Source organism: Watersipora subatra, chromosome 8, assembly GCF_963576615.1.
Source record: "Watersipora subatra chromosome 8, tzWatSuba1.1, whole genome shotgun sequence".
Lineage (NCBI taxonomy): Eukaryota > Metazoa > Bryozoa > Gymnolaemata > Cheilostomatida > Watersiporidae > Watersipora > Watersipora subatra.
Genome location: NC_088715.1, coordinates 6,588,291 through 6,660,379, shown reverse-complemented (window position 1 = coordinate 6,660,379; position 72,089 = coordinate 6,588,291). Strand labels below are relative to the sequence as shown.

The following is a 72,089-nucleotide window of genomic DNA, read 5'->3' as shown; positions in this document are numbered from 1 at the left end:
GGTCTCGAAAACAACATGATCGGAACAACAAGCTCCGTCCATAAATACGTGACGTAACCTAGCTTTTTAGGAACAGAAGTTACGTAGGTATGTTTAGACCGATTTAGAATAATAGAGATGGGTGTTTTAAAATCCATTAATATCTAAATTCAGTCTTTAAAATAATCTCAGTCTTTTTTGAAAGGTAGATAAGCTATTTAGCATTGCATATTTAAAAAAGCGCGATAACAATGCTAGCTTGTGATAAAACCGCGCTTTTTGAGCTCATTTTTCTCCGCGTTCAGCCCATTTAAACATCATGTAACAAGCTACGAGCAATTTTAAATAGTTTATATACCTTTCATAAAAGACTGAGATTATTTTACAGGCTGGATTTAGATAATAATGGGTTTAAGACACCCATCTCCATTATTCTAAATCGGACTAAACATTCCTAACTTCCGTTCTTGAAAAAGCTAGGTTTCGTCACATATTTATGGACGGAGCTTGTAATGCCGATCGTGTTGTTTTTGAAACGGATATTGAAACGCTTTTAAAAAGCCTAAATTACTTTGATGGTTAGTGGACCAATCTTTATTTTGAGTACAAAATCGGAATCAGCGTGGCTGATTTACCCAGAAACTACGATAAAAGTTGTACGTGACAGTTATGGTTTAATTAGCTTACTAAAATTTTCTGTTGGAAATTGCCAAGCTAATAGCAAGTTGTAGGCAACTCTCATTACTTCTGATTGTTTATAAGCTGTTTTTTAATACCCGGGCAATGCCAGGTAGCACAACCAGTGATTATCTAAAGATAATTGTTTCATCTTTCCTCAAGGTCAACTTTGTAGCACAGTATTTCAGTATTTGTATTTCCCTACTCCCTGGTCACCTTTCAGCTGAATCATATCTCCACCACATTCACTAAATATTATTAATAACTAGTACGCTGGCCAACCCATGCGCCGTGAGAGATCATCATGGGTAATAAGTATGTACACAGTTATTCGTAGATGTAAAAAGGTGGGGGACTGGTGCAGTGCTAGAGAGCTTTGAATCTGAATATTCCAGTTAGAATCTTAGTTTTCTCATCCTCACAGCAGATGCGTGACTTCTGACAGACAGAGACAGCTCTTATTATAGTAAAGATTGAACTCTGTAAGGATGTTACTTTCCTATTATGATTAGTGCTTTGCTTGGTGTAAGACCTGGCAGAGCTCAACCAATTATATGGCTCCATACTTTAGGTTGGCAGTACAATACACTTCTCTATATTTCTGTACCTGTTTTAGATACAGTCACGGGTGAGACAGGTCAGTATGGCGGATCAGAATGTGAGGTCATGTGACACTCAGGGAGGTAATGTACCAACTTGCATCTGCACCTTTACAAAACTCCGTAAACTCTATCTCTTCCCTGGATTAAAAAATGCAAGGGCTGACAACTTCTCACTGTTCCTACATTGACACCAGGCAGACCATCAACTAGAATGATCATGGAACTTCCTCTTGTTTTCATGATTGTACTTCTTACAAACTCATCTCATTGGTTAATAGGTCAGCTTGACATAGCGGAGAACGTTGATGCTATTGGCTCATTTCTTATTATAAATACTTGTGTTAATGTTTAACAGCAGACCTAATATGTTTGAGAATCAATGAAGATGAGTATTTAAGTGAAAGGATAACTTACCTGCTGTACACAGACTCTGTATCTATAACTTTACCTGCTGTATACAGACTCTATATCTATAACCTTACCTGCTGTACACAGACTCTGTATCTATAACCTTACCTGCTGTACACAGACTCTGTATCTATAACCTTACCTGCTGTACACAGACTCTGTATCTATAACCTTACCTGCTGTACACAGACTCTATCTATAACCTTATCTGGTATTACTAGTATAGTGTTTATTTACTTATCACCTGTACATAATGTACATAATCCTATCACTCAATATACCTCCAGTTGGTTATGAAGGCTGGCCATAGACATTCTAAAACAACTTATTATATGTCTATGGCCAGCCTTTTATTGGCCTCTCTACTTTTCTCTAAAACAACTTATTATGAGCATATAACTGGCTAATTCTTAATCGCTGTCTGTCAGCATCAATTATATAAGAAATAATCTCTGCTTTATTTTGTGTTTTTCTCTTTTGAGCAAGACAACAAAAACCCTGTTGTATTCTTTTTATTAGCTATACAAGCAAAAACCAATTGGGACAACCATTATTATTAGGAATTAACTATTTCGTAATTTGTGTCTATCAATGTCGATAATGGAACAAAATCGATTTTATTAGTTTTGGGATTGTTTTCCCGTTAAACAAGGAAACAATTACTAGGACACTTTTATGGTCTGTTGACAGTAAAATATTGTGTAATTATTTAGTTGGCTTTTTATGTGTGTTTTTTTTGTTATTGTTCTCTGCATATTTGTTGATTATAAAGGTCGTTTTGTTACCACAAACCTTAAAATTAGCAAGGGTTTAAAATACCGAGCAGACAATTTCAGTATTGTCACTAGATATTAGCTCATCACTACAGCTCAGAATGTGTGATGGTGTAAAGGAAGCCTAAAAGACTGCTTTACTGCACTTCGCACCAATTTTGATCAACTGCATGGTTGTAGTCAAGTACATGTATAATACTACTGTATTTGCATACAGTAGTGAATACAGCACCACTATTTATATAAATCTCAAAGTTAGTCTGAGTGTGATTCGGTTCGTCCAGCTATAGCTATTGAAATCTTGGAATGAAGAATCCATATATCACAGAAGATTTGATCTCGGAAACCCTCGTTCCTCAGATGATATGCTTAATCATTGACCTACGCGGGATTGATGGATCTATTGGGCGATATATGTCGCTATGCCGGTGAAAATACGCATACTGCTCTGCGTTACAGCGCAATGTCATTTTATGCTTGCTTTCACGGCTCTTATTAGTCAGTTTAGCAAAAAATTACTAGCTTACTCAAAGTAGCCATTGGCGATGTGCCAGGCAAATGGCAGGCAATTACATTACCTGCAACTGTTTATAAGCTGATTTTTAATACCCGTGCAACACCGAGGATTCTGCTAGTATATATATAAGGTGCACAGATGCTCTGCTTGATCTGTGCTTTTGGGCTTTTTATAAAGGATTTTTCGTTAGGCAGGCTCTGCCCCTATCTGTGTCCAGCTCTTTGTTGGCTGAGTTGAGTAAAGTCGATGGGTCGGCTCGGATACAGGGCCGGCTGGCTCCTAATACAATGGTTTTTTCCTAAAAAGCGTAAGGTGTTGCTGGCTCGTGTTCAAAAAGATTTCATTTTTGTACCATCAATTATTTTATCCAGCATTGATTTGTGCTGCCGAACTTGTCAAAGGTCTACACCTGTGAATGTTGGTATCTATTCAAATGAGACGGCATAATTCTCTTCTAACAACCAATCAAATTTATTTACATAAAGCAGTAGCAATGCCACAAGAATTTGACACAGAATTTTTTCTGCGTTGGAAGTTTATTCAGACAAGTCAAATATTGTCTATTTCCATTGTTGGTGTTTTCATATTCATTTTCAGCTAACATATATATGCTGCACAATAAGGTCATTTCACAAAACCATGTACATGTATGTGACATAAAACTGCTAAATATATTTTCAAATTACACAGGTGTCAAAATCATAAGTTACTGGGTAAATATGGTTATTAACACCCAGGTGACCTAAGTAGTGTAGTATAGTGTCAGCAGCTAAGGGTCAAGGTCAGAAAAATCCCGAACAAGCAACTCCAAGATTTACTTATGTAACATCAATTCCAATCCAGCGGATCTATTGGTATTGAGGTATAATCCATGACAAGATTTAGTTCTCCTACATTCATGTGAATTTTCTTCAGTACAGTATAAAAAATCTGTGAACGTTTATGCTGTAGAGATTTTATGTTGTCCGAACCATAAAATACATGGAAATTGCCTAATCGGAGGGTAACTTTTTAATTTAATGACTTAGTAACTGTGGTATTATTGGTTCGTATCGACAGCTTTTTCACTTGGTAAGAGTTTTTTTTGTTTGGCCGCCTGAAGTCAGGGCTGGAGGTTGGAATAAAAGATAGTTTTCAGCTAGCTTTCAGATAGTTTGGTAGACCGATACTAAAACCAGCACCAATTGACTACCTTGAGGTATTTTGGAATAACTGTGCAGCTACTTATTACTTGTACTTTACCGGCACACCTGATGATCTCTAACAGCACACTAAACTACCAGGGACTAGCGTAAATAATAATCATATACCTGTACACTGTCTTCTCTTACAAGTGTGGCAAGAGAGAAAATGGTATTTTCAAAGCTAACTATAAGACTTTCGTTATTTAATTGAGATTTAAGAACTTGCATCGACTTGGTGCTTTATACCACACTAGCTGCATTACCCGTCTACAGGAGCAGATTCACGGGCAGCATAAGGTTTATTGAGAGTTGGCTTTCATACCGTAAAACAACTCCAAATATGCAATTACATCTCCCTCTCTCCATCTCTCCCTCTTTCCTCTCTCTCCCTCTCTCTCTCCCTCTCTCTTCTCCCTCTTTTTCTCCCTCTCTCCTCCTCGCTCTCCTCCTCGCTCTCCCTCTCTCTCTCCTTCTCTCCCTCTTTCCCCTCTCTCCCTCTCTCCGTCTCTCCCCTCTCTCTCCCTCCCTCTTCCCCCTCTCTCTCCCTCCCTCTTTCTCTCCCTTTCTCTCTCCTTCTCTCCCTCTTTCCCCTTTCTCCGTCTCTCCCCTCTCTCTCCCTCCCCCTCTCCCTCTCTCTCCCCCTCTCTCTCTCCTCTCTCTCCCTCCCTCTTCCCCCTTTCTCTCTCTCTCCCCCCTCTCCTCCTCGCTCTCTCTCCCCTTCTCTCCCTCTCTCTCTCCCTTTCTCCCCTCTCTTTTCTCCCTCTTTCTCTCTCTTTCTATCCCTCTCTCTCTCCCCCCTCTCCTCCTCGCTCTCCCTCTCTCTCCCCTTCTCTCCCTCTCTCTCTCCCTTTCTCCTCTCTCTCTCCCTTTCTCCCCTCTCTCTCCCTTTCTCCCCTCTCTCTTCTCCCTCTTTCTCTCTCTTTCTATGCCTCTCTCTCTCTCCCCCCTCTCCTCCTCGCTCCCTCTTTCCCCTCTCTCCCTTCCTCTTCCCCCTCTCTCTCCCTCTCTCTCTCCCCCCTCTCCTCCTCGCTCTCCCTCTCTCTCCCCCCCTTCTCCCCCTCTCTCTCCCTCCTCCTCTCTCTCTCTCTCCCTTTCTCTCTGTCTCCCTCTCTCTCTCCCTTAGTTCAACGCAACACACGCGGATAGACAACATTTTTGGTTTTTCTGTCGGGCGTATGAAGAAACAGTTTTCGGCGTGTGCCTACTTTTGAGCAGGCGACGTATAGCTGGTCATGGCTGATGCAGGGTGACAGTAAGTCGATAGCAGCTGCTCTCTTTCTTTTCACAATAGCGTATCGCAACCCTCGGAGTACTCGTGAAAGTTCTGTAATAGTAAGTTACAGTAGGCCTACTCGTAGCTGGAAAAAAATTAGTAACTCGGCTGCTGAAGGAAATGAACATGACCCACTATCACGAACAGCGGCAAATCCAACGTTATTAAGTAGTGGAGATATCAATCAATTTATCTTTGTATAAGCTATCCTGCATTACTTATTAGAAGTCATCCTCTCATGTAAATTTTCTTTTAACTTTTACACAAATAATCTCAAACTAAATATGAATTGTTCACTACTATCTTGCATTCAGGATTCTTCTACAGTTTCCGTTTTATTGGATAATATGCCTGCAAATAGAGGCTTTTTGTTATTTTGTTATCAGAAAAATAAAAGATTACTACCCTAGGACACTTATATTTCGCTAGTATTTAGTTTCGTGAGTAGCACACAGACTAAAATTTCGCTGCAACTTAATTTCGCAGCTCTGATGAGTGCGAAAATATAGTGATGTGAAAATAAATACAGTGGAACAAACAAATTAGATTCCTCAGGTCCGGTCCTCTAGTAAAAAAAGTTTTTATATTTGCGACTAGTTTGTATTTGTAACCCGCAGGTATAAATGTATGGCAGAAATCGATAATTCAACGTGATCGCTTGCTGCCATTTGTTTCTTGGACTATCAATGACGTCTCGGTCCTTTCCGTCGTGACCGATATGGTACCGATATTAGATCTCAGGTATTTATAGCAAACGATGGCCATGGCACGTTTTGAGTTCACAATATTTCAAATTTTAAAAAATCAAATACAGTACATGTCTCATAAAAAAGAAAATAGATAACAACCAACATCACAACCAGAACTGTATAACATGGTTGGACCTGGTGAGGGTTGTTATCGTTTTTGGTTGGCAGTAAAATTCATCACTACAATAAGTATTATTTAATTGTATGACTTCACCTACCAGACTTTCATCCTCATCAGTTACAAATTCGGTGACTAAACTGATATCATCATCTTCTTCGTTTGTCTTGGCTTTTCCAAAAAAACTTGTTATCTTAATTTGCTTTGCCATGCTGCTCATTCGGTGTATTAACGAATTTACTAGAAATTTCCCAATGAGCTCAATCACACACAAAATTATCTGCATTTCTAATATCACGATTTTGTTGTGGATATCAATGAACTACAGGGCCGTATTCCCTTGGACAGCTGGCCGGCTAAGACGCCCCAACTTTTTAGGAATTTCATAGTCCAACGGCTATAGAAAGGTTTTTATCGCTGTAGAATATCACTTTATTCGAAGCCATAGATACAAACATCAACTTTTAGTAGTTCTTAGGCGCCATTATTATCTTCATCAGCGGCAAAATATTCTTGTTAACGACTTTTATAAAGGTTTGCAAAATATCAAGTTTTAGCAAACATCTGCTTGCCCATATCCTACTTAATGAACTTGAAATAAAATCGGCAAAAATGATCTTTGTTAAAACGCTTAAAAGAAAAAGATGTCTTCTTTCTGAGCTTTTTAACTGCATACAAGTTTTGCCTGTTTTAATTTTAAAATGTTTTGTCAGTCACATCAGCTAAAACAAAGCAAATCTCAAAAAATAGAAAAATGTTGATACTTGCCAATAAAAATTTTTAAAACTTCACGTGAGAGGCCCGGCTGAGGCCCTACATAAGAGAAACCTGTTGGGAGCTTACAGCACCCCCCCTCCTTCTCCACACCCCAGACGTTCATAACTAGTCGTCTAACATTAGCCCCCCAACTTGCAACCAGTGAATACAGGCCTGTGTAGAACATAGCTATTTAATTTCAAATTTTCGCTAGTTCGTTATGATGGTTTAGTTTCGCGCATGAATTTTTCGCGTGATGATGACTCCGCGAAAACGCGAAAGTTAGATGCCGCGAATACTTAAGTGTCCTAGGGTAACTAACGATCGAATCGAAAAAAAGACCGCCATATACGGTAATTTATTTATACTGCTCATATTTGGGAGTTATCGGTGACTCAATATATCGAGAAGACAACTCATACTATTAGCATATCAGTATTTATCGTCCATCCCTACGATGAATAGCGGGTTACGTAGTAGAATAGAGGCGTGTACTAACCGGAGATTCCCGTTAATGCGCCATAGCGGTGAAAAAACCGCAGAATAGACACGCCCTTATATAAAAGTAGCGGCTAATAGTCGAAAAAGTACGGTACTCTATAAAGCGGACAGACACACAGATAGATAGACAACGATTGCCGTTTATATAGTAGATAGAATTTATAATTTCGGCAAGAACAAAAATGAACAAAAAATTCATCAATTGTTTGCTTTACATTTTATGGAATTTTTACATAATACGAAACAAAAACTTTACATAGATTCCTTAGGTTAAGTGGAATTTACATTAAAAGAAGGTTTACGTTATAGGAGCATCTACCCGACTGTAGTTGCACTCTTTGGACTGATTTTTTTCACCAGAAATGGAGATGCGGAATATGCTTATTCTGCGTGTGATAAATGTGATGTAACTAATAAAACTGAGACGTGTGACCTCAATGAGCTCTTCATTTGCTAAATCCATACAATAAGTGAGCTGATTTATATCAGTGAAGGTGGCTCCTTTTACGAATCTGATAGCAGCTGCTTAGAATGTAATTTAATTTTGTTAATTAAAAAAAACATAAATATAAATTATAATTTCAAATAAAAATGTAGTTTGAAAGTGGTAATGCTTTCAGCTGGTAATAGTAGAATCCATTTTTATCTACTTCCTTTGCATATTCTATGTGCAAGCATTAATTTTTTGCAGTTGACTTCCTATTTCTCCTTTAGCATTCTACGTGCTTTACTAATCTCTGCTATCCTATCAATTTACTCGATTCTCATAGACTTCTGATGCCAGGCCTGGGACCAGGAGTTCTCTCTATTGAATCAGCTTTGATGCTAATATAGGCGCTAATTTTGAAAACAATGTAAAAGTGACAAGGAGGCTGTGCAACTACATGGACAGATCATGCCAAGGATGCAGTCTCACAGTCCACACCACGACCATTTGTTCAAAATATTTGTGCCTGCAAAGAACATAATGCAGTGACTTCATTTAATAAAAAATTTCATCTGATATTCAAGGTGCATTGCAAACAAATATTTGCAATTTTGTCACAAAGGTAACTGTCTATACCAGGCTTATGCTTGCTTAGCTTTGAATAGACTCAACTAAGATTGGGAGGTTGTTGGTTGAGCTGTAACTGTACTGATAATATTATCTGCTATCTTGGGTAAGTGCTACAGTATTTTTTATTCAGTGCAATGTTAGTTTAAGAGCTCTAAACTTGAGTACATAAAAACTAATAAAATACATGCATAAAGCTTTTTGGCAAAAACTTGAGGTTTGGGTGTGTCAACACAGCCGAACATAGATAAATCATGCACCTCATTTGTCATGCATATCATTATTTGCTCTTCAATTTAGATTGATATAAAGAGGTATAAAATTTAGAGGTATAAAAGAGGCAATAATGAACATCATTCCTAACGAGGAAGCTCTAGTGATAATAATTCAACAAAACGTTGTGCTAAATACCAACACACTGTCGAGGAACGAGTGATAGGAAATGCATTTGACACGGATTAGTCTTCGTCTCCCCTGTCAGTAATGACTGTTCACATATTCTACCGCACTACATAAGCGCTATTTTTCTTGTTTCGTTGTATCTCACCCTTTGTGTCTTAGTTTTATTTATTTTTCAAGCTGTCCATAATTTGTCTTGTCTATGCCATTTATGGCATTACTTTTGTCATCTGCCCAATTTGTTTAAAATTGCTTGGCTTAATACATTTGTTACATTTACATGGATCATCACTATCCGAACTAGCTGTGGCACAAAAATTGTAACAACTTCATTATCTACCAAGTTTTTCATGCTTTGTTTTATCTATTTGTTGTAATTTATATGCGTACAGTATATTATTATATATATTATATAGTACATTGCATCTATATATCACTTCCTATTGACATTAGTATTCATCGTCAAAATGATGTTTTTTATTGTCAAAAAATGTTTTATGCTGAAATATTTTCTAGACCGAACTCTCTTCGTCTGCCCCTTTGCATGATAAACTGTTCAATTGCTGAAGGTCATGTATATTTGTTATTGTATTTATATGTACATAAAATTATCCATGCTTAAAACTTAGAAAAGTGTTAATAGGTTAATGGTAATGAAATGCTAGACCTAAATGTAAGAGAACTCAACTCTATTCTTACTATAGTTATTGCGAATGACTATTTATAATGGCTGATGGTTTTATAATACGGTTCAAGTGAAATAGCAGCAGTTTCCTTTACAATTCTATCATATTAATTATGCATTTAACCAATAACAAGTTTCAGTTGGATTGCCGGAGAGACAACAGAAAACATAGTGGTAAAACAGAAACATGCTAAGGATTTCGCATTTATCTTTAAACACTTTTACAGTTTTATTTTTCCTCCTAATTTATTTCAACTAAACACTTTTTTTATGATATGAAATTTAAAAGTTGTAGTTGTTTGAAAAAATTTCAAAACCTTTACAGTTGTTTTCTTTTTTCATTTAATTCATTTGAACTGCACAAAAAAACACTTTTCTCATGATATAAAGATTAAAAGTTAGAATGGTAAATGTTGTAAACATATATGTTAAATAAAAATAAATTCTTGGTTCAAAGACTTATTATTAAAACAATGCTGAGCATTCACCTAGTACAATCGATTGCAACAAGATTAATCCGTTTTCAAACTTTATACGCTATAGCAGTTTTACATTATATTAACAGTAAAATACATGTAAATCGCTTAACCTAAAACCTCTAATCGAGCGCCATCTTTATTTGAACCCACATCTATTTGACCACTCTAGGAGAAGAGCTGAAAAGTAGAGCACCACCCTTTTATTGAATGCCACCTCCATTTGATCGCCACTTTTACTTTTTTTCATCTTTACAAACGCATAATAGGAAGTAATAAGTAAAAAAGTTTCCACAAAATCGTACTACTAATGACTCGGTTACATCCACAACCTTTAATTCTTTTGTTGTCCAACTCTAAGGCATTTTGTTTTTAGTTTATTTATAACTTTAAAAGCAACACCATAGAAGTATTTAATAATTTGTATCAGGCTAATAGTAGTTCCTTTTTTAATGCGGTGTTTATACTTTGAGGTGTGTGAAAAATGGTTTACCTTTACGATGGTATACAAATGACTAGTTTTAGGCTGAAAGTTGTGCTTAACATGCATGCGGCTGAAACTATATTATTATTTGTGTGAAATGCAACGCGTAAAAGTTTTGCTCTACTAAAAAAATTGTTTGGACACTAATATTAACTACATGTAGTTCAGCAGTGCAGAAAAATAGTTGAGGCCAGAAGACATTGTGCGAAGTATTGAACAACCAGAAGATGTTTGTTCCATCGAAAGCAACAATCAGAACGCAACTGCCCGAGCAAATGATGTAAATATTTTGTTTTAAAAAGGTTTATTTTTGTTTTTACATGTATTACAAGTGTGATTCATTTGTGTCACCTTTTTTTTAATATATACTTGCAGCACTTGATAAATTATTGTCATATAACTTAGAAATTTGCAGGTTTACATCGCCTTATTTGATAGCATCATTGCGGTAATCTGATCTGACATTGGATCGACGATTGTAACTCCTCTTCTATTGCACATAAAAAGACAGTTTTAGCGGCAAACATATTAATGGGTGCAATGAGCTTTTATTCAACATTGCCAAACATATATATAAAATAAAAATATGCTTTCAAATTTAGAATGAAATAAGAATTGAAAGCTCTACCAAATTGCAAAGCGGGACACAGGCTATAATACAATTGCACGTTAATTGCAAGCAATAGATATCGACTGATAGAGACATTTCTCAGCTTTCTAATGCATATTTAATACAGATATTTGACGAGTTGGTAAGTTAGCAGATTTATTGCTTCCAAAAAGTTTAATATCGCTCCACCCGAAGGAGAAGGCAAAATATAGGCAGCATTTGCTTCAATCGTAAAAAGGCTAAATTTATCTTTTCAAAATTGAGATGAGCCGTTTGAAAAATACAACTCCAGCTTTTTTGAAAACCACCTCCATTTGACCGCTACGATAAAGGAAGGGTTGAAAAATACAGCGTTGTGGCGTTTAAATAGAGGTTTCACAGTAATCCATTCCAAAATCGTCCTGAACTCACTCCTTTGGCCCTTCACAAAGAAAAAAACTTACTTAAGCCAGGATTAGAGGTTAGAACAAAAGAATGCTTTTAAGGAGACTACAACTCCAACACCTCGTGACATTCAGCTTAATAAACCAACAGTGTGTCAATCGACCACTTTTAAGGAGGCTACAACTCGTGAAATTCAGCTTGGTAGACCAATAGTGTGTCAATCGACCACTTTTAAGAAGACTACAACTCCAACACCTCGTGACATTCAGCTTAATAGACCAACAGTGTGTCAATCGACCACTTTTAAGGAGGCTACAACTCATGACATTCAGCTTGGTAGACCAACAGTGTGTCAATCGACCACTTTTAAGGAGACTACAACTCCAACACCTGGTGACATTCAGCTTCGTAGACTAACACTGTGTCAATCGACCACTTTTAGATACTTCTCAATGTTGTCTAGCTGTTTATTACCTAAATTTATTATCTAAGTTTATTATTATGAGTCCGTATGGTGAAAAAATATTTGTATGGTGAGGTGAAAAAACCAAGTTTCCCTTCGCAAGGTGAAAAAATTGTATATCAAGGTAATCGTACACTGAGGATGCACTGTAAATCGTTTGCCCTCCTAGTTGCAGCAAAAGGTAAAACGATCTTTTTATGGCTAACAATAGGGCCCTCGTTGTTCAAATTGAATTTGGGAACTTGTAGCGATTTGATGCTTCAAGTTATATAAAATATTTAAGGTAAAACCTCCTAGCAAAAACTATACAAATCCTTTACGTTAAGTAAAATTTACTCAAAATGCGTTTTACATTATAGGAACATATTTTGTATTGTTATAATTTGAACAACATTAAATATTTATGGTTTAATGATCCTTTGAATTCATTTCAAAAAATTTCATTCCCGGTTTATATTCTCATCTGGTTGACTTCATACCCAACTCATCGAGAGTGGACTGAAGACTGAGCTCTTAAAAAGTGTAGCGGATCCTCTAGTTCATAGTTATGTTGTCACATACGGGTGATGGGGCATAATGTATATTCTATTCACATTAATTATTTATGTTTATCAACACCGTAAAACTACAATAAAACAATAACTCGATTGTCGGTAAAAGGTTATTGAAAGTATGTGAAATATTCAGTTGGTCATCTGCGAAGCCATTGGTAATATATAAAATAAAACACATAAAATGAAAGATATAACATTTACCTTAATAAAACATCCAGGAGATTGCTAAATAGTATGTAATTTCCCTTTTGGTTAATTTTTGATTATATATGTATATGACATTGGCATAAGGAGGGAACTTGATACAAATAAAAGAAAGTATCAGCATCGAAAAACAGAGCTGAAAAACTACATGTGTTGGCTCAAAGGCTGACAGAAGAATGACTTCAAGCACACGTAATCAAATGTACAACACTATGGCAAGTGAGACAGACCACACAAGATCCACAGACCACCCAAGATTAACAGATCAACTAGCATTCACTCTGGGCAGGAGTAGTGACCCATACAGGGTGACTAGATTGTGAAGTGCACTATCAAATTGGGAAATTTAACAGAGACAAGCAGAATCTTACAAAAAAGGTAGTCCAAAGTTATCAGTACTTTCCCTGGCTTAAAGAATAATTAATTAAACCACCTTATAAGCACAAGTATAAAATTAATGGATAGATGCACATTGGAATACACTACTAATTACTGATCATGAGAGGACAATTCTGATGATATTTTAGTAAGTACCTTAAATGTTGACTTGCAACAAAATTCGCATTACAGTATCAAAGGTTGACCATGTCTTACTCTGCTATGTTGTAAGTTTGAGATATGTGGAAATGTGATAACAAGTTCTTAAAAGCTCAAAAACAAACAGTTAATCGCATCCATCACGAAAACGCTGTAGGTTGGAATCCCTCTCAAAATGGCTCAAATGGGATGTAGTTGAACATGACACGTTTCTGTTTACACCTTCATGCAACCTTATTCGTTGAAATACTTTCACAAATAAACTTTAATTATTCAATAAAGCCATGTCTATTGTCCTTTCCATGTCTATTTCATTATCATTGTAATGCTATCACTTTGAGCACTGATATCTCAAAACTTAGCCTAAAAATCAGTTTAATTTTTTAGCCCTAGCTCGAGGGGGTGAATATCATCCTGTGATAAACATGAGGAGCCTGTTGGTCACCTGTGATGGTAAAAAAATGCTGCAGAGGTTGTTCCTGCTATTTGGTGGAAATATAGGTCACATGATCAGATTATGACTAGATGAGTAGACCAAGCTGAAACGAAACTAAAGTAGTGAGCATCTATATTTGATAAAGGCTTTTCTGTAGAACCCGAAGTGTTTGTCATGAACTAGTGCTCCGAGAAGTGTTATATTGAGCCTTTTATTGGCCTTCAATTTCACGTGATAACATCATGTGTCGAAGCAATAATCACATCGAGTTGAGTACGTCATCAAAATAAAAGGATTCCAACCTACAGCCATTTTTACCTGTTCGTTTTTGAGCTTTCAAGAGCTTGTAATCACATTTCCACATACAGTAGACGCTCCTATGATGTAAATAATATGTTCCAAGAATGTTTACGTTATAAGGAATTTACGTTATAGGAACATTAAAGTACGTGTAAATTGCTTAATTCGTTCCAAGATCTTTCTAAACTCACCTCTTTGTCAATGAAAAAAAGAAAAAACTTCACTTAACTCTTTTAATTTGTGGGCTGTACAGTAACCGCAAAATTATTGGTTTGCGTTCAACAACTTTCTTCTTTTTGAACCTACAACACAGCAGAGTAAGACATGGTGAACCTTTTCATACCAAATAACTGTAATGTGAATTTTGTTGCAAGTCAGTCTTCAAGTATTACATAAGGATTCATCGGTATTTGCATCATGAGAAACCAACTCATACAACTTTGTTTAATACGTAACCTCATCAGATGGATATGAACTTTATTTACACAGGTCAAGGCCGTTTAAAGCAAATTAGACCACGAGACAAAAATAAAAACTAGTAAATTTTGTGTATTGAAAAGAAAAGCTCTTTTTGCATAACGCTGTTCTACAATATAAATTGGAAATTGTTGGTGTTGTATTATGGGATTTGTTAGGCTCAGGCTATATTGGTGTCTGAGCTCAAGGCAGTACAGGTGGTCTTGGTAATTACGGTGAGTGCATAAAGCTGGATAAAGCTAGTGGGTAAAGCTAGTAGATAAGCTAGTGTAAGGCAGTATAGGGGAGGATATAAGGAAGTGTAACGAAAGACCGGGGCTCTTCTTGATCTTCACATGAGTACATGTGAGTACATCGATTTATACAACAGTTGGTATCTGGTATAAAGTTCAATGGTATTATCTGACTTTGTTACATAAAATATACTTGTACGAATATCAGACAAAGAAATTTTTCTAGCTCTCATCGCTGCGCTTTATTTGCTTTGTTGTTTGCATAACAGGCCCTATTGATTCATTCAGCAAACCTATTCTCTACTAGTAGGTTCATTACTAAAAATTCATTAAGAATCTTAACTGAATGTTTTCTGATTGGGCTGAACAGAATGCATTATTTCTTAAGAACAAAAGAAATTTATTGTAACTTTTTCCATATAACTCGCGTACTGATACGCAATGCGTTGCTGCATGTGCATCAGACTAGTTAATGCTATTGAGTTTTATTTCCACAAATTATATTTATTTAAAAATCCAGATTGTCACATTGGTAAAGGATTATTGCACACAAGCTCGCATAGTTGTTTCATTATGTAGGTATTGCGTTATCATCTGGTTTCCTTCATATAAAGGTTTTTTCCCATTTGATAAAGTATACGTTTTTCTTTCAGTAGAACATATGAGGTCATTCACTTCGCGGTGACTGCTACTTGCGAAGCGTACGCAATTGAATAGAAGCTGCCCGCGGAGGCAAACGGCTCAGTATATATGACCTTCACGCGAACATAGCGGTTCTACCTAATTACTAACCTCAACGTCCATTCACCGCCTGGCTTCTTTTCCGTGCTGTTATTTTTTAAGATCGCTCTAACGCGGCTAGACATCCCTTATATAGCATGTCCGAATCTCCTTGACTTCACTTCATTACAGTCACATGAGATCGTTCAGTCATGACTTAACGTATTTTCATAGTTTCTATCAATACTATCAGAGATATTCTACTAACTGAAGTCTGGAGGTAAGCAGTTTTTTAATATTTCATCCAGTGTATTAATTGGGTAAAGTTAGTTACATCAGTAGAGCATTGTGCAAATCCTCTATTGCATATAAAGTATCTTGCTGTTGATGGTGCAACTGGCTTGGTATTGGCTGTTGCCGGATCTGGTGCTTATAAAGAGTGTTAAACGAAACTGATAAGTTATTTGTATCAAAGGCTTTTAACTGGCTGCATGTGAGTGTTGATTTACAAGCGTTTGGCTCTTATTGGTATCTTGGTGACTTTAGTTCAAAAGCGGGTTATTGCTGCGTTCTTGTAAGTCCTTACAGAGAATCGACTTGTGGAATACTTATATAGGCCTTCTTAGTAAAGCAATGCATCTTGTATGTTTTATACCCTGCTGGTAGACCTACCTCTCGATAAAGCATTTTGTTTAGTAACATTTAAATAGAGTTATGAAATCGTGATTTCAACTATTACGTGTGTACATTTGACTTATTTTTACATGATGTGCTAGTTACTGTAACCTCGTTATGGTACATACTCGAAATGTTTGCCTGTGTGTTGTGTTTCCTTGAATGTATTTGCTTGCCAACATTGAACCGAGCAAATATCATGTATTATGATTGCCAAAGTAAACAGAATTGTTGATCAACTTTAAAAATAACCGGCATTTTATTGAGCAGCTCAAAATTTTTATTACATAAGCAAAAAATCTGTTATGTAGTTTGTATCTCATTTTCATCTGGAAAGGGCAAGCACCTGCAGGTCATTGACAGTGGTATTGGTTTTTTATCTGATATTAAGGCTCAAGGCTCCCTAGTCTGTTATTGATCAAAGCTAGCAAGGTGCTCTGCCTGTATTTCTTGGAATGCACTTCCATGATAGGTTAATTGGCTGAATTAGGCTACCCTAGTATGTACTGAAGTACAGCTATCCTTGAATACTCACATGCACTATTCAATTTGGATCCGTTAACCGCAAGGCATAGCCAAGGCTTTTGATAGCTCCAACAAAGCTTTTCAGGTTATTGCTATGTCAGTTCCTTACGTAGCTGTTGAAACACACTAAATGTTAGATAAAAAGAGAATCAATAATGCATGTCTAGCTTGGTCTGTACTGAAGCAGACAGCTCTTCCATGCATGCTGTGACGTGCCGTCGTCCCTTCAATAATTGCTTTCAGCTTATCATTAAATAGAGCTGAATGGCAATGCTAGGCAGGAGGAAGTTTCTAATAAGTCAAGGCCATCTAAGGTTGAGTTAAGTGCTACATCAAAAATACAAGCTCCACATTAGCCCCCTGGCTACGAGGTAATACTTTTTAAAAACCTGTTCCTGCTAGTAACCTTGCTCAAAGATAACATTTTGAGTTTGCTTCTGTGTCGTGTCGGAGATGGAATCTCAATTGTTATACCTCCTTTTGATATTGCTCTGGCTCAAGCGAGCAAACTAAATATTTCGGTGGATAGTTTTAAAAAATTCCGATAGTAAAACGTTGTTTTATATTTAAAAATTGATAAGGACTTAACGGTGGACAATGATCAAATTCAAAGTCGAAAGTGATTATTGATATACACGTACAGTGAATTGTGATGATTTGTGTATCAACTAGTAATCTACATAAGACTAGCGTTGTGACTGCCTAATATTAACACTTGCTACCAAAAGGCATCAAGAGGTTGCATTGCCTAACCCGACATTCTAGTAATAAATTTGTATAGGTCGCCATCGACTTGCGGGGGCGTTGCATTCCAAATGTTTGATTGCAAGCTGGTCAGGACACAACTTGAATGTTAAATATGTTCTTTATACCACCCTTCAAATATTTTCTCTCAGTAGATCACTTTAAGCCTATATAGTATATAGTACCTTTATGATGTGAATAAAATCCTATAATCTTATAATCCTTAGGCTGTGTTGTACAGCATTTTTAATCTTTTTGTGCTGTAATTTTATCAGATTTTCTTCATCGTTCAGCATACAGCAAGTATATATACTGGATATATTCTGCCTTCTTTGAGTTGTTTTGCTTTTTAACCTTTTTAGCTATCTTGATTGTGGTTCGAAGCACTTAGAATATATTCCTTTGAAACACACGCTTACCGAGACGAGCGGAAACACTAAGTAGGCCTAACAGTGCTACGCACTAAAAGACTTGATAAATGCTGGTGATGCCGACGGCGTATCAAACTAGTGGCCTACTACACTCAGGGATGACATAGCTACTCATCACTATACTAAATATTAGATATGTGTATGTATTATAAAAATATTATACGTTGTAGTCATGGTAAAATCGCAAAATTGGTAAATTCGCAAAATCGCAACTGGCTGAGAAAATGATGCTAATTTAAAAACAAATGTTAATTTTGATTTCTGAATGTATTATAAATATAGTTTGTGTATGTCACTCATTTTTTCAATATATTTGTAGCATTTGATAGATTATTATTAGATAACTTATAAATTTGCAGATTTATAGCATATTATTTGAAAGCATCATTGCGGTAATCTGATCTTACAATTGATCGATGCTCGTAACTCCTCTTCTATTGCACATAAAAAGCCAGTTTTGTCTGCAAACTGTAACAAGCATATCAATGAGTGCAATAAGCTTTTATGCAACCTTGTTAAATATTGCTATAAAATGAAAATATGCCTTTAAATTTAGAATGGAACGGAATATTTAAAACTTCCAACAGATTGCAAGTGCATCATTTGCTAATTGCAAGCAATGGATATCAACTGATAGAGACATCATGTATTATGAGATTATTATTTTTAAGAATTAAGATCGATTTATCACGTATATTTATTAAAACATCTGGAGGTAAGTAAGCAAATTTCTTGCGTCAATAGTTTTAATGTTGCACCACCTGAAGATCCAAAATATAGGCAACATTCGACTTCGGTTAGATTTGTCTTTGCAGTATTCTGACGAGGTGTTTTAAAAATACAACGACACCCGTTATTTGAATGTCACCGTTAATAAGGCGCCACTCTAAGGCAAGGGTTGAAAAATGGCGGACCATGGCATTCAAATAACGCTTATGGTAGGCACACAAAATTGCCACTATCATGGTAATACTAACAAATGAAAAATGACTACTCACTGAAAAATGGTATCCAACTGTTATTCATTGGTTGATTGGATCAGAAAGATCGCTTCATTCTAGAAGGGGAAGGTTGCTGGCGATTATAAAAAGACTAAGGTCATGAATAACTTGCCACTAAGCCTTGAATTTAGTTTGAACTCCGGGATTACGACTTGAAACTTGGCCATCTGCATTTCCAGTAATATAGCCTCTGGTCAAAAGCTATTGCCTTTGGCCACTCACAAAGCCAAGTTTAATTCGTACTTGTCTATCACCCTAAAATAAGCTTTTGTTTAGTGTCTACTTATCAAAGCCCATGTATTTTGGTGATGAAGTAGGGAGAAATGGTTGCAACCATATTGGTTCTTCCTCTCAAGCCGAGGGTTTGATTGTCACTGTGGATTCAATTATTTATAGTCTCTGCACCCTGGGGAATATTGGTTCAAGTCCTACATGGCCTCGGAAAATAGTTATCGTATTTCCAATCTTCCAGGGTTCACCGCTTTAGGCAAGTGAAAGCAAAGCTTCCTAGCTAAGATTTATGGGTATTTTTCTGTCAAGGCGATTTGACGAAATGTACATCAGCATTTTCTTCCAATTCATGATCTCCAGAACTTAATAAGACGTATCATATCTGATCAACCCTCATATATGGTAATTAATACCACTTTGTCAATGTGTGTATGCATGTCTGTCTGTCTGTCTGTCCATCTGTTAGTCTGTGTAAATGTTATACGTTTCCATATTTTTTGTCAGATTTCGTCCAACCTTAACATTCATATGCTCAGTGCTTTCTGACAGGTTGTCCAAAATATTTAGTTTTAAAACTCCACCTGAGACCGAGTCTCTTAAACACTCACCTGCGGACTATCTGATTAAGAATCAAGGAATTCCAGGCATCGCGGTTCTAAATTGTAGTGAATCTGGCTGACTTTAGGAATTGCACTTGCTGTTATAGAACTCTGATGGCATTTAGTATCTTTTTAGTAACTCTTTTGTGAAAAAAACATTCTGTTAAAACCTCTATTCGATCGCCACGGGGCTGTATTTTTCAACCCTTCTCGATAGTTGCGTTCAATTAGAGGTGACATTCAAATAGAGGTTTTACGGTAATTATCTGCTACCGTACTGAGGCAATTGGTGAGATGAGTTTCAGTGACCTGATGAAAGTTGATAGCGGGAAAAATTTGCATTCATATATGCAAATGGCTTGCAAAAAAAACGCTTTTTTTGCATGAAATTTATGTGACAGCTTTTGAAACAGAGTTGCTCGACAACATGAAATCGTCTCAAAATCTATAAATAAAGTTGTGACGCTAAAAATGGTTCACAGTAAACCCCTGCGAACTGATTGAGTTTCATATTTAAATTCATTGAATAGCCAAAATGATAAAAAATTCCTGGTTTCCTTTGAGCTTTTTAAAAACAAATTTTACTCTAGAAAAGCATTGTTGGAAATTTTATATTATTATTTTTGTCACTGTAAATTTTATATTATTATTACCACTGTAGTTGTATTGTTATTATTAATACTAGTACCCTGGTAGTCTAGTGTGTTGTGAGAGATCATCATGTGTAATAACTATGTATATAATTATTCCGCTATGTAACAAGATGGTTGTTATTATTAATACTAGTACTCTGGTAGTCATGTGTACAGTGAGAGATCATCATGTGTAATAACTATCTATACAATTATTCTGAAAGTAGGTAGTAGAGTGCCTGGCTGTTAAGATGAATATCCGGGTTGATTCCTATGCAATGCTATTTTTCTGAACCTCCTGACTGTGGATAGACGGATGGATTCTAATCTTATTATAGTAAAGACCGTGGTAGTTGAACATTTAGCCACTATTTAAGTGTTAACAACAAAATAATAAATATTTTGAGGTCAGTATTATTCAGCTGTTGAAATGAAGAGCAAACTTGACAGAATTGAGGTAGTTTCATTTCTACCGTGGTCATGGCAACCATAGAGTTATCTCCCCCTAGAGTGATAACTGTGCCTTCAACAACAACATAACTCTATGATGGCAACACATACGGAGTATTCGAAGCATATTCGAAGCTCATCAAGCCTATCGGTGATGCTCCAGAAGGTTTCATGCTTCGCAGATAGTTCAGTAAAAGTTGATATTCCAATGAAAAAGCAAACACAGGTTTCCCAGACAGTAAGAAATGACCATAGATCACAGAATTTGATAGACTATAATTTATTATAGCTTCTAAACCAAAGTAGGCGTATAAACTAACAGACCACAGGACACATTTTATCTGACTGATAACCTGTTCTGGCTTTTTATCAATTTACAACGCCAGTTTCTAATTATTAAGGTTATTGAGAATACGGTTGGTAGGACACGTTGTCCTACCAAACGAAGTGATGACGAAGTCATTACGTTGTGAAGATCCTGTCGTTAAATGAATTTCCCTTCGAGCTTTCGTTGATAAACATTGTACTTGGTAGTAGACTACTGTATTGTATACATATTGGCTATTTACATTCCCATTGCACTTTACCTTTTTCTACTTTCATTTGATTTTTTAATAACTTACAACTTTTTAATAAGTTTTTTGGAAACTCAACAAGTACATTAAATTGTTAACACGTAAAGCGATCATGTAAACATGCAACATGTAAAGATGCGATCATGCTTTACATGTTGCATGTAAAGCTAAATAAAGCTTTTGTGTGTAAAGGCTAAACACACAAATACGCATGCATTTTTGCACGAGCGTATAAAAAAATGTTAGACTACCTTAGCGTACGTACATCGTGGAAGATGTTATGATTTTTAAGGTCTTTTTTCATTTACCATTTTTATATATCATAGATCTTTTTTATAATGTTTCAACTACAGCAGATGTTAGCCTGACTCCTGATACCGTACACGGCCTATAAACAAGTACACTTTATTGCCGCTGTGAGTCGCTAAAAGTAAAAGGGTATTTTTCATTATTTTCACAATATTTAACATGACATCAAAACTCCAAGTCGTGACTAAAGATGAACTTGCAACAAAATTTTAGTTGATTTTATTAAAAAGTAGTGATGTTTTTCTATCATTTGCGATTGTTTCTGATGTTTGATGTTATCTGACCACCAGGATGTTTCAAAATCAAAATTGTCAAAACTGGATCGTGGTTAAAACGCCCAGATTAAGTGAAAGTGCTCTAATGACGTCTGTAGTTACAAAGAGACCGACAGAATAAGAGAAGCGTATCCGATATTAACTATAGCAACCATTGCTACTGGTGACGTCATTTCACATTGTTCTTTTCGCACATTTTTCTCTGAGAATTTTAACAGCCATCAAGTTTTGTCGATTTTTATCTTGAAACATCCTGCTGTCAGATCTCCTGAAACATTAAAAACTATCTCAGATGATAGAAAAATACCGATACTTTCCGATAAAATTTACTAAATTTTTTGTGCAAGTCTAACCTTAAGCGAGCTGCATCGTTAAGTAAAGCCTACTTGTAATCAATCAGTTTGCATGGTTTTGGTTTTAAGTTAAAATCAAGTTAGATTGTCTATTATCAAGTCTATTATCAAGTCTATTATTGTAAAAATGAGATCGTCCATGTCTTACATAATGTCTTAACCACAAACATTAATGTTAACATCTTCAGAAGTTACCATTTCTATTAATTGAAGAATAGATCTTGAACACGGGCTAATTATTTGAGAAATAAATGTTGTCGGAAAGTGTCCTTGAAAGGGTCAGCTCCTCATAGCTTTGTGCGCCTCAGTCATAGACCTATTAACTATACTATACAGTCTAGTTAATAGGTCTATGGCTTCAGTGCACCAAGGAATCTTGGAAAAAAACATTAATTAAATCACGAAAGTGCTGTTTACGTTCGTAGAAAGCCTAACATATCAGCTGGTCGCATAGTACCAATTAAAAGCAATGACTCATAGACCTACATAATTCCAAAGGAATGTTGATTTATTAAGGCGCTGGCCTTGAAAAAGGCCAAGGTATCAGAAAACTAAAAATGTGGCCATAAATCCACATTGCTCCAGCTAGGAGACAGAAGTTGCATTGATTTGAAAGATCAATCTTGTCAAGCAAATCCCGCTTAAAACGTCGATTTTGTTAAAAATTAATGGTATTTACTAACTTTCCATACAGCGATAACGTAGCGAAGTGCACCGATATGGTGCGGCACTGCCATCAAGAAAAGAGCCGTGTCTCATTCTGTTGGGAAGCAGTATGGCTGTTTGCAAGTGAAACGCCTAAGCGGTATGGAATCTTTCAGCAATGGAAATAACCAGCAGCGGCGTACTTCCACATGCACATAGATCTTGCTTTCCTGTTGCTCCATAGCTTCATTTGTCCTTGACCTCTTAATGAAATTATGAAAACAGCATTTGCGAATGATGCACATTAAAATATCACATCAGCCATTCCACTTTAATACAAATTTTCAATACATCCATCGTCCTTTATCGATCGATCGAATTTTGCGCGTTTGCATAGCTAACACGTGCGTCACTAACTGTGTCGCTAATTATCAGCTTACAGCGTACAATTCTTTACCATTTTCAACAAGGCGCCGGAGTCAACCCGTATCATGCAAATGTCCATAGGAACATTTAATTCGCACGATAACGCAACTTTCGCACAACTGTAAACCCGCATGAGGCACTTCATGCGTCTCATGGAAATAGTGATATTCTATAATCGTAATGCCCAGCAAATGCATGTATTAAACTCAAAGTGCTCTGAGTTATTCACTAATGAGGAGCTTGTAAAGTTGACAGCACAAATCCTTTATAATACACCCTGGACTTGGCATTGCACAACCATCGCTGTATTATAGTGCCCTATGGAAGCATTATCTACCCTTCAGGTGCTGACGTACCCAGCTGTCACGACACTATCGCTGTATGAAAACTTTGTAAATGATACAGAGCAATAGAGAAGACTGACAATTTGCCGACGAATAAGGCAAATTATTGTTGCTTTTAACCTTGACATTGGAGTTTATATCATGAATTTTTACCTTTCAGTTCTATCAAAATGGCTCAAACTCCAAAATATGAGCTGGTCTTTCGAGATATCAGCCTTCAAATTGGAAAACAGAATATTCTGTCTCATGTCAACGGACTAGCTAAACCAGGAGAGATGATGGCAATCATGGGCCCATCAGGTGAGTCACATCGCTCTGAAGACACTGGGTAGCAGCACAATACTGCAGGCACTAACCACACTGAATCAGTTATAGGTAGAGCCCCACGATATAGCGATTTAATTGTTCGATAGCGATTTTTTAAAATAGATGATTTGAAAATCGCATACCATTTAAAGAGATATTGCTGGTCGTATAAACACATCACACATCTGATGATTTTCAGCGTGAGCAATACTAAAACCTAAAATGCATGGGCCATTTAATCATACATATAATACACTCATTCATGACATGCCCGTGTTCATAAAATTGTAATTGTAATTAGGATATCACAAACAGAAAATAGTTTTTTTAAATTAAAATATACTAATAAGTATTAACAAAAATCTTCAAGTCTTTTTTATATAACAATAATATCGCAATATATCACAAATCATCCATTTGCAATATCGAATTGTCTGGTGATTTTTGGAAATTGCAAAACTGGCAGAATTATGCTCTTTTTTCATTTGTTGTTAATCTTGTCAGCATTATAAATCGATTCTTTTCTCGCTACCAATAGATTTCCTTCCGTGTAGGGAAGGAATGAGAGAATGAATGGTGAGGTCCTGCAGATGGTGGGGTCACCACATCAGTTCATTTCATAACAACCACCCATTATGGGATCTTGTGATTCACTTTTTGGTTGTCAGACCGCAGACATCCTTGTTCATAATCTGTATACTGTTTCTCAATATGGAGTCTAGATCTGTCGGCAATAAATTTATTCAAAAGAATTCATGGTTATAGCCCAAATTATAAACCGGAACAGGATTCAGAAGTGTAAGTAGGGCAGTGAAACCAGTGATCTCATGAAAACCTCAAAATTGTTATGGAATTTACACAAACAACGCTTTTGTTATAAATTTCATATAATAACCCGAGGGCGGATTTCATAATACCGCCATAAATAACAGAGTTATACATCACAAAATTTATATATAGGTCACAAATTATATATTACAGATTGCATAATGTATATCACAAGTTATATATTATAAATCACAAATTGCATATATATTACAAATCATATATTATACATTACAGATTACATAATGTATATCACAAATTAGATATTATACATCGCAAATTACATGTATAACACAAATATCAATATATTACATGTAATTAATTGTTAATTATGTGTATTGATTCATTGTATTACGTACGAGTAAGGTTTTACATTTCAGTAGTTGGTAGTTTATGATGACTTACAATATCTTTAGTAATAAAATATATTAAGGGCTGACTACAAAAAAGAGTTAGTATTAATTGTATTTTCTGGCCAAAAAGTTTTTTTGAATATACACATAAGTTAATAAATAATTTATTTTCTGAAAGAAGTATAGCTCAAATTAAATAAAAGGCTATCTGCTACTTTGTATGATTTTTTGAATTTTAGGTTTTCACTTAGTTCTTACGAAAAGCGCATTTGCCTTGAGTATTTATCATTGGCTTTTTTAAACAAAAAAGAAACTTTCTAAAACAAATTAAAAAAATACAGTGTATTAATATATTAATACTTACTTCAATGTATGAAAGCCATATTGGAACATATAAACTTTGTATCTCAAGGTTGAACCATATTTTTTGGCTATCAGATACTCAACCTTGCCATCATGCTTATAATCCACGTGACACGCTGCTGTGGACAAAACTGAACAATGACGCTAACCACCGTTGTTTTCTCCCATGAAGTATGTCTCACAAGCAGACTGTCTATTCAGGGAAGAGTACTTCAATAGTCATTTCTCACGTGCCGTGGTCAGTGACCCCAAGCTAGCCTAGACGTAGGCAGACCATGCATGCAACAATAGCATATACGTAATCAGAGTCAAGTCAATGACGACAGATTTTCTCTTAATACGCTGTATTGCTCTTTCTATGTAAGACGCCGTTAATCATTTCGTGCAAGTGTCCTTTTGTCAGTCAAATCTTTATATTTTTGAAAAATCCGTAATTTAACCGCTAGTAGAAGTCAACCTTGAATAGTTTTTTCTGACCTGGAACGACCTTGGACGAAGTTGTGGGTCCGTCTGTAAATTCTTTCCCCTATCTAAACACACCAACCTGAATCCAATAGAGAAGTCAAAGAAGTTTAACATCTCTTTAATCCTTTCACTGTTATCCATGTATAAATTTAACTTTTGACCTACTGCCAGCCATTTTACTGGAAATTGCTGATTTTGCTACATGATGTCTATACAATTTCTTTTCAATTTTAACCCTATCTAGAACATTTTTATTATATATTTTATGTTGCCAACATGTTAACAAACCGAGCTATTCCAAAAATTCAATAAATCTATACTGTTGCCAAAGCTATGTGAAACTACGATCGCTACGACGCTGTAATGATCCTCTACAATATTCCTTACTCTTACAAAACTGTTACTTTCACCACCATCAGAGTGGGTGTTGTCACTTTTATTATCATCGTATTTAATTAATTCTGAATGTTAATCGCCGGCCGTAATGCCATCAACCAAAGCTATTCTGTTTCTAACAAGGAAGGTGTTTCCGAAAGCCATATCACGACTAAAAGGTTCGATCGTCATAAAAGAAATGTTTGCTTTCGACTTGGCATTTCCTGATCAAAGATTATAATTTGCTTCGTAAACATAGGCTAATTTTTAGAGAATTATTCGGACAACACTTTTAAAGCCTTAAAAATACTAATGCTTGCTGGTTATGTTGTCACAAATCATTAATACTCAGAAAATTTCGCAAAAATGCGTCCACCGCAGTCGATCATATGTAGAATTCACATAAACTCGCGTAGGGCAGTGAAAGGGTTAAAAAAAAGGCTTTGTAGTTGTATTCAAACTTTTCATCTTTTATATAGGTCATAGGCCTACAAACTAACTACCAACTCTTGTTGTATCTTGACTAGTTGGAGTTACAACATAGTATAAACCGCTGCCCTTTCAAATGCTGAACATCAAAGTTGAATTAACAGTCGAAATAGTTGACGATACTGAATAAAGAGACTCCCACAATAAACACATTAGTTCTCATGACTAGAATGTTGTATTATTTTTATAATCTTTGTTAAGTTATTTATTACGTTTTTACATATTTTAAAAGAATTAAAAATTTTTATTATCCGTAAACATATTGAAATTTATGGTTAGCAGAAACCTTTAGCAGACATGCTGTCCTGTTCCTGTAGCTAGTTGAAGCATATTTAAAAGTTTTTATCACAAGCTAGCATGTTGTCGGGCTTTTTTGAGCTCATTTTTCTTGTCGTTCAGCCTATTAAACATTCTCTAACAAGCTACAAGCAATGTTAAATATAGATTATCTACCTTTCAGAAAAGACAGATTATTTTGATGGCAAACTTTCGATAATAATGAGTTTTAAAACACTCATCTCTATAATTCTAGATCAGACTAAACATCCCCAACATCCGTTCCTAAAGAGCTAGACTACGTCTTATATGGGCGGGGCTTGTTGTGTCGATTGTGTCGATTGCGACACCGATATTGAATCGCTGTAAAACGACCTTCAAAAACAAAAGTGACTTTGAAAGTTAGCGGCACAATCTTTATTTTAAGTTCAAAATCTGAATCAGCATGTCTGATTTACCTATGAAAAAACAATGAAAGCTGTTCGTGGCAGTTATGCTTTAAGGATGCAACGCTTAATGGCTGGCATCACAGCTCCTAAGGCTAGCACTTGGTGGTAGGTGTCACGTCACAACTCACAACGTCACAACGGTATATGCACCATGTTTCCATAGCGTGGATGATGTGCATTTGGAGTTGCACTCGTGTTAGGCACGCACATGTTTGCATGTTGCAGATTAACGTTAGCACGTTGTTAAAAAAATGAAGATTTTCTACGCCAGGCTCATAGCGGCTCATTCGGAACTATACTCAAACCGAAATAAGAGCCTCTGAAGTGTGGGAAAAATGGAATAGTTTGTATGGCATATTCTTGTGTATCATTCGCAAGAGCCATTTCCATCTTTCGCAAGCATAAAAAATTTGGTAAAAATTTGCAGGTAACAAAGCTTGTTAGACTTGCAGATTTTTGCTGGTTCCAACTTGCGGATTAATCTCAAGAAAACATGGCAATTAGCACTCGATGACAGGTATTACAGCTTCTATTCTGGCACTGGGTGACAGGTGTCTCGGCTCATGACGCTGATGCTTGACACCATTTTGAAGGTGGTTTTATGCGGAGAGGATGATGTAAGAGTAAATGATACATATCAAGCGAATTGGTTTCACAACTTTTTCTCCGAAAATTTTCCAGTAAGATCTGACGTGTTCCTTAGCAATTGGCATGATTAAAATTCATGACCGAAGCTTAGGTATGCACCAAATATCATTTTGAAATATCTTCACACGTTGCAACACGCTTTGATAGCTAAATTGCTTTTTACAGAGTATTGAACACTCATTTGATAACTTACTCTTCTCATTCTTTACTAAATTTTGATGCATGCTTTTGTTAAATTTTAACTTTTTCAGAATACTTTTGAAATTCAATCTTTCCTTGCTGCTTCATCCACTATTATTTACTTCCAGTGATATTTTTGCAAAATTATTTCATGAACAGTTAGCAGGTAAACTCTGTTTAAAAAGCAAATATTTTAAAATTAAATTCTAAAAACCCGGTAGTAACATATAATGCACATATATATAATGTATATACATATATATATGCACATATATATATATACATATATATTTATTCGTCTATATATAATGTGTGATATATATAAATGTATTATATATACCATAATGTACAAAGATTATATATAACATATATTTCTATATGATATATAAATATATATATATGCTATATAATATATTACATTAAATGTAATTAAAGTGAATTAAACTCTAAACAAGCCTGTAGTGGTAGGCTATATATATAGGCTATATATATATAGGCCTATATAATGCACTTATATATATGTTTATGCATGTATCTATATTTTTTTATGTGCATATATATATATAATGTATAACGTATAATGTAATATATATAATGTATTATATATAATATCATATACAATATATTATGTATAATGTAGATATATATAGTTTAACTTATATTATATGTTATTACATACTATATATTATATTATATGTTATTATATATTACATACTATACACTATATACCCTACAGGATGAAAATATTCGATGGATGTAGAAATTCGCGATTTCACAAATTATCAAAATCCGTGAATAATTAGTTCTATTTTTAAACACAAGGGAGAATAACTACTAAACGTAGAGAAATACTAAACGTAGAGAAATACTAAACGTAGCCAAGTTCCAAAACTTTTTTAAAATCATCGCCGCGGCTCCGAGTTAACCCCATTGCTAATGCATCCCACTTCTTTACAAAATTATTCAAGGTTTTTACAAGTTATTCGGCATGGCTTCGACGTCGCAAAAATCTCTCCTACAGTCTTTTTACATTGAAATCAACTCCATCAACCTCTAATACCGAATTTGATGACGATAATGATTCTGATCTGGACATTATGGTATGTATTTGATTTGCAGTGCAGATACGTTTTTCCATAAAATAAATGCGTTAGTTCATTCTCTTTTTTAAAAACTGATCGCTTTCATTAAATACTTCAGCTATTGTTTTTTGTACTCCCTTTACGCTTATTAATATTTTTTCTTTTTTGTGTTTACTGCAGACTGAAAATGAAACAGAACCTATTACGAAAACTAGAGACAGGTAGTAATATTCACCGTGGCAGGAATATTGGCAGAGAAGCAACCAGTCAACCTAGACCTCTTCATCGACAACAACTCCTTGATATCGCTGTGGCAAACATGATTATATTATATATTCTTTTTCATGTATAGATATAATATAATTTATTACAAACTTGAGTGTACAAATGAAATATTTTAAATACAAATAAAGTTTTGCTAACGATGAATAGAGTAAATAAAATCAGTTTAGCTTATATGGCGGTTATCTGGCAATAAAATTAAACTGATACGCTTGATAAGTAAATACTAACGTATAATGGTGCTCTCTGACTAGTTATTTTGGTAATAGCAGCTCTATATCGCTGTCACTGTCTTGGGTAGATGTCACAGGCGATTCTCTTGCTACTACATGGCTGGTAAGGGAGTTATCATCAGAGCTCTCCTCGTGGCTTACTATTGCAAAGTCCTGCCGGTTAGCCAAAAATTTGTGCTCGTTAAGGCGTTTTCGTTAAAACATATATTTTCCTCGTTAGCAGCTGCGGTCACTTCTACCTCAATTTCAAAACCTCCCTGAATGATTGGTGATCTTCTAGGAATGACATCTGCCACCCTTGCAGTCATTGTGCTTCCGTGTATGATGAACAAGCTGCTTACTCTACTTATTACACTGGGTAGATGACCAACAGTTGCACAGTCTGCGTTTATTAGCTTTACTGAAAATGGGTCGTGCAGATTATTGGGCTCCTCTCTCACACTAAAACGAATAACGAAGCGGTAGGGATGAAAAAAATAAATATTGCGTTTTACCAAAGAACCAAATTTAAATTCATTTATTAATTTAGTAAATGGTTTTGAAAAAACTCATTACTTACCACAAGTTGTTGGTTCATCAAAGGCCTCCAAATCGATAAATATTCATGAAAACCTCTGAACGCAACAAGAAATTTAGAGCTTAGCATGATCAACTCGTAGTTGCAAGCTAAATAGAAACCGAAACACGCGGTGTGCGCATGCGAAGGGTTAACTCTATTGCTAGCCGCAATAGAGGTAACTCTTAATAGAGTGTGATTGTGTTTACCCGCGAATAAATTAGTCCGCGAATATGCATGAAAAAGGCAATTTGCGCGAAACTTACTCCGCGAATAAATTCATCCTGTAGGATAATTTTCAAGTGCGTGCTGGGTACATTGTGTATCAATCAGAAGGCTGCCTTGTTTTTGTCGCCCAAGAGTCACTGTTCAGTAGACTCAGACATGCCATAAGTTACTTAACAATCTGCTATCGATGCTGCCTTATAACAACCCCTTATGAGGGGGAATGTTCGAGCGTACAATATACCAGGTATCTACTTTTGAAGGTGCTGGGAAGACAACTTTGCTTAACATTCTGGCCGGCCGGCAGTCAATGGACTCGGGAACTCTTACTATGAACTCAAAACCCATCACGAAACAGCTTCGAAGGAAGATTTCCTTTGTACTGCAGAATGACATATTCCTCTCTCAGCTCACATGTTGGGAGACCATATGGGTAGGAAAGTATGCTTTTATCCTTGGTTTTTTTACCTTGCGCGATTTCAGGCATACACTATGTTTCCATGACACGCATAATCCGCAATCCGCCAATCAAATGAGCCAGTCCACAAGTTAATCGCATCATGGAAACGGTATAAATCTGCAAGCTAAGCGAGTTTTGCGATTAGCAAAACTTTATCGAAGCCATCATGCTTGCGAATAATTGAAACAGCATTTGCGAATGATGCGCAATAAAATTCCGTGCCACCTATTCAATTTTAAGCATTTTCAATACTTCCGTCGTCCTCCTTCGAGTTTCACACGTTTGCGTCGGTGAGACGTGCGTCACTAATTATTAACATATAGTGTACAATTCTTTTCCTTTTTCAACAAGGTGCCGGAGTCAAGCCGCATCATGCGAATGTCCATAGAAACACTAATTCGCATGGTAACACAACTTGCGCACAACTCCAAACCTGCATGATACGCATCATGGAAGCAGTGTTAATAGGATGCGGTGCCTCATAGGAAATTCGTTCATTCAGTAATATTCATAAGAGAAAGAATGCTTTGTAACCTTGTAACCGCCATAATCGGTTCCAAGCTCCTCACTTTCACTACGGAAAACCTTTATAATGATTCACTCTAGCAACTATATAAAAACATGAATCATGTATCATAGAGTTAACAGAATCATCCAAAATGTGCCGCAATAAGTTTAGGATATTGGACTAAAATTTAAAAAAAAATTAATCAGTTAGTTTTTATTGATAAAAATCCACAGCATATTATTGCAGTTTCTAAATTCTTTATCTTTGGTTTAAGTTGGATAAAAATAAAAATTGTATACTGCGACCTAAACATATTTCTGCTAATAAAATTATTCAACATTGTACCTCGGCTGTTTCTGATAAATATACTTTTATATTGGAGAATAGAGGTCTGCGTTTTGGTCAAACTGTGAAAATGTCAGCGTTTTTCTTTTGCTAGTTTCACAAAACTAACAAAGGACATGACTTTTGTTTGTCAAATGCATTTATTCTTCTGTGAGAATTTCTGTTGATTCCAAAACACATCAGATTAAACCTCTATGACAGAAACTCTAGTTTTTACAAAAGAAGTTCCGATTGTTTGTTAGCAAAAGTTTTTCGGCGTGAATTAATTCCATTAGTTAAAGTTTCTGTAGGGTTTAAAATTGAGCATAACGTTTTTATAAATTAAAAAAATGCATCCCAACCTGTCACAAATACATGTTAGAATTAAATTACTCTGCATTTGATGTAAAAGTGAGTTTGTAGTTTATCGACTAAAAACATCCCTATTTCTCACTTTTCCTTTACTTTTTTTGCTTTGGATGAAAGTAGCTCTATTCGTCTCACTACTTTTCTACATCTTCCTTTTAGGCCCAAAAATAATAAAAGTTGAAAAATATACACAACTGTACCTACACTTCTTGCGTTACTGAATTTCGCTAGAAGTTTGCTCACTGGTACACAAGTGTCGACAAGTGTCAACAGTCACCTGTTCTTGAATGCCGACGCCTTTGAATTGGAGTCCATTCGATGTTTTTGATATTTAACTTGGAAATTTTTCTTTGATTTCGAGTGAGACAGTTTTCCAAAAAAATTTTATTTCAAAAAAGTAAAGAAACCTGTAATGTAAAACTCAATTTTAAAATATTTAGAATTTTAAAGACTGTCCTCAGCTTTTATCCAAATATAAAATGCAGTAATCTTTAGAGCAAAAGTTCTATTTCCAGTCTTCTTCAGGGATCACTGGCAGCAACCCTGCTATTATTTCTTACGTCTCACTACGCCTCTCAGCTTGCCCCCAGCATGCTCCAGCCATTGTGTGACCTTCACCAATGGTGTGGGTTCAAAGCCCTTCAGCGACCTTTGGGTGTTTATCGCGTGTCAGGGTTTCTATTTTCGCAGCAAAAGTGATAATAATATCTATAGCTGGTAGCTGCCGTACCTTGTGTTGAACTCTTCAAACACATACATGGTGTCTGACTCGAATAAATTTGTAGGATGTTCGGCTGGATCTTTTGTTTTTCATTGAATGCTATTGAAATATACTCCGTCTCGAAAGGTTTTTGTATTTAGGCTGTCCTTGGACACGGGGCAATGCTATAACTTAAAACACAAACCTTACAATAATATTTTAAAATTAGCATCATCATCTCTTAGTATAACAGTATAACTTGCTCACTTTTAACAAATAAATGAAAGAAGATGAATCTCTAAGATATTCTTTCATGATATATCATAAAATCTTTTAAATACAGTCGTACTTCTACATACAAATGCCTCAACTTACAAGAAACTCAAGATACGAGCTGACTTTCTAGCAAGTTTATTCCTTTGAATATGAGCATACGAGCCGGTCGTTAATGACTACTATATGGCCAAGTATGCCAGAAGCCGCTTTTGAGAACAGCATCGCTCGATATTTTGCCTCGAATCCATTTGCAAAACGTTTTTAAAAGGTTTGCTAAAAGTTAAATTGTGTATGCAACACAAAATGGGGCTAACAGAAAGAAATACTAAAACAAGACAACCAAATTAAAGGAAGTTTAGTAAACGATTAAACTTTGCCTCAAGTGTGCGTTTAGTAAGCTAAATTCATTGAAGTTAAATTCAAAGTTTTTATTACGTAGAGCTACAAAAGTTTGGTATATCGAATGCGTAGCTCTCAAATCTCTCTCAAACCATCGCTATCCGCAATGTTTGTCTCGGAAGTAAAAACTCCCATAAAGTAGTGTACATCGTGATGTTACATCTTATTGCAGATCATATAACCACTATACAAGTATTTGTTACCTTCTTAGCCCATGTCCTGAGTTACAATAATTAAAAACACGTTTTTTCAACCTTAATATCTTGTTTAGGTGTTAGAAAATAGTGTCTTGAGATGCGAGTAAATTGACATACAAGCTTAGTCCCAGAATGCATTAACCTTGACCTAGCATGTCGAGGCATTACTGAATATGGGATATAGGCCTAATGCATATTAGACAGTATACAGGGCTACTATGATATATGGGATATACTTTATATTATACAGTACACAGAGCTACTATGATATATGGGATATACTTTATATTATACAGTACACAGAGCTACTATGATACATGAGATATATTGTATATTATACAGTACACAGAGCTACTATGATACACAAGATATATTGTATATTATACAGTACACAGAGCTACTATGATATATGGGATATATTGCATATTATACAGTACACCATGCTACTGTGATACATGGGATATATTGCATATTATACAGTACACAGAGCTACTATGATACACAAGATAAATTGTATATTATACAGTACACTGAGCTACTGTGATTCATGGGATATATTGTATATTACACAGTACACAGAGCTACTATGATACATGGGATATATTGTATATTATACAGTACACAGCACTGCTGAGACTCCCTGGCTCCATGCCACTAGAAGAAAAGAAGAAGCGTGTTCATGATATCATAGACACACTAGACATGAGGAAATGTCTCAAAACCAGTGAGTTATTTTCTCTCTAATATACTTGTCATCAGCTGACTTACCACAGTACTCCACTCGTTACTACTGCTGTTTATCCGTTCCTTTCACTTGTCGTATATATCATGTGTTTTTCATCGCTTTTTATTTTAAATCACATATCATATTTGTACTTTCTTTGCATTATTATTATTATTATTATTATTATTGTCATCATCACTATTATTATTATTATTCTTATTATATGTCTACTACTTGTTAAGGCATTCTTCAGCCATTTGTCGACTTCATTCTATGCTTCCGAACTAGGTTATCTATAAATGGTCCGCTCGGCATCCTTATTCGTAGAAGTAAAACATGCGTTTATAGGTTCTAACGATTTTAACTTCTGAGAATAGCTAATTCTTTTGAACAGTTTTTAAAATTTCCTAGTTGTCTAAATGAAGAATATCTTGCTAGCACATTACAAGATAATGTGACAAATTGATCGGTATAATTATGTAATCACTCCTCAAAAATTATTAGAGTTTTTATAAATGCGGGATTTATATTTATGGCACAGACTTTTTTGGTATTTGTTGAATCTGTTTTAACCTTGCATTATAAGCATCTGCCATGTTGGGTAACCAAAACATGTAGCGTGGCACTTAGATGAAAAAAATTGTTTAAAAATAGCAGCCAACAGAAGTGCTTTTTTGCCCTGCTCTAACGTATTGGTTGATTATCGGTATTGACATAGTATGCCCGTTTTGCAAAAAAAATGACCTCGTTATGTCACAGCTGAGAAGTTCCATTGTCTCTGAAAGTGGTTTTGTTTTTCTAATATCAAAATCATTGCTGAAAAACAAATTATCATGGATATATTGGTATAAATAGATGTAATCTAAAATGATGTCAGTTAATTTTGAGAAACATCTTGAAAAGCTTTCACTCTTTGCTTGTTTAGCAGTCGTAACTTGCGTTCGACCGCCTGTCCAGTCAATGATGATGGTGAACTCTTCAAACTCTTCTTTGATTGAAAATAATACATGAACAAAGACAGAAAAACAAGATGAAAGGTTAATATTTGAGAGTGTATAAGTACAATCTACAGTGTAATTGTTCCTGTACAAATTTTTACAGTGTTATAATGGTCTACTATTGTAACGATAATATAATAATATATGCAGAATGATACTTGAAAATAAAGATTGTATGAGTATTAGATTGGCAATTTTTGAGGTTTATATTCCATGAGTGATTGTGCTGTGTCCTCTGAGATTTGGTGTCTGCAGCTCTGGTTACCATTCCATTAACAACAGATGGCCCTAGTCGCCGCAAAACCGAACCTCATGCACCAGTTTGTAACTATAGGCTTCAGCGTTGCCAGTTACTCCTCGGTGGAGGTATAGCCTTGTTATAGCCTGACCTTGGCTGTCATCTGGATTGAGTATTGCTAGAACATCAGTCTTCTCGTGGGATTCCAGTCAAGAGAATAAACATTCTGTTCTATTTTGGTGCTGAGGCTATAAATTTGTAATTACAAGTTTATTTAAAAAATTGGATTAAAAGTAGAGGCATAAAGAATAAAACTCTCCTTATAACAGTTCTAGTATAGCCTGTGGCCAGTTGTAACTGTAGCTAGTACTAAGTGTTCTGAGATATAAATGTTGAAATATATAATTCCATGTCTAGTCTCCCTTCACTCCAATGACTTGTCTCATCCAGCGCTTGGCTAACCCAGCAGTAGAATATTGTACACTATAGAGGCGTTATGTAACAGTATTAAAATGCTGCGCTGTAGAGGTTGGTGATGTTGGACACAGAGGCCTCTCCGGCGGAGAAAGGAAGAGAACTACTATAGCCTGTGAGCTCCTCACAAATCCTTCCCTCATGCTTTTAGACGTGAGTGTATTGTTATGCAGTGTATATATTCTTACTCGTTAACCGGAAGGTTTACTATAACTGGTCAACGAGTAAGGTCCTTGACCTTGTTTGCAAGCAACAAAAATGTTAGAAAGGTATTAAAATCAGAGCATGCTGTATTTATTGGCAGGATTCCATTAGCTTATATAAGCTCTAGTTTTTCACCTCTATTCCACCTGGTCTTCCTTCACCTCTCAGTTGGCTCTGTGGTCAGACTGCTGTTCTGAGGTCAACCAGATGAATAATAAGGTCAACCCTAAATATTTACCGCTGCTTTGTTTTATCGTTCGCCCTACATTTGTAACCCTAGGCATTATAATCACTCTGTAAGACAAGGTATCTTTTCTATGGACAACACATTTATAAAAAAATGGAGAAAAGGATTTTCGTGTTAGACGGTGCTTATGCAAACTATCCGCTAGGACACTTATGTATTCGCCTCATCTAACTTTCGCGTTTTCGAAGAGTCATCCTCTCGCAAAAATTTCATGTGCAAAACTAAACTATCATAACGAACGAGCGAAAACGCGAAATTAAATAGCTTTGTTCATTGATAGTCCAAGAAGCAAATGGCAGCAAGCGGTCAAATTGCATTATCGACCTCGCCCACACCATTCTACATGCGGTTCACAATTACACATTAGTCCCAAATTGAAATTTTTTTCTTATCGGTGAACCGAACCTGAGGAATCTAATTATGTTTGTTCCACTGCATTTATTTTCATATCACTATATTCTCGCACTCATCAGAGCTGTGAAATTAAGTTGCAGCGAAATTTTACTCTGTATGCTACTCACGAAACTAAATACTAGCGAAATATAAGTGCCCGAGGGTAGTTTATTTTAGCAGTTGAGTGAACACGGTTTTACATATGAACTAATGCAACGTACTAAAAGTCAAGTGGAGCTACGAAAAAGTTTTTTGCTTTCATTTTCATGTTGCTTTGAAATAAATCAAAACTAGTACAAAAGAAAATAAAACGATTTATTACAAGTGAAAATGTGCTGCACAATATTTATCTTTAATATAACAAGTACCGTGTTTGAAGCCATGTGAAAATCGTTAGGAAAAAGGATCGCACCACACCTGAGTCAAACCTTGATATTGGGATTCATAGCCATCCATAGCCACTGCAAACTGTACTACTCTGACCACCTTTCCGTATATAAGTAAAATTGTGCACATAATTATTACACAGGTTGATCTCTCATGGGGCGGTCAGCAAACTAATCGTCTTTAATAGGAAACGTGATTATTTTAAGGTTCTGTAATCACTATGTTTCCATGGTCCACAAGTTTGAGCCAATCCACAAATTAACTGCATCATGGAAATGTAAAAATCCACAGGCTAAGTGAGTTTTGCAATTTGCAAAACTTCATCAAATCCATCATGCTTCCGAATATTGGAAACGGCACTTGGGATTATTTGATCATGATGCGTATTAAAATACCGCGCCAGCTATTCGATTTTAAACACTTTCAATGCTTCTGTCTTCTTTTCTTGAGTTTCCCGTGTTTGCGTCGCTAACACGTGCGTCGGTAACTGCGTAGCTAATTATTAAATTATGGCGTACAATTCCTTACCGTTTTTCAACGAGGCGCTGGAGTTAATCCACGTCACACGATTGTCCATAGAAACACTTAATTCACACGGCAACGCAACTTCCTCACAACTCCAAACCTGCATGATACGCATCATGGAAACATAGTGCTTCATGTGTACAAATAAACATCCTTCATTACACTTATTCTCTCTCGTTGCACTCCTGTGGTCTACTTGTTGTCGAAGCTTGGCATCTTATTACCATCACAAACCCATTACTATTAGTGACATGGTGTGATATCCTGAGTAGCAGCACATTTACCATTCAAGTGCTTTCTTTCATTTGTTAACCTTGACCTCTACTTTGCTTTATTATTGCTCATCATGACGGCATTGCCTGTAACATCATACTTGTTTCATCCAACTAAAGATAGCTGCATGTTTCAGCATAGACTGTCATTGTGTAAACATCCTGGAGACCCGAGGAGAGGCCCGTCTTATCTCTCCGCTGATTAGTAACTGAGTCATAGTTACAACAGTTCCACTCATTTAACCAGATAGCTAATGTTTTTGCCTCTTTGTTGACCTATTGGAAGCAGCATGGTTGCCAGTGTTGGATTATCTTTTTTTGTGGTAGAATTTGTCCTCGAAAGTTTTTTTATTTCATCAGTGATAAATAATTATCTCTTTCTAAACGCGTATCATACTGTTTTTGCATTTACTAAATATCTATTAGTTCTCTGGTGGTCGAAATTAGGGCCAGCACCTCAAGGCTACAAACTAGTTCTATTATCTATTTTCGCTGAAAGTGTGCAAAAAGAAATCGCATAAAACTTCCAATGTGATCTTAATCATTGTTAATTTGATGTTAACCATGATGTATTAAAAGTAGATACAAAGCTGGGATAGGCGATGAGAAACATCTAACCTGTCTATTTTAAAATATACATTCGAACAATACTGAATTAAAACTGAACGCTTCTCTATGAAGATTCACTAAGCGCAATCGACGTTTAAGTTTAGGAACTAGCATTCTGCTTGAAACGACCCTCGGACCATATCCAACAAGTTTTGTCTTCTCTCTTATATAATAAGATTCTCGGCTAGGTATTCTATGCTACCAGCCATTACTAATTAGGAAAACTGAATTTTTGATTCCTATATCTATTGTTCAGTTTTGCCAAGATAATTCTCATAGAGACAAGAAACCGTGTAAAGGTTGTTTCTATGAATTTGAGGATTTTTTGAGTTTTTTTAATAATTCTTTTGAGTCAATTACTATAGAGTTGTAAGTGGTTTTCAGAATAATGCAACTTGCGTCACATCATTTGCTGTTAAATCTGTTTTTTGAACATACGATTTTTTCATAACTGCTGCAATTTCGATGCAGTTGCGTTTACATATTTGATTGTTTATGATTAATTTCAAAGGTATTTTAAATAATTATTAAAGGTAAAAAAGTCGTTTTTTACAATTTTCTCGGGTTGGTGAAAGTCGTTCAGTCAGATTTCTATTGTGCTACTTATCTTACTTTGAATGTGCATAATGTTGGTCTAACCACATGGTCTAGTTGTTTTAATCCTTTGAACCCTGGCCGTTCTTGCCAATGTGTGTCAGTAACTCTGGGCAATTTGTCCAACTATTTGAAGTTTTAAACTTTTATTAAATATATCTAAATGTGCTCATAATACAATGATATTTTGTAAAACACTGGTAAAAAAAGTCGGACAACCCACAGCAAATGTCATCAAACAGAAAAAACAGTACTTCACCATTATTCGGGCTAAAACAATAAAAGTTCGTACCATTTTAAAAATGCGTAAAGACATTTACAGTAGTATCATATCTATCGAGCACATGCATGTTCATCATTGTTTCATGACTCAAAATATACTGGAAAATTATAGTTAGTGTCATAAAATTCTTTATTTGCATCACAATCATTTATGACCAACAAACGAGTTGTATCGACTTTTTCGCTGTATCGTTTTAATGAAATTTGTTATTATAACGAAGGAAGTAGAAAAAGATATTTGAAAACTGTTACAAATGGAAGTGAAATTTCTGGTCTAGCATCCTGTACATGAATTAATTTGATTGGCTTACGCTGTTACTTAGAAGCAGTTTTTAAAAACAGCCATGTGAATGCTGGAATTCCGACAGTTAGGGATTCTAACACGCTCTACGCAATGCCGGAATACCGGCCATTTGGGTTCAAAGGGTTAGCACACTTTACTTTCTGGTTAGCCTGAAGTTGAAGCTGATTAGGAGGTTAGTTTGATCTCCAAGAGATTTTGTGATTAAGTCTTGTCAAACCTCCTCGACTAGCCAAGTCATATTTCTATAGTGCTCGATTATTGAAATGGGTTTCATGAATATTAAAAATTTATACAAATAAAAATGAATAGTTCAAATGATAGCTGCGTTCAAACATTAATAGATAATAAATATCAATAGATAATCAATATCAGTGGATAATCAATATCGATAAATAATCAATATCAATAGATATTCAATCGACCAATGCATTCAAACATTTGTTGATTGATTTTCTAACCAAAGTGGATCGATTATTTGAAAGTTTTTACATTGTAGAGACAGTTATGCCCATGTAGTTTGCGCTAACAATGTTGACAAGTTATAACAATGTTATATATTGCTGGTTGATATTCATCATAACTATTGTTTGGTGTATACATTCATCAACGGGCATCAATTTTATTGTGCAGACAACTCCATCCTTAATAACATCTGAACTATAAAATTTGTATTATCAAAAACTAAAAAATATGTGCTACAAAGGATGCTGTTAACTTTAGCCAATGTGGCGCTAGCCATGCAGCTGTAAAGCAATTGTGTATATCTCAGTAAAAGCATTTGAATTTTGAACAAGTAGCTACGCGGGTCTCAACTGAACAGCTGTTTCATGTACCATTGAACCGTAATTCCATTTGCTGCATCCACCATTTGTAAGAAAAATAAAGTGTAGCATTAGTTAATAATAAGCCAACCAATCAAAGATGAGTTTTGATTCCATTTGACTTGAATGAGCACAATTGATGTCATTCGATTACTGCTATGACGTAGCTTCAATCGTAGCTTCTGACATTGGAAGCTGTGATTTAGTCAACATTTTACTCAAGTCTGGTTGTTTGCCAAAACACCACAGCCATGTCTTTCCATAATTCTAGGAACCAACATCTGGCTTAGACTCGTCGACTGCGTATAGCCTCTGCTCTGCCATAAAAGCGTATGCCCGTTCATCGGGGAAGACTGTGATTATGACCATCCACCAGCCATCCAGTAAAATCTTCAACATGTTTAACCAGCTGTTGCTGCTCTGTGAAGGAAAGGTGGCGTACTACGGGGAGGTGCAACACTGTGCCAAGTTCTTCGAAGGCATCAGCCTCCCTTGTCCCCCCAACTATAATCTCGCTGATCATATATGTGAGTGTTGATTGGTTGATCATATACGTGAGTGCTGATTGGCTGATCATATATGTGAGTGCTGGTTGGCTGATTATATACGGTAATGCTGGTTGGCTGATTATATACGTTAATGCTGGTTGGCTGATTATATACGGTCATGCTGGTTGGCTGATTATATACAGTAATGCTAGTTGGCTGATTATATACGGTAATGCTGGTTGGCTGATTATATACAGTAAGGCTAGTTGGCTGGTCATATGTGTGAGTGCCCAGAGTGGTAATATGACAGGAGAGTTTTTGGGATTTTTCCGAGTCAAAGTGCATTGGTTGACCAACTGTCAGTTTTTGTAGTTGGAGTGCCTCTGGCAAGTGTCAAATCGCAATTAACCAAACATATATTTGAGTTTTTTTTGTGGTTTTTCACATTTCGTCTAATGCCTGAATAACTTGCTTGGTCCTTCAGATCGGGGTTTGTCGTGTTGAGACTTCAGGCAGCTGCTGTCATGAAAGATGCAAGAATGCATCACTCATGACAGCGGTATTTTAATTAAATATTGTAATTAAAATATTTAACTAAAACCGTGCACACTGAACTATTCTGATTGAAAGGCATAAGCAATTGAATTATTTTGCGTGTGTTGTAGAAAATTTTTTTTTGTTGCAGTGTAATTTTCCAATTTATTATCTTGGTGGAGCTCTCCAATACCAATCACAGGCTAATGTTTATGTGATTTGATCAATCACAGTCTAACATTATGTGACAAACTGCTCAGTGATCTGATGACTGTGATTAGTCTGCCACAGAGAAGCAGTCTAACATGTGCCTGTGATTGTTGTTATAGTTGAAAAGTTTTAACATAAAACTTAGTTTTAACAATTATTTAACTCCACACCAGCGGTAATTTCCATCATACGATGTTAGGAATATGTTTTAAAATATCAAAGTTTTATAACCAAAATTATAAATTAATTGTAAAAATTTTAAAAGTAGACCAACTTAATTTAAGTTTTATCTAGTCTGAGTCACACGGAATATCATTATTACTACCAACACATCCATTAGGTGTCTTCAGGATAAAGACAATCTTTATATCTTTATTAAACAATATGTAAGCTAATATGGTTAAGCTTGATCTAGTCTAAGTTAGAGGAAGTGACATCATGAATCTCAACCACCACCTCGACCCCTCAACATATGTATTACTTAGTTTACTTTTCACTTTGTGTATCTTTAAGGTAGAGCAACAATATCAACATCTTTATACTTATTATCATATACAATTCAGCTTTTATATTTGGTTTTACACAGTTTTATGATATATATTTATTTTAATGTTATATATAATTACCTGACATAGTTGTTGTGAAGTTATTGTGGAGTTATCACACTTTTGTCTGTAGTTCAATGAACTAGAGTATAACTTTATGGAAATCTTTACTCCAACATAAGATGGTTTTTACATACAAATCAGATCTCACAACAATTTAACTTCGTATGTAGACGTTTAATCATACATTAGCTAATCTCACATGTATGCTGACCGCTGAAGAGCTGCCTAAAGTAAAGGTTCATTATCAACACTAGCTACACTTATCCCTAGTTCCAACAAAAACACCAACAGTGAATATACCAGTCCAGTTGGAGGGCTCCACTTTGGATTCATATATGAAGCAGATTCTACAATATGTCATAGTGATTTAACTGTATAGTATAATTTAGTTTTTTACATTCTTTTTTATAGATTATTATTTATTAATTTAATTTTAAAACTTTTAAAAGGTAGTAATAAAAATATTTGTTAATTAATTATTCATGATTGTTTGTACATATCTCTCTATAATGCATTTGATTTATAGTCTTGTCTAGTTATCTGTGCTGTTTTTATTTACTGTAAAACTTCTAATTGATCTCTATCTCTAATTGAGGTCACTATAGATGTAGGGTTGAAAAATAGAGCGCCATGGCGTTCAATTAGAAGTTGTGCGATAACTAAAATATATTTTTTGGATTATGAAATGAAGTAAACTACTAACAGTATGTTATTACGTGAATATTCGATTTACCATGTTACTGTTACAATTTCACAGAATAAATTAGATTTGAATGCAGAAGTTTAACAGAGTATCCCTCCAACTGAACTAGTATGTTCACTGTTGGTGCTTCTGTTGGAACTAGGGCTAAGCGTAGCTAGTGTTGGAACTAGGGCTAAGTGTAACTTCTGTTGGAAGTAGGGCTAAGTGTAGCTAGTGTTAGAACTAGGGCTAAGTGTAGCTAGTGTTAGAACTAGGGCTAAATGTAGTTTCTGTTGGAAGTAGGGCTAAGTGTAGCTTCTGTTGGAACTAGGGCAAAGTGTAGCTAGTGTTAGAACTAGGGCTAAGTGTAGCTTCTGTTGGAACTAGGGCTAAGTGTAGCTAGTGTTAGAACTAGGGCTAAGTGTAGCTTCTGTTGGAAGTAGGGCTAAGTGTAGCTTCTGTTGGAACTAGGGCACATAATGGCCGACTTTATGGAATGTTTTTGCTTTTTTATGCATCTTTTTGGTAATGCGTTTTATTCATTGAATGAAAACAAATTGTAAACTCAAACTTGAAGATTAAATTTAACCTTGTAACTAACATGTCTACTTTGAGCTGTCAAAAAGTTACAATATTCATAATATATAGTTTAAAAAACATTTAAAGTGTATTTGTATAGCAAGGCTACTTTGAAATTTAGCATTCTTATAAAACTGGCAGCTTTGATCTGTCGTCTCGCATTCATCCATATACATATACCTGCTATCACTGCATGCAGTTCAGTTACAATGCATCTCTCATGACAGCAGTATTTTAATTGAATATTGTAATTAAAATGTTTAATTAAAACCGCGCACACTGAACTGTTCTTGACGGATCGGCGTAAACAAATCAATTATTTTGCGCGTTTGGTAGAAAAGATATTTTTGTCGCGCTGTGCAAGCGTACAAACCCTGGATATTAATCACCTTGTAATTAATCATCATGGTAGATCATCATCATCATCATCCCCGATACTAATATCACACCTGTCTGTCTCACAAGTCCAGCTATGGTTGACCTGAAACATTCCGTATCTGTAGAAGCTTTTCAGCTTCAAGTGAAGCTCAGGCTCTGTGAGGTTTTTTGGGACAAAGTTAACACTAATTTATGCTGGTGCTGGTCTCATCGCAGGTTATTAACCACGTATGCAAATAAATTTATCCGTTAGCAGGAACTCTGTACGAGCATAAAATATTCTCTCACATTTCGACTTATAGTCTTGGTATGATCTGATTCTATACACTAACCAGCTGAATAATCTGTGTTTCCGTGCTTCGAATGGACTCCAAATTGCTTTCTTTTCGAGTCGTAGAAATGGCAAATCCGAATGCATTTGGTGCCATTTTGTTTTGCTAAATTTGTGCGCAGGTATTCGCTGTGAGAGTACTATTCAACGTCATAGAAACACTCACTACTGATGGATCTGAATCGTCAATACTTGGTTAAACTCTCTCCCAGTGGAGGTAAAAACACTCAGCATTGCGATCAATTACGGTAAGACATCCCTGGCTTAGTGCAACTAGTTGATTACGCCTGAAATAAAAAGTGACCATGACCTGAAAGCAAGTCTACTTTGGCAAGTTTTCTTTTGAGGGATGCATTGCCAATCTTAAAAAGATTGTATATTGTGCAACACTGAATCGTTGAAACGGTTGAAACGGTGCGAATTTGTCGGCAGCAGGCAACTCCAAACCTATTCGAAGCATGAAAAGGCCGTGATTCTGAATTAGGTAGGAGGAATATTTTAACCAGATGATAAGATTTTATGAACCGAAAGTGTTATCTATGGGAGATGCTTTTTGTCAATTTTTAAAAGAATTCAGCTACATGTAAGAAAATGCTCTCGTTAAATTTTGTCTTCGCTGTTAAATACCTCCCGTAAACCAAACTTTGCCGCTCCTAAGGGTGCCGCCACATTTATCTTTCAAATGCTCTTCACATTTTGTACCAAAATTGCAAAACATATATAATTTTTTGGAACGAAATAACTGATAGCCTGACGACCATAATAAGTACCTACAAAACAATAAACGGACCTAATTACTCATTCAGAAACAAACATGGCTGAAAAATTTTATCTTCAGTGTTAAAGAGATTTTTTTAAATAGTTGCTGTGACACAAAGTATTTTAACATACCACAACTATACATAGATAGTGAATACACGCATGTACTCAAGTACAGTGTACCTGTCGATGTTACAGATATATTGACTAAGTACTGGCTTTAAAATGCTTACATAAATTTCTAGTGTTTGGGATTTTCTTTCAGAATACATTATAAAGTTCAAAGTAGCCGTTATAAAGGTAGTAGTACTGCAGAGGGAGATGGTAAGTACCATAGACTTGGTTCCCTAACAGCAGTTCCCCGCTGTAATATAATTATTTGACTTAAAACTTCGACCTTACATTCATTTTTTTACAATTTAATAACTTTTTTTAAATTGTCTCTTGAAATTGGCTGTAACTTTTAACAACTGTTTTATTATGCAATCCAAGTTTTTTACAGTTTCATACATTTTGTAGTGAGGTTCGGCGCATACTCTGACCATAGTGAGTGTTTAATTTTAGCTTATGGTCAACATTTACTAACAAATATTGTCTAGTTCGAGTTTGAATTTTTATAACTCTGTTTAAAATTCTGATACAAATAAAAAGATGAACATTCCTATCAGATAGCGCGTAGCAGCCAGGAGGCGTTCTTATTATTAATAGTATATGTATATGAAAATAGTACCGTACTTATATAGGGGTGTGGTTTATAGTCTAAAAAGTACGGTACTTTTTTCATATACTATTATTAATAGTATATGAAAATAGCATCAATATTGTTATCATTTTCAGCCTGAAACCTGTTCTTTCTATTATTACTTGCACCCTGGCAGTCTCGAGTGCGTCGTGACGGATCATTAAGTGTGCTGATAAAGCATAGAATAAGTATGCGCATAAGTTTTCAAAAGTCTGAAGGCGGTGAGAGCATTGGTCTACTGAGCCAAATGTCATGAGTTCGAACCCCGTAGGAAGCAATCTTTTATCCCCACCTTGGGTTAGGAGATGGAGTTGTCCCTAATCGTCAAGCTGTCATGTTTGTTGCAGTGGATCAAGTTAAGGAGGAGCGTGAAGTTCGAGAACGGATCATACAGCGAGCGGAAAAGCAAAGGTTGGTCTAGCGTTGTCTGTGGTTGATATTTCGTAGCTTGTTGCTTTAGCAATTTCAAAATAGTTTAGTCTAACAGTATGAGGAGGCCATAAATAGTCACAATACCCAGGCTAGCAGGATCTAAGTATGATGTAAGATGTCTGTCAGATGCGTGATAAGGAAAGGCAGGTTTTGGCAAGCATGCATGGCATTGAATCCGTTATGATAATCTCTGCATGCATTTGTCAATCTTTGCCGGGTGGAAAGACTATCAATATAACAGGCCTGGGGCAAAAAATGATAAAATTTTTAGCAAAAAACCTTAGGTCTTCCAGATGACCGCGCATAATTAGACCATGGCAGCCCAGGGCGATGTGACAAATAATGTTTTTTTTATTCATGACCGTAACAAAAATATAAATGCTAATTAGATGGCGTAAGAGGGATGGACTCGCTCTCAGCTGTCACAGAGTTCAGTTTGTTGGATGGAGGTTCGCAGGTGTGCTAACTGCACGATGAATTAACATTCTTTGTATTACAGGATTGTTCCACAATGTTCTGGAATTGGTCATCTCAATGCCGGATTTTAGTGTATGGCAAGTTTTAATCAATTGGGGTTCACTGCGCATTTATTGGCAGAGGCACATGTTACTGGTTGACAACATAATCCAACTAATAGGGAATCATACAAGCTTATTATCATTGATATTGGATTTGCTTATTGCCATTGAGAATAAAATCTTTAACTTTCCTTCACTCAAAATAAATAAAGTTTAATAAACAATGAAGGTCAAGTTCAAATTAATAAATTGGAGATGTATTCAAGAGAAGATGAATCTTTGGATAAAAGGTATAAGGGTAACACTCCTGCTGTGCTGGGAGGTAACACTGTAATGTTCATATTATTAGGACTTTTAAAGGTTAAACAATTTCTGTGGTACTGTCAATTGCGGTGGACGCCCCAAAAACACATACGTCCTTTTACATCACTTTTGGAGAATGGATAGTGTTTATGCAAAGTTTTTGCCTCATGCTTTTTAAGAATATTTCATATAGAGTAAATCGTAAAGTCATTGTCGAGTTTTCAAATTAAATTTGAATAGCGACAGTCCCATAATTACCCTTAAAAGTATCCCTTGTCCTTTTTGTTGCTATCCATCGTTTTTTTGACGTCATCACCCTGTTTGCACGTGCTCTCGTCCACAAAAAAGCCGCCATCTTTGTAGAAAACGATCGTCATTCTCTTGAATAATAGTATTTTTCGGTGTTGTTTTGATACTAAAATAAAAAATTTGCAAACAAAAGCATTGTTTGCAATAATTAATTGCAGAAGCTTCGTGTTTTTAACGATAAAAGTTGTCCATAAAGATGGCAGACAACGATAGAATGACGTCACAAAAAAACGAAGGATAGGGAGAGAAAACAACGTATAGGAGTACCTGGAGTGCCTATTATAATTTTTAAATAATTTTATTTAATTTAATTCATCAATTTTTAATTAATAATCTATATAATTTTTTTTACTTTGTATTTAACATTCATAATATTTTTTTGTTATTTGCAGCATAAACTGTTGTGATGTGAAACATGGGAGAAAATCGATTTAAACTGATATTGAAAATGTACGTTCCCCCTTAACTTAACATAAATTCACTGGAATCATATATCCTATATATCATATAACCTATACCAAGTAAGAGTAATGAGAAAAAGGAAATGTGTCGGTATAACCAAATAATGCCACAATTATTTTAGATGTAAATTGAAAAATTAAGGGTAGTTTTTCTTAATTAGAAGGCCGAAGGAGTGAGTTGGAGAAAATTTTGGAACGGATTAAGCATTTTAAATGTATTTTACTGTTCGTATAACATAAAACCCATGTAACATACATACTTTTGGAAAGGGTTATTTACGTTTGTAGGAGTTTTCACTGTATTTCTGTGCTTATGCATTAAGTATTCCATCTACATGTATCGCACGTCTGAACATAGTGCTACCTTTACATAATGTTGTCAGTATTATCATGATGTTTTAGACTTTGTCAAGTAAGAGGAGGGGTGTTGAATTGCCACCCATACAAGCTTTTGTTTTAACACTACTATGTTAGTTATTTATTGCCATGTGGCATATAAGGGGTTGTCTCCTTTTAGTTTAAATTTCAAGTTACTGTAAAACCTCTATTTGAATGCCACGGCGCTTTATTTTTCAACTCTTCCACAATAGTGGTGTTTAATTAAAAGTGGTGTTCAAATAGAGGGTAGCACTGTATTTTTCAACTTCCTTTTGTTAGAAATTTGAAAGATAAATTTCACCTTTTTACGCTTGAAACAAAGCTAATGTCGCTTATATTTTGCATTCTTTTTCGCGTGGATCGACAAATCGATATTAATGCTGTTGGCATGAGCATTTTTGCTAAACAATTTTTTGTATATGTTGAAGTATCAGACCTAGTTGAATAAGGAACTACTTTGAATATAAAATAAAGATTGTAAACCACCTCATGGACAAGTCTGAAAACAATGGGTATGATTTAGACCTTAAAGATGTAGTTGCGTCAAAAATGAAATTAGGACCCATAAAAGGCTAAAACATCAGCTACAATTTGATGCCATTTTTGCCTTTGTAGACCAACCCTGTCCAGAGATATATGCGTTTGAATGAGGCCCTCTTTTAAAAAGCTCACGTTCCAGCGGGTGCCTATTTCGTGACGTCACAAGCAAGGTATCTGAAACGAAACCACGAGCAATAAATATGAGGTCGATTCGTTAGCCAATCATGCGTGCGAAATTTTTATATAGGCCGTAATAAATGTTATCACTCGTAAAACGCGTTGTCTGTGATCTCGAAGATTCTCCTAATTAGAGAATTCATTCTCAACGCGTTTCAACAATTACTAAGTTATACATAGTTTTAAAATGGCTTCAAGTTCGAGCAACCGCTACTCAGAGTTATCTGAGCAACTTTTAGTAAAAGATTAGAGTAGACAGCCTATGGCCAAAGCTGACAGGCGTCAGCAGCGTTTTGCTGCAGAAGAAGACAGAATGGAGGTAAATTAACTTAGAGTCTTCTATACTTTAGTAAATGTAATATTTTTTATAGTCATAAATACATATACTAATTAATAAAATGATAATTCTTTGCTATCTCCAATCATTGTTTCATAGCTTATCTGCCGTTTTACCTAGCTATAATATTTTTTTCGAATTTTCTTTGGTAAATTAGAGTCATGATTACAAATTATTTTCACTCGTAGGAAGTGGGTAAAATCGATTGATCATTGCAAATCTTTAATTTCCAGAACCAAAGCTTCGAATCGTTGGTTTGGCGTACTTGTGCCTTTATTAAATGTTTATTCGTTTTTAAAATTACACTCGCAATCTATTTAACTCCCAATTTGGAAGCTGTCAATAGATACGCTTTAGAATGACATATCTATGAATGACATATTTATTGCATCTACTTTGTTTACATTTGTTTTACTGATTACAGAATGTTTATGTCGTCCCACCAGCCGAAGAAGCTTTGTCAGTGTGGAAACTGCCATAAAGGAGAAAGCGAGACTTGAATGCGTGCTGGATGATGTTTTGTTTGAGTTTGTTGCAGTAGATGAATTTGTCTTATTGTATCAGCTAATACTATGTGAGTGGCCACGACTTGATGAATATTTTTAATAAAAGCTTTATGCCGAGATGAAAATATTTTTGCTTGTAAAAATTATATAATAAAATAATAATGTTGAAGATAATGCAAAACATGATTTGCAGAATATTGTAGTGAATCGGATATGGTATATGGGTGTCCGCAGAACTGGAGAATGTGAGTTCAAATCCAGTTTGCAGCAGACTTCTCATCCTCAAAACTCTATCCCTGTCTATATTCTTTTCAAAGAAATGGCTTGCTTATTTCACTTATTTAGTATTTGGTAAGAATAGTACTAGTAAGAAACTAGTACGTAGGCAATAGGTAATAGGCGACATAATGTCGGCGGGGCTTATGGGAGGCTGTATATCATTTGTATGGGTAGCTTCTGAACTGTGCTGATACAAAGACCGCGTTCTACATAAGTGACTTGACAGAATTACCGTAGACCGATAGAATTGGTAGTCGGTACCCAAATGTTTACACAACATTTGGAGAAAGTGAGTAGAACAAATTTTCAATTTTCGTTATTTGAGGCCTTTGAAACATTCATAATAATGCATCTGTAGCAGGATTCAAAATTTTATTCTAGCCAACATGAGCAAATACAAAATAAGATATATGCCAATAGAGCCGCGTAAGACTAGACTTTTATCGCAAATACCCGATGTGAATACGAGAGATAGAGACAGGTTGCCAAACGCGTGACATCATTTTGGGCAAGTCTGGGCACGTTTTGGTGGCCTGAGCGTTTTTACGGCGATCAGATTTTTTCGGTTTTAATCTTCAAATATCTTGGCAATGCGATCGCGTAACACAACAAACAACATATCAACTGATAGAGAAAAAAAAATGCTTTCTTTTAAGATCAACTTAAATTTGACGCAACTACATCTTTAAGTGCCTTTGAATCAAAGTGTAGTTCTGATGATTGTGACAATCTTCTCAGGTACATCGTCACTAAAACCATGACAACCACTACAGCAACAAAGAAAGAATTAATCGTTATTGATGTAACCTAGTCATTATTATATAGTGTTGTGGACACTTCTCTACTGATCACTTTTTATTATGGGTTCATAATGATCAAAGAATGTCAAAGTGGCAGGCATTATAGAGGTGGTGTCTAATTAAAGGGTGGCGCTCTATTTTTCAAACCTATAGCTGCGTTTTGTTACATGCAACATGTTACATGTTTAAATAAAGCTGGCGTTCAAGTAGAGGTTTTATGGTATGTCACATACTTATGAGAAAAGCCCATCTGTAATAGAATCACTGGCTTTTACAAAACAGACATTATTTATGTGTCCCACAAACTTTCCATAAATGATATACAGTGAAAGCATTTTCTAATTAAAACATGGTCCATCAGGGGCGGATCTACTGTGGTGCATATGGTGCAAATGCACCACCATAAATATGGCAAAAAAATTAAAAAAAGAGATTTAAAATCCATCAAGAATTGAGTAAATTACAATTCATTTCACTGAGAACTTGCTATGAGAGGAAATGAACAAAAACGGCCTAGTAGAGCTCGTTATAATGAACCAGTTTTAATAGCATTGACCTGAATTTGTTTAGCTTATAAACAAATGAGAATGGTCCCAATAAACATCCCCAATTGAGCCACAACTTTTTCGAAAGAAGTACTACAAGCAATTTTAAAAGCAAAATGTCTCAAAAGAAAGGTCAAGAACGAACTTTGGATCATTTTTTTCGACGACAAAACAACAATTCAAAAAAGTATGCCCTAATATGTCTGTTTTATAATAGCATCGTTATGTAGCTAATACTACGAAACATTTTTTATGGTAGTTTACAGAAATAATGGCGAATTTCTGCACAGCCAAACCAAATGGCTGTTGAGGTTTTGTGATTGATTTTGTCTTGATTTTATTTCATTGCACAAATGTTTGTTAACTTTCTGTTTACATGTAATCTTGATATACATAGTATAAGGAACATTATAAACACCAATTTAATTAATCATATCTAATGTCAATTTTTACCTCTAAACTTGTTGTTTGCTGCAAATAAATGATTACACTTTTTTGGGCTCAAACACACCTCTCCCTCAATCTAAGATGCCTAAATTTCAAAAAGTTCCGCTAGCGCAAGGCCAGAAAGGGGTCGCCCGCGCACCCCTTCCCACTCTAGATATATTACACAAATTTTGCACCACACACTTTTTTCTAGATCCACCCCTGATGGTTGATCTCTTAGCCATAAATTAATGACCTTAATTGCTTTGAGCTTGAAACTCATGTCAAAGGTCTAAGGTCAAATGTTACTTATGTTTGTTATGATGTGGCCAAGATTGAGTTCAAGTCTCAGAATCAGAAAGCTGTCGCAGATCTTGTTATATATGAAGGCTATATATATATATATATATATATATATATATATATATATATATATATATATATAAATTGAAGAAATTTGTTTCCTCACCCCAGTTAACCCATATGGGTGGTAATTTCTGTTTTAACTCGGGTCTCTGGGAGTTTGAGGACTTGCCTCAAGATCTTAGCTGTTCCCAATAGCGCATGTTTCTGCAACCCACTTGAGTTGATTGCTGTGCAATCAACTCAAATTAAAATCAACTCAAATTAAAATCTGGGCAAGCCACATTTTATGTGCAGATGTTCTTGCGCCCAGTGCTCCAATGACTACCGGAATTATAGTTGTTCTTACATCCCAGCATTTTTCAATCTCTTCTCCAAAAGGGAGATTTTCTCCAATTTTTCTTTGCTGGCTGTATTATAGTCATCGGGTACTGCTATATCTATTATAGTAGCCTTCTTGTTCTCCTTGTCCACCACCACTATAACAGGCTGGTTTGCTAGGACATGCTTGTCAGTCCGGATGTAGAAGTCCCAGAGGATCTTAGTGCAATCATTCTCATTGACCTTACCAGGAGCTTCCCACCATTATTGTGGTTTATTAAGGCCATAATCATCACATAGACTTCTGTACACAACACCTGCAACATGATTATGCTGCTCAGTATATGCATTTCCGGCTAGCTGCTTGCACCTGCTGATGGTGTGTTGCATGGTCTCAGTGCATCTTTGCACAGTTTGCATCTCGGATCATTTCTAGTGGGATAGATCTTTGTTTGGAGTTGCCTTGTTGGGAGCAATTGCTCCCGGGCTGCCATGAGTAGCGACTCTGTATTGGCCGTTAGGTTCCCTTTGTTCAACTACATATACATGTATGTCTGGTGAAGATCGCTAACCTTAGATATTTGTCAGTGATAAGTACCACAAAGAGGTTTCATGTGCGAGTCAAGCTCCTCATCATCACTGCGAAGTTCCATTGTCGGAGCAGCTGATTGAAATTCAGCTAGCAACTTATCTGTGGTGGCCATGGAGCCAGCATCGGCTTTAATGCTTTGTTCTTTTTAATGCTTTACATATATAGATACAGTCAAACATGGATAACTCGGCCACGGATAGCTCGAAAACATGGTTAATTCGAACGGTTTCTTTGGTCCGTTCCCACGTAATGATAAATTGCTATAGATAACTCGAATTCAACACTGTTAATTCGAACTGTTTTTTTGCCCAACGGCTAACGAAACGGTTGTTATCCTGCTTTAGAAAATCACTTTATTCAAAGCCATAGAGGTAAACCTCATCTTTTCGTAATTCATAAGCGTTGTTATTACCATCATCGGCAAAATAATTTTGTCAACGACTTTTCTAAAGGTTTGGTCAAATTTGATTTATACTGCTATACGATTACTAGCACGGACTAGCCGGGTCACGCGCGCAAGGATTTTTGCCACGCACATACAAAACAAAAACAGCATGTTGTTTTGTATGTGCGTGGCGAAAATCCTTGAGTGCGTGACCCGGCTAGCCCGTGACGAACAGTTTTCCGACGTTGATTCCGTGTTGAATCAACGTCGGAATGTTGAATGTTTAAAACGTCTTAAAAATTGTTTTTATTAAACGTATACGTTGTCTTAGCTAAAAAAAACTATTCATCGTTTGACCTAAACACAGAATACGTGTGTACATTCAATAAGTATCCATTCAAAAAGCGTGAGTGATATACAATGTACCGTTAAACCTCGTAAAACTTTTAATTGAACTGCCTCGGAGTGTTGCTCTTAACGAATCCCAGGTAAAGTAAGGGATTTTTCTTTGGTAACTTTTTCTTGAAGTTGCATAAACTTCAAGAAAAATTGGCAAAATTGATCGTGGGTAAAACGCTCAAAAGAAAAAGATGTCTTTTCTTTTGAGCATTTCAACAACGATCAAGTTTTTCCAATGTCAATCTAAAAAAATGTCCTGGCAATAACATCACCTCAAACAACAAACCAATATCAAGTGATAGAAAAATCTCTATACTTTTTCATGAAAACGTTTTAAACTTTACATTAGAAGCATTTAATTTGAAACAAGCCATTTGTGCTTTTGATTTATATTATAGTTTGTATATGTACATGTATCTACTAATAAATAAGTAAATATATGGACTTGTGACAGTGCTCTGATAACTTGAATGCTCTGATAATTCGAACACTTTTGCTCGGTCCCTTGAAGTTCGAGTTATCCATGTTTGACTGTATATATATAATATATATATATCTGTCTGACAGAGTAATTTAAATACATTCTTTATCGTATTGTTCACCCGAGTGTTGTATGCACCCTGCCGATAGTGTTGTATGCAACCTGCCGATAGTGTTATATGCAGCCTGTCGATAGTGTTATATGCCGCTTGTCGACAGTGTTATATGCAGCCTGTCGGTAGTATTATATGCAGCCGGTCGATAGTGTTATACGCAGCCGGTCGATAGTGTTATATGCAGCCGGTCGTTAGTGTTATATGCAGCCGGTTGATAGTTTATGAAGAAAAGATGAACTGTAAGTTACTAGCCAGCTAAAAAGTTTCTTTAATGAAAGATATATAAGATGTATGATTAACTTCGTAACGGTTATATACTTCAGGTGCTGTTTACATTACAATGGTCTGTTTAAACACCTGTCGTTTTTGCTACCCGCAACTCGGTAGGTATCGTTAACTACCTTGCATCGTAGTCGACTAATACATGGAATGTAGACTGACTCACCTTTTTGTTTAGCGTTGATCATTTGTAATACAAGAATGTTAGGTACTTGCTAATTAATTGTTGATTGGATAGTCTTACAAGGTGTGAACCCCTATTTTATCACTGTGTGAAGGATATATGAAGGACGTAGAGCTATTTTAACTTTCAGTGTTAGGCATTGTGGAATGATGCCTCTTAGCTTGTGTTCTATCGTAATAATGTAGCTTCAATATTTTTGTCATTTCTTTCGGCTACCGATATGTATATTATATATTATATATGCATATATTATAGATATGCATATATTGTATATATATTATATATATGCTTCTAAGATTAGGCTTTGTCTAATTGCATCTAAGATTAGGCCATGGCGCTCTATTTTTCGACCCTTCAGAGTGGTGGTAAAATAGAAGTGGTGATCAAATAAAGGTGGCATTCGGGTAGAGGTTTTACGATATATATTGTATATATAGACATCTATGAAGCCTTTTTAATAAATATATTTTAAAATGTCATTTCTATTCCAAATTAATTTTAAACTCTCAATTTTTTCATAGAAATACACTTGTTTTTAACTTTCACTAAAAGGAATTTCAAGATTAGACAATTCTCAAATTGGGAAAATGACTTTCTATTGGCAACCAGTTTTTGATAAAACATATTACCGAAGATATAATAATGTTATATCATAATATTAATAATATAATAATGCAATAAGACTTATTTTTTGTCTCAGGATGTTTTCCAAATACTATACTTGCTTGATAGTATTCAATAAGGGAACAATTAGAATAGCTCCTTTGATCAAATCGTCGAGCTGCGAAGTTTAAGCAACTTCCTGTATAGCGGCATTGATTTTCCAATTGTGCAAGGTTTTACCTTAGATGAAAAAACTTTTTAGAAGTAGGTTATTGTTTATATTATTGTTAAAACAATAATATAAACAATAATAACAATACGCACTAATATAATATTATTACTTTATATTAATACTCAAAATTAGTAATAATGTAGTATTAGTCAAATTTTAACTGGTAATTTTTTTTAGATTAGAGCATAGTAAATATGATCAATTGTTTTATATTTTGCCTTCATAATCTTGTTGCAATGTCACACTACATACAACTGCTAATTAGTTGTGATATCCAGTTAGTACAGTCCACTTCAAATGAGAACCTGCAACTAAAGGTGTTTTTCTCACTACTTGCAAACAGGATGTTCAATAGTTCCTTGTAATAACAAATATCTGATAATCATGTACACAAACATCACCGCATATGAAGGATTGTGGTACTTGTATCCATAAAAGCTTAGGGCAGTTTAGCTGGATATACGAGTGTTAGTTAGTTCATCGTTGGTCAATGTTGAGGTTGGATAGATTTATCTGCTAAATCTATACAAAAGGGAGAAGTAAAAAATACTGGCTATTGTTTGTGTTATTATCCTATAATCTTGATCATTTAGAATTAATTGCTACATATATATTATATATAATATAATTATATATATTATATATAATTATATTATATATAATATACCGTACTTTTCGGACTATTAGCCGCTACTTTTTTCTGACGATTTGAGCCATGCGGCTTATATAACGGTGCGGCTATTCTGTGGCTTTTTCTTTCACCGCTAGGGCGCATTAACCATGATCTCCGGTTAGTGCGCATCTAGCGGTGAAAGAAAATACGAAACAATGCCTAACTATACTGTTCCGCTAGACACGCTAGCGTTTTCTCTATTTTGCTAGAACAAAGAGAATTTTCTTCATCTAAAACCGGGCCATACGTGGTAATTAAAGGGATTAACATTGCTCCATCTGCGTCCTCCAAGGCTGCCAAGATAATAAAGCCGTTAATTATTGGGTGGCCTCATAATTTCTGACAGCACAGTTCAGGATCTGACCCGGTGCTAAATACAGGATGACTGAGCACATTATGAGGGCTTTGTAATTTTTGTGAGGATCCGTGAGTCACGCATGACTACACAACCAAAATAGATTGAATTGTTCCTGATAGAGTCGAAGGTAAGGACAGTTCCGTGTCAACACAGTTATATTTGCTAAATGGGACTTAATATTGGTTAAACAAACATGTTTTAAGATTGGTTGTTTAGAATTGGTTGTAAAAGGAATGGCCTTAGTTAATCCCCCTTCGAAATCATTCAACACACAAATCATGTTGTTTGCAGCTAGTGTGACTTGCTTGCGCAAGACTGTAATCTTATCTCCAGTGTTACCGCCAAAAATTTTTGTATAGAATTTTACAAAGAGGGTTTACTGACACTCCCTGACCCTTAACTATCTTTCTTCTGCTCACTTGATTTGCGTCAAACACTTTCGTGCCTTTGCTAGCTCTCTACACTCTTTGAAAGAAATTTACTGACAGGTGTTGACTTTGTTTTGGCCTTTTGCTCTAGTGGTTATTTTTAATGGCCTCATCTCATCAGATTGTTGTGGCAAAAAACACAAATTGACACAGATAAGGTTGACCTGTTCGCTGGATTTGGATTGTTCGCTGTTCGCTTGGATTTGTACAGCTCAGGGTCACCCATCATACTGCCCTTGTGAATCATTGGGCAAAGATTGCTATTTATACATAGTCAGTTATGGAGTAAATTGTGAGTCATATCATGCCAGGCTGGTTCACACTATATCGCCGCATTTCAACATCGATGCCACAATACTTCGGTGATCGTCGATGATAACCATGTTCACACTATCACAAACCTAACCGCGTTTGCATCAGGAAATACCTACTCCATGATGTAGTGTTTTCATTTATCTTTTTAAATTTTTGCGAAGAAACTTCTTTGTTTTCGCATACGGAAATAAAAAACTAGTCTCGCAGCGACTGTCATAAATGGATATGAAGAAATCACACTCTCAGCGACCGCAAATTACCATCGCTGAAATGGTTCACATTTAAAAGACAGTCGTCGATGCTCGGCGAATCATCGGAAAATTTTGACAGCTGCAAACTTGTCCGACGTGTCCGCCATGCTCCGTCGATGCCATCAGTTTATGGTTCACATAATAAACGCCAAAAGGGAAACGCTGACAAACGGCGATGTAGTGTAAACCGGCCTTACAAGCAACGATTCTGTCAAGGAATATATTCATATTGCAAGCTCTCCGACCAAAAGTAAACATACCATATGAAAAATAGTTTTAAACCGTAAAAAGAAAAAAAGCAATGCATCATGTCCAGCGTTGGTGTGACGATATGCAGCCATTACAACACACTTATAGCTAGAGCAGTCTGCTGAGGAGTTATCTAAAGCTCCGAGTGGCAGGAGACTACAAATTAGTGCTGGGCACGGGTAATAAAACTTGTTAAACTCGCGGGTTTATCTTCTTTCTAGTCTCGGGTAATAGATTTTGATCATTTCGATCCTGCGGTTTCGGGTTTTGACTTTCGAGTTCGAGTTTTGGTACAAGAATCCATCGAGTAGAGTGGACAAAAACTCGGTCTATTGGGCCATGCGCTCTAAGCACTGTTTCACAACCCGCCTATTAACGCTGCGAGCACGAATATCAGTCGATAGAAAATAGTAAAAATTAATAAATAAGTTGAATAAAATTATAATTGCATTGTAACTTTTATAATATGTCTGATGTTTAGAAATTTTAGACATAAAACCCATAAAAACAAACCCGATACCTGAAAAACCCGTTGGTCAAGAAGTACTCTTGCCGAGCACTACCAGCTACCCGATACTCGAAAAACTCGAACGGAAGGGTGCGGTCTAAACTCGTTGGCCAAGAAATACTCGTGTCTAGCACTACTATAAATACCTCAGCTAAGTATTGGACCGATATTTTTATATTGTTAATGGTTATGAGTTCTTACACTTGAAGAAAATAATTTCAGTTAAGGATGAAAAGCTTCCTTTGAATGTATTTGGCAACTATTGTTACGATGGCTCTGCAAAACCTTCTCAATAAATATCATTACTTTAGAGCTTTATTTTATACTCAGAATTTATTCTTAATTTTGTTTAATTTGTTTCCATCTTTACATAAATATGTGCTTGCTTTTAAGCTTTAAGCTTAGGTGGAAAGAGTTTCACAAGTAGACAAATCTCCAAATGGAAAAGTGACTCTATTGACGACCAGTTTTCAATAAAAACATTACCCAAGAAACAACGCAATAAGAGTTATTTTTAGAATGTTTTAGTTCAATATTTAATGTATGTTTTTTTGAATACCAAACTTGCTAAACAGTAATAAAATAAAAAACTAGAAGTAAGAATATTTCCTGGTGTCACTCAGTTTAAGCAACTGTCTTCATCTCCAAATTCTGCAATATTTCGCTCTGGATGAAAAATCATGACAATTGACAAGTTGGCTTATCGCTATTAATTAGTAATCTATAAATCCATAAGTCCGGTCAGTCCAGTTATTATTTTTACAATAAGTTGATGGAAAACGCACATTTTCGGCATCCATTCTGATCGATTTGTTTATTGTTTCTAAATAACCAATTTTATTCTGCAAAGTAAACCTAGTATAAAATAATTTATATTTTCACAATAAAGCAAAAAACCGCTCTTTTTATACTTTTACTATAAAAGGAATGGTTCTACCTGTTTGTCATCTATCTGTACCCAGAGGTAAAGGTTTAGATAAAATAGAACTTTTGATGATATTCCAACTCTTTGCATGCACATTGGTGGACTAACGCTGTAGCACCTGCACCAATCGATCGCCTTTGTATTTATGAACGAGCGCAGCTATTCTATTAAAATCTAGGAGTGAAAGATTTTCCTCGTGCTAGATTTGATCTCGGTCCTTCCCGTAAACCAGACGGTAACCTAACCAATTAAGCTATGCGAGATGCAATGGAGTTGTTTAGCGATATGAGTCGTTATCTCGGTTAAAATACACATAGCACGCTGTGTTACGCTACGATACTAAAGCTCGCCCCCATAATAGCTTACTTAAATTCGTCATTGACAAGGTGTCAGGCTAATGGCAAGTGGCAGGCAACTACATTACCTTCCACTGTTATAAGCGTTTTTAATACTCGTGCAACGCCAGGCAGTCGACTAGTAATGTAATATTGGTAAGTTTTTAACACATACAATTTTGTTTTGAGATTAAAGCATGGTTTATAAGATTTATATGATTTTGGTTAATATGATCCATTTACATCTTTCAGTAAAGATTTTGTCAAACAGTAAGGTTTAGTTGATGTGAACTTGTTGTTTAATGTAATGAACACAATCATAAATACAGTAAACTCTTTAATAAATACAGTAAACTCCTTAATAAATACCGTAAACTCCTAAATAAATGTAACCGACTTGATAACAGCAACAAACACATTCATATAGCTGTAAATTCCTTGCTAAATACAGTAGACCTTTTTCTAAATACAGCAAACTTTTTGCTAAATACAGTAGACCTCTTGATAAATACAGCAAACATCTTGATAAATACAGTAGTCCTCTTGCTAAATGCAGTAAACCTCTTGATGAATACAGTAGACCTTTTTTCAAATTCAGGAGACCTCTTGGCAAACTCAAGAGTCTTTTTGGTAAATATAGTGGATATATTGATAAATTGGGTCGAATCATTAATGATTACAGTGATCTCTTTAATAAATACCGTAAACGCTTTCATTAACACATTACATTATTTGGTCAAATCTATGACAAATTGAGTCTTTTCCTTGAAGACTACAATAAATTCCTTAATGACTACAGTAAATTCCTTAATGACTACAGTAAACCTCTTAATAAATACCATTTAACTCATGTTTAATACAACTCTATTTATCTACTCTTTCATATCATAGACACTTTGATAACTGCAGTAAGCTCCTTGGTGACTGCAGTAAGCTCCTTGATGACTACAGTAAATTCCTTAATGACTGCAGTAAGCTTATTAATGACTGCAGTAAACTCCTTGATAACTGCAGTAAACTCCTTGATGACTGCAGTAAACTCCTTGGTTCGTACAAATTAGTAGTTGCGATAATCTTTTTGATAAGTGGAGTGTTTTGGCAGAGAGGAGGCTTGGTACCCGGTTAGACTGAGATCAGACAGAGACACTGTCGAAGTGGTTTCTGAGCTTGGACACAGGGAGACACAAGCACTCCTGAACACTGGAGATGGCTTACAGCTTTCAAACATGTGCGACAAATCCAAAAATGGAAAGTTGAACGGAAATGTTACACATACGGAAATTAAACTCTATCCCAAGGCCATAGAAGGTGAGCTTAGTGAATATTTGGGGAATGCTATTGGGAAGAGATCTGAAAGTTTCCCTTATCATGTAGTACATGTCACTCATTTTATGGAAACTATGGATATCAACTTGAAGGTGTGAAACAGGCCAGAAATATTCCACAATCATTTATTTGTCTTCTTGTATCTCAACTAAATTAGGATTTGTTTCCCTTGGTCTCTTTTTCACATCATGGCATTATCAAAGTCTGTCCACTATATATATTTACTGCTGCTTAATGCACATAAATTATATAATTTTTTTATTATATAGTTCAATACATCAGCGTCTTGGCTTTCGAATGAGCCTATATTCAATACACAAAGAATAATAGAACTATGAAAAACAGGGTGTCAAAAGTATGTCCTGCAATAAAAAAACACTTGGTTGCGGTTCCCATAATCTGATGTCATAATTCTTATTTAGCCTTAGGTAGTCGATCCCGTTTGCTGCCATTGAGGCTGCACTTTTCTGTGACAATCGGTGCCCTTAAACCCAGAGAGGGCTAATAATAAACTAGGATTCTAGATAATCAACAATGCCCGGGATCGTTCTAACGTCGAACAATACAAACACATGTTCTGGGTTAATTAATTATGCTTCAATAAATATACTGTCATTGATAAAGGTAATGAAATCACATCGATTAAATTGTGACCTGCAGCGGCGTGGCAATAGGTCTATATGTCAATCGCACTTTCGCGAGATCAGCAATGCCTGAAATTAATTAGTCTCAGTTGTGCCCCTCAACATCACAATAAAAAGAGAGGGCTAGTGCATAATATCATCGAGAAAACATAGTATGGTGCTTGGAATCTGAGTTATTTATCATAGAAATAATCTGTACATGGAGAGCTAATGACACCGATTCATTTGTCATCTTCCTTGGTTCTCTGGAGTTGTCCTACCTTCGCCTGCCACTAGCGTCATTATCGTAGTTAATAAATATAAGCGGTAAGCAATAAAAAAAGGGATAAGAGCACACAATACCGAATATGAAAATTGTGACGTCACAGTTTTCGAGCCTATACCATTGAACATTTCTGCGGTAGAGCTCTGGGGAAATCCTAGAAACCCCAACCAATGTCTGTCTGACCATGTCAAACAATGGCTCATTCGAAAGCCAAGACTCTGATGTACTGAAATATATGATAAAAAATTATGTTATTTATGTGCTTTAAGAAATTGTCTTTACAGTCTTTTACAGTGAAAAATGGACTTGATTTCATATTCCTAGTGTAACTCACATTGATACATTTTGCATGCCTTTTTTGTAATAATCTCATCTGTGTACAGTTGAACCTCTGAACCAGTGAATCTGACGGTCTCCTTATGCACTTAATTAAATACATGGTAACTCCAGCATATGAAATCTAAAGTTCTTTAAATCATTGCTGTTTTGTTAATCAGCACCTACTACACCTAGTTTGGTTTGACGATGTTATAATAATATTAAACATTATTTTGTACCTTCCTCTCATAAAATAGACGCTCCTACAACGTAACTAATCTGTTCTAGGAATGTTTAGGGATTTTACGTTATACGAACAGTAAAATACATGTAAATTGCCTAATCCATTTCAAGATCTTTCCAAACACAAACCTTTGGCCATACAAAAAAGGAAAAGCTAGACTAACTTTTTAATTTGTTGCTTGTACCGTAACTGTAATGTTATTAGTTTGCCTTGACAACTTGTCTCCTTTTTCTGATCAATTTCACTGGTTTTATGAACTATAAATGCAATAATTTTACAATAAGTTGATGGAAAACGCACATTTTCGGCATCCATTCATATCGATTTGTTTATTGTTTCTAAATAACAAATTTTATTCTGCAAAGTAAACCTAATAAAAAATAATTTATATGTTCACAATAAAGCAAAAAACCGCTCTTTTTATACTTTTACTATAAAAGGAATGGTTCTACCTGCTTGTCATCTATCTGTACCCAGAGGTCAAGGTTAAGATAAAATAGAACTTTCGATGATATTCCAACTCGTTGCATGCACATTGGTGGACTAACGCTGTAACACCTGCACCAATCGATCGCCTTTGTATTTATGAACGAGCGCAGCTATTCTATTCTCTGTTTTGTCGACACATCTGACGGTCTATCACTACAAACTTAAATGCCATGAAAGCTGTATATTGTAATAGATGCAACGATATACATATGTCATTTTTCTCTCTTACAAGTGCAGCGAGATATGTTGCCATTCAAATCATATGTGATAACTCGCCATGAATTGACAATTTATGTCATATGGACATTTTTTATGTGTTATAAAGCAAAAACTACATAACTTCTTTGTTATCTTGAATTTACGTCATAGGAGCGTCTAATGTAGTTTTTAAAAATTTCTATAATAAAAGCTTTGTCCATTTGTCATTCTAAGTCACAATTGGATGTTGGAAACATTATTACATCGTATGGGATTCGAACTCACTACATTGAGCGTGGTAGGCCAACATTCCTACACCTCTGCTAATCTACCATCTTCTGGCACCGTAGGAAATTGTACATATAGATATTACAAATTACGATCTCTCATGGCGCACCAGAACTGCCAGGGTCATTAATAGTAGTGATAAGAACGGAAAAAGGCTTTTTTAATTTAAACAAAATATTAGAAAAGATTAAAACAGAAAATCTTAGCAAATATGAACAGACATTTATGGATGAATTCTAGAAAGTCGTGTGAAGCTGTCTAGTGGTTATTGTGAGGAAGTGAAATTGATGCCGAGAATAGAAAGACTCAAACTAGTGAAAGGGGAACAGCTGGGCTGATGATTGAAGATAAAATTCATTAAGTCTTGAACACAAAAAAGGCGGACCATAAAACACTCACATAGCATTGACCAATAGCTAGTTGCGTTTGTGGCAACTTTCTGATGAATAGAACTATTTGTAACTCTACTTATCAAGCTTCTGACAGGCTCTAGCCTTTGTTCCAGGAAAGGTGGAGTTTGATGAATCCACATTCTATGATGATACAGACGAGGGGCGATTTCGCAAAGAGTATAACGCAAAATGGCCAACTTCCTTTTGGAACCAATACTGCGTACTAACCAAGAGGTAATCTACAGGTTAATGTGGGAGTTGTTTGTCCTATTTTTTTTCAAGAACAATAACTCTAAAATATAAACATAGCTTTGCTAAAGGTCCAACCATATCATGCTAAAGTTAAACAATCTGTTAACAGCATGTTAAACATGCTCAACATGCTGGTAAATAACATGTTTAACAGCATGTTGTTTAGCTTTTTGTACAATAGCCAAATTTCAGGTAATTTGATGTGTCAGTTTTTTGTAACTGGCTAAAATATACGACCATATTTGGTCATGGCTCAAACACTACTGTGGTTTCGACCAGTCATTTATTGTCGTACATAAAAATGTGTGTTATTGTTTAGAACAGCAGACCAAATGATGGTTTTTGAACCTTCATCATTAAGACTAGTCGACACGGTGGTTATTTTTCAGGCTGTGGCCAAATATAGTCATATACTTTAGCCTGTTACAAGTAAATTGATGTTTCAAATGACTTGAAATTTGGTTATTCTACATAAAGGACACTGCTTAGCTACATGCTGTTAACAGATGGCTCCCTCTAAACACGGTACAACAAGACCTTTGATGATCATTTGCGTTTAGTTCCGGTTTTTTCAAGTGTCGGTGTACTAGCAAAACTACAGTCGCCATTTAATTTTCCCGAATCTTACACGCTTGCATTGTTTCTTCCTATTATTGTGTAACTTATTTTGCACAGGTCATTCTGGCAGGCGCTACCCAGAATACTTAGCAAGTGGCACATCATACAGGTTATTGTAGTGGCCATCATGGGTGGCCTCCTCTGGCTGAACATGAGTCCATCAGAAGAGAGACTAACAGACAGGCATGGTTTGGTGAGTTCTTATCCTCTGGCCAATCAACACTCTGCTTACATTGATGTTTCCTTTTCTTCCAAGCTGCTTTTTATGTAATGTAATTGTCATTCGCTTGTTTATTTGCTAAAACCTACTAATTTTAATGTAATTAAACAGTGAAAGCTAAAGGTAATCTTTTCCATAATAAAAACCCTGTTAGTCCATCTGTATGTCTGAAGGCATGGTTGGAGGTTGAGAAAAAGATTTCATCATACAGGATTTGAGCTTGCCACTTTCAGCATGGTAGACCAACATTCTTAACCACTCCAATCGACCATCCACTAGCATTCAAGAATAATTGCGCGTATAGTTATTACACCTGACGATCATGCACGACACATTAGACTGCCAGGGTACTACTACTGTTTAGTTTGTGGTTGGTCACCGTGCCCTAGTACATTGTCCACAGATAATGTACATAAAACTATCAAAGAATGCCTAGTAGAGGTGACCTAATCATTGTTAGAGTTTCGGATTCTCTCTGTATCGTCGTACAAGAAGGGATTCCAAATGCTAGAAATATTGCTGTAGTTTTTTCTTTGATACACAATAACTGATTTAGGCCAGCTTTGTTGATGATGAATAAGCTCATGGCTGTCGATGCATCATTAAAAGCCATAGCTCCAGATCTTTAGATATAGTTAAAGTTTTCAGGCTATGATGGCTGAACTCTTGTTGTATGATAACACGGTTGGTGAGTTTTAAAATGTTTTTATTTGAATTCTGCGCAAGGCGGCCTCTAATCAATAGAGTAATTATCGTATCAATCACTTACGTATTGTTAAAACCAGCAAGTAGAAGACAATTCCAAGTTTATAGATATCTACCGACTTCAATGGATGTTTATCACTTACCCAATTCCATGGTAGTTATTTTTCAATAGTTACTGCTCGGAATCTGTGTGATCAATTAGTCAAACAAAATTTTGTTGTGATCTCGAGAGAAAAAATGCCAGCTATTGGATTCGTTGTTGATCCTAGTTTTAAGCTAACAACTAACATGGCCTGGTCACAATACAAAAAGTAGTAGGGTTGTCTTACCTTACATAGCTGTTCCATTGAATCCTAAATTCAACCAATTGATTGCATATATATTGAAGTGATGGTTTCAGAATTTTAAACTGTGACTGTTTCGCGAACTCATGACTAGCCCAGGTTCCCCTGGTAGCTGAATAACCTTATTTCCAGACTTTTAGAAGGTGACTGATTATCTGTAAACTGACCAAGTTCTTCTCTTGTCAGTTGTTGTTTCTTGCCTCTTAGTTTTCATGGATTTGATACTAAAATCAAGGCACACTAAGCCTGTTAGGTTGACACTCACAATGAAAATGTCTGCAAAATATGATTCCTTTAACTAGCCAATAAATCATATTCATGCTTTGCTTGTAGTTATTCTTTGGAGTTGTTTACTGCTGCTTCCTGACTCTAATAGACGCAATGCTATCATGTAAGTATTAGAATTCGGTAGACTGATTGACCTAGTTAGTATCATCTGAGGTTGACTGTTTTGTATTGGTGGCATAGAAATGTGAACTCCTGAGCTAGAAATTTTCCAACATATCAATTGTTAGTCTGTGTTTCATAAGTAGACAAGTTATTGCTTCAAATGGTCATCTTTAAGTGGCAAGCTCTGGTTCACAGGCTTGATGTGATGAAAATATTTTAGCTGAATCACCTGCATAGTATGGGTCTCATTAGTTTTGAGCTATGAACTAGTATTACTTAAAAGTGGAAGGCCTGCTTTTTAATTTGAAAAGTCATAAGTGAGCTCGAGTTTCAAAGTTAGCTAGTTCTCCGACAGTTGAAGTCACATAAAAACTTAAGTTACTTTGATGAATGCACTACATTTGTGCTGTCTCTGATGAGACTGGTGATAATATGATTAGACTGGGTGGAACTTACACCTACCAGTTTCTGAAATGTCAGTGAGAAGATATTTACCACTCACTGTAGTCCGCATGTGAAGATGAGATTAGGATTTGCAGCTGCATAAAATTTCTGTAATGTAGTTTTATGTGTAGCCACAGCATTTGCCTATGGCCAAGAGTTGTGTGTCATGCAGCTTTGCAGGTTTCGTACAAAGGGGTTTCATTAGTGAGCGGTTGAATAATTAACCTAACTCGTCTGCAGTGAAACAAAAAGAAACAATTATATGTATAGCTTGAACCGATGGAAAACATGAACTTAGTTTCGCTTTGCAAAAAGTTCCTTCTTCCTGATGCTCAGCTGTGTTGGGCTCATTACTGCTTAATTGTAGATCAATAGACTTTTGATGATTATCTATGAAGCAATAGTAGCAGTGACAGCAATTGTTTATTTGTAGCAGTAATAATAGTAATAGTAGTTGTAATTGTATAATAATAGTAATTGTAGTAATAATTATAATGCAGTAAGCTAAAGTAAGAGTAAAACCTCGTCTGACTAGGAACATGCTCAACTTGTTGACCACAGTAGTAAGCGATAAGGCCAAAAAAGTGTTCGTACTCATTCTGCAGCACATTTGTTGCCTTTTTATGAACTGATGTAAAGTTTTATGCTGAATAATTTGGTATCAAAATCTTTTTCATAGACCATCTGTGTCAAATGTTATGACAACTTATATGCACCATCGTCAAATACTTGGTTTACTGAATATGTAATTATATCCTGGTAAAAATATTTAATATAGAAAGAGTTGAGTGACTCCCACATCACCTTTAGTTGTTCCTTTTGTAACCACCCTACTGTGTTGCAGTCCCAGCGGACAGAACAGTGCTGAACAAGGAAAGGTTGGCTGGCTATTACAGGCTATCAGCCTACTACCTCGCTAAGCTGACTAGCGATCTTCCACTCGTTCTTATACTCCCCGCTACTCATATCACCATCACCTATTGGATGGCCTTCATCAACCCAAACTTCTGGGTCTTCCTTCGGATCATGGGTTGTATTCTGTTGTCATCAGCTCTGTCTCATGTAAGACACCCTCTTCGATTCATCTCATGCAGATTATCTTATGTAGTTGACACTTACCTAGTAGACAGATTCACTTTCCATTCACTGTGCAGTCACATATCACTTTTTATCATGTTAACCATGGATCTTCTCCAGATTGCTCGATTTAACCGCATCGAAAGCACGTTAGATATGAACTTACACAAAATTTTAGTAGATTTTATCAGAAAGTATTTGTATTTTTCTATCATTTGTGATTGTTTTTGATGCTTGAGGTGATGTCAGGATGTTTCGAGAATAAAATCGACAAAGCTTGATCGTAGTTAAAACGCTCAGATCAAACGAAAGTGGGATTAAGACGTCTTTTGCCGCGAAGAGACCAACAGAATAGAGACCCTGCAACTGGAATGTAATTTCCGATATCAAATATAGCAACTAGAGATGTCGTTTCACATGTATTTGTTTTATGAGCGTTTTAACCGCGATCAAGTTTTGTCGATTTTATCCTGGCAGTCCTGTCTGATTCCCTCAAGCTTCAAAAGCAATTGCAAATATTAGAAAAATACTGATATTTTCTGGTAAAATCTACTCAAATTTTGTGTAGTTCACCTTTAAAACAATCAATAACCAAAGTCAAATTTGAACGCTTTATAGCCGAACAAATTTCAAGATTGTTCGTAATTATTGTTATAGTTGCTAAAACAGTAATTTACTACTCTCTGAGTTTATAAAACGTTTTAATAAAAAGTCATAGAAATATCCAGAACCCTCCTAGTCTTAAGCTCTTTCTAGTGGAACTTTTGTTACAGGTTCTTTAGCCAATATAGTATGTGAATGTAATCTGTATTTAAACGTATCAATAAAATGGTTCATAATAAAATTTCAATTACAAGTTCAATTCAGTTACAAAATTCAAAATTTCAATTACGGTAACAGAGCCTACAGTTTGTTTGGCTTATCATTTGGAAGAATCAAGATCTGACCCTGTCATAGATATAACACAGTACATATAATATTTACCTGAACAGACATCTCCAGTTTTAGAAACCATATTTAAATTTCCATAGAAGCTCAAACCAATATAAAATGTTAACAAACACTAACAATATTTGAAAAACAGCTGCTAGTTTCCAGCAAGGTGTAGATAAAAAGCCTCTAGTACAGCTTTCGTTGTTTAACTGGTTTCTAAAGCATTAATAAGGAGTATATCTATACATTGACAGAGCATGTCTATGGCCTACAGCGCCCTCATACTCAAGATGCATATTTCCATCATGTTCTGCACAACAACTATGCTGTTACTGACTCTCTCTGGAGGTTTCTACGCTAAGTCTGTTCCTTTCTGGCTCGAGTGGCTCAAATATGCTTCCTTCCTCCAGCACTCCTACTCAGCCATCTTAAACATAGATCTCAACTCTATTGACATCAGGTAAGTCACTGGTAACATATTTTGTTTATTCTATTTATGGCAGAAAACTTATGTGTAGATTTATAGACATGTCAGGTTTTTAAAGCATTTTTATTTTAAGTGTTATCTGGTTGCTTTGACTTTAATTCTCTTGTTGAAATAAGCAACAATATATTTGAGTTAATCTATTTTTATGCATGTAAATACATGTAGGTTAGTTCCATAGACATGTTGATGTGCATGTGTATGAAGCTACTGATTGATAGGATAATTTTTAACTCTTCAGTAGTAGAACGGTTTTATCCTGTAGTAGATCTATTGATTTACTTGATGAGTATTTGTTAACTTCATGGATTTTTATGATGATCTTGTCATAGCTCTATTGATTGATATCCTGCGTTTGTGTTAACTCTATCAATTAATATGATGATCTTGTGTAACTCTTTTGTGTAACACAATATTGTCATGTAAATCATAGAGTTAACAAAAAATGTAGGTACTGTTCACAGAATTGTTTTTGTTTCTGATTGTGTTTGATAATGGCCATTAGGTATTTAACCAAAAAGCTTTGTGTCAAATCTATGAATCGGTGAGTATACTTTATTTCTGAATGATTTTCAACTATCAACCCAAGATTTCTAGAGTGGAGTGATTATATAGCAATCTTACTTCCTGTACTTTTGTTAGAACCGTGCTTGACCTTTAGACTGTTGTTCTTACAGGTGTGCGGAGGGTAGTAGCAGCTACCCATCATGCTATAGCAATGGCACACAGTCTACAAACTCTTCTAGATATATATCAAGAGAAGAGCTCTTAAAAGAATATACAATGAACACTGAGGGTCTCCACGAAGGTCACCATATATCTATAGTACTTCTTGTCACTATCGCTGCCATGGCATCGACATACATCATCCTCAGATTCATCCGCAAACCACACTTGACCTAAATCATTCTGTATTCATTCCTGCAATAGAAAGCATGTTCAGGTTATATTTTATATGCAGCCTTTTGCTTAGAATCACATTATGACAATCCGTGATAAGAGACGCAATTTGTGCCATGTATTTCTAGTTTTTAAAACGTTCACTTTACCGCTTTGTGAATGTATAAATTTGTTGGTTAAATTTGTTATTCTGAAATATTTGCTAGTTTTTTCTGCTAATAAAAATACTAATTACCCGTAACTGCCAAATCTACTGTTTAGATACTCACCTGCCACTGTCTGTCATCCAGATGTCACATCGGCACTGGGAACAAAGTCCTTCACCAATATGTCACAGATGCTCTTATCTTTCATGCTCATGTGATAATGGCACTTGACATTTACCTGTCATTATCGTCATCTAGTGCATTAGTGAAGGAGATGTGGCTTTTGGATATTTGAAGCTTACTGTCATCGATGCTTCATTTTAACTAGCCTATTTACCATGGAAGCCATCTTGAAAGTCGCAGCTGGTAGGATGCAGTCAATATATATATACATGTATATACATGTACTGTATATACAAATCTCCCTGTTTGTCTTTTTGTTAAACCTTTTGTCCAGTTGTAGCAATTAAAATATAGCAATGAAATATCTTTATGGACCGGGATTTGATCCTGGGACCTCCAGAGTAACGATTGTTAGGCTGGCCCAAAAGGCGATGTTATTTTAGTAAAATCTAGTTTTCCAGGTAAGTTAATCAAATTCAGGAGGTAATTATTTTACTACCTGTACAATATACAAATATAATACAGATCTGAATATCACCATTAGGCCCAACAGCCTTTTGGAGGGTGATAGTTAGTGTTTCCATTTAAATCAACTAAACAGTTGAAATGCTGAAAAGACTGCAGACGCTTATCAGATTATTATAATAAGGGGCCTACTATCAGCTTGGGCTGGTAGTAGATCACTCACTCTACCAGAAGCACCAGGATCTGTAGAAAGAACTTGAAGAGTTTAAAGTCAAAAAATCATTAGCTCCTTGGACTGAAAAATTCTGTGAGTTGAGGGGCAAAA

General features: G+C 35.6%; 1 protein-coding gene across 1 annotated transcript; it reads left to right on the top strand.

Moving 5' to 3' along the window:
- Positions 1–23,939: 23,939 nt before the first annotated feature.
- Positions 23,940–71,177, top strand: LOC137401530 (uncharacterized). Its single transcript, XM_068087930.1, has 13 exons — positions 23,940–24,069; positions 31,140–31,309; positions 34,728–34,833; positions 36,596–36,696; positions 41,453–41,708; positions 46,840–46,903; positions 61,602–61,807; positions 64,777–64,897; positions 65,591–65,726; positions 67,136–67,193; positions 68,481–68,698; positions 69,901–70,106; positions 70,808–71,177. Exons 1-13 carry the CDS (start codon positions 23,940–23,942, stop codon positions 71,031–71,033), a joined length of 1,998 nt encoding a protein of 665 aa, XP_067944031.1. The 3' UTR covers positions 71,034–71,177.
- The last annotated feature ends 912 nt before the right edge of the window (positions 71,178–72,089 follow it).

Bases quoted from the DNA above. Each gene is read 5' to 3' on its own strand.
- LOC137401530 (XM_068087930.1), top strand. From the start codon at position 23,940: ATGGCTCAAACTCCAAAATATGAGCTGGTCTTTCGAGATATCAGCCTT. The intron at 24,070-31,139 runs GTGAGTCACATC...CTACTTTTGAAG, and splicing joins GGCAATCATGGGCCCATCAG to GTGCTGGGAAGACAACTTTG. The intron at 68,699-69,900 runs GTAAGACACCCT...ATACATTGACAG, and splicing joins TGTCATCAGCTCTGTCTCAT to AGCATGTCTATGGCCTACAG.